This window comes from Talpa europaea (genome assembly GCF_964194135.1).
Source record: "Talpa europaea genome assembly, chromosome: 13".
NCBI classification, from domain to species: domain Eukaryota; kingdom Metazoa; phylum Chordata; class Mammalia; order Eulipotyphla; family Talpidae; genus Talpa; species Talpa europaea.
Window position 1 is genome coordinate 12,862,400 of NC_140080.1, and position 72,089 is coordinate 12,934,488.

Genomic DNA, 72,089 nt, shown 5'->3' on the forward strand with positions numbered 1-72,089 from the left:
GAGGTGCTGGTAGACATCCAGGTGGTAGTTGTTAACACATACGAAGTTGTAAAAGGTCTTAGACTCGAAGTCTTTGTGAATTGTTCTGAGGACATTCAATAGTGCCGGTGCTTTGGGCTGGCTGCTAGAGTCTAGCAGAACTGCATAAAGTTTACAGGATTCTTTGTGACTTTTCTCTCTGATCTGTGACCTGGGTGCAAATTTTGTGAGTGGGAATGAGAAGCTATAGTTGATTTTCAGTGATGAATGATATAGTCATTGACAATCCTTTGTGGAACTAGATGCAGTTTTAAAATGTAGGGTCACCAACAGCCCCAGAACTAAGTGGAAGATATTACATTGGTTGGTCTCTGGCTGCTGAAGAGCATCTTGTCTAAAGAAATTCCTGGGCCTGTGTGACTCTAACTGAGGTGCAGAATTACAACCTGATGTGTCATGGTCCTTCACAGAACCACCGTGCTGTGCTGTGAGAGCGATAAGGCAAGACCTGCAGAGAATTTTTCCCTAAATGACATACAGTATTTCAGCAGCACTTGTCACTGAGATTCGATCTGCATACTTTTATGAAAGTTTCATGAGCATGAATATTCAATATGTAATGAAACTTGTAAGTTTGGAATGTGAGGGATTGCTCTCCACCCTTGACAAGGGCTCTAAGAGAACTGCACATCTCTGACTATACTAGAGAACATGTTAGAAAACATGATGAGGCTAAGTTTTAAAGTTTTAAATTCCAGGCATGATCCCGAGTGTTCAAGAGACTCCATTGTTGCACTGAAAGGGTCTCTTATCTCTTTTGCTCCAGAGCCAACACATTCATAAGCAAGAGGGGTAATCTAATTTGTAGTGTGCTGAATTAATGGGTAGTTTGCATTCAGAATTTGCCAGGTTTCTTATATTGATAGTTAAGACATCAGTTAGGAAAGAGAGATCCCGAGAGTTGGAAAATGAACATTTTGAAATTTCAGATAAATCTGATTGGCATCGATGTCCCTTATAAGCCAAGGCAAATCCAGCTCCCTGTCTGCTAAATTGTTCTATTTCCAAAAGAACTGGGAGTATCCCACACGAGCTAGCTGCTTCACAATGACATGCAGCCTGAAACTGCATCTGACTCCAGCATCATGCCTCGGGGGACAGGTACATCTGCTCCTGAAGAAGGCTTAGACTCAAAAAGAAAGCAGTTTTAGGAGATGACTTGGAGGTTATGTGTGAGAATAAATTCTGGAGGTTATGTGTGAGAATATATTCTAAAGCACTAGCCCTACTACAATGAACAGAAGTCCAGTTGTGTGAGTTGCACACCCAGGAACATACAGTATTTCAGCAGCACTTGTCACGTGAGATTCGATCTGCATTCTTTCCTGAAAGTATCATTAGAATGAATATTCAATATGTAACAAAACTTGTAAGTTTGGAATGTGAGGGATTGTTCTCCACTCTTGAAATCACATATGTGGAGGAGCCCTGGGGAGCTCAGCCAGGTCCAGAGGTTTCAAACTGTACCCTGGGGAAGCCACAGTATCCCAACATATCATTGGGTCCTGTGGGTCACTGGGTCCTGTGAAGATGCCTCAGGTACATAATGTAACCTGAGGGCACGGACTGAGGTCACTGCACCCTGAGGAGAGGGAAATGATGAAACCACAGCTGTGCTTCCTCTGGGGTGAGAACTGTGTGAATCACATGGCTGGAACATTTTGCAGCGGTCAACTTTGCCGTAAGTGGCAGAGCAGACCTGTGAAGGGAACACAGTTTCCCAGATTCCAGGATGTAGACCTGAATTCTGCAGATGTCACAGCCGCAGAGTTCCTCCAAGGTGCTTCCCTACACATGGAGAAAGAGTCTGTTGACATTGACCGCGAGGGCCCAGAGAAAGCCTCTGGAATTACCCTTACTTAGCAAAATAGTGAACTGAAACAATTTCCCAACCCAGGGGGAGTCACAGAAAATTAGTGCCAATATAAAAAGGGGAGGGGGTGGCAGCTAGAGGCTATAGAAGTGGTGATTCCCATAATATACATTTGGTTTTCTTTGTTGTCTTGTTCAGAATGCATGTGGATCATGGCAAATGATAATGAATTATTATAAACTTAATCACGTGGGGAGTAGATGGGCAGCTGTTGTTTCAGTTGCATTCTCTTACCATAACCTATCATTAGGACTCGTGACATCTAGACAGCTATTAATCTGGCGGAAATATTCTTGTCTTTTCTAGTAAGTAGAAACCATGGGAAGCATTATGGCTTTGGTTTTGGCAAGAGAGGAAGCTTATCTCCACAGTCTTCCTTGTGGCTATCGACTCCCAATTGCCTGTCACTATTTGCTGGGCAAGACTCTTGAGACCTCAGTGTCCCACCAAACAAAATGCCCATCCCTGTATCGAGGGCATCATGCTGATTAGACATGGAGGCTGGGAAGCAGCAAGTCTCTCTGCCCTTGCCAGACACTTGCCAGAGTGAGAATAAGCTCTTAAAAATGTAGGCAGCCTTCCAATTAGGAAACTTTTTGGCTCTCAAGAGTCTGGAGCAAGTGATAGATTTTTCCCAGTGAAAGAAATGATGCATGCAAAGAATTGTGGTTTCTTTGGGCTTTTTTTAACAGTGTCTACCACATTTGAGTGCACCGCGCCACAAGCTCTGACAGCCACACTAAAGTCTCAGGCTTTGAAGCTCACTTAGAAAGGGAATGTTGATAAGGTTACCCACACTGCTTGCTGTGGGAGCAGCCCTGATGTTTGACCTTGACAATTCAGCAGATCCCGTGGTCTTGGCTCATTTGTGGTAGGTGTAGTACTTTCTGGGTCTGGACATTCCATGAAAGAGGAGTCACAGTGAAGGCCCCCAGGGTTTTGGGACAAAGATGCACCTCGCTAGTCAAATGATTTTGTTTTTGAGAACAGTCACTGGCAGTCACTTTTTGGCAAACCTGAAGGACAAACATAACCTGGACATTCCAAATTAAATGAAACAGCTGCCACAAAAACCAGACCAGAACCCTGCTCCAGTTAGACACAGAACACAGGCACCAGTTAGAAATCTTGCTGACTAGAAACTCTGTGAGGGGCCTACTTTTGCTCCCATGTTCCCAGCAAACACATCACAGGTGCTCAATATGTTGGGTGAAAGAATGACTTCAAGTCTGGCCTCTTAACTACTACACTCAATTGTTTATTTGACTTATAAGTCAATTGCTTATAAGTCATTTCTCATTGTTAATTTATTCACTCTTTAGTCCCTCACCTTTTCCTGGAGGTCAGGGGGGCTGTGACAGAAAGTTCCAGCCCTCTAATCCCAACCCTCTAATCTTCTTATCCCATTGGGATAAGTTCAATGTTCAGTTGCTTCATCTGGGGATGAAAAAATTCAAGTATACAAATACTAAGTGATTTTGCGGTCCCCCCACCCCCACCCCCGCCGAAAACCCAAACTGTACTAACTGTGTGGGTAACTGAAAGCAAGTCCAAGGTACATGTAGAATCTTCAAAAGGCACCTCCATTCAAAATGGACGCTGGTAAAACCAGGTTCCCCTGAATCCAGACACAGGTTTGGGGTCTGATATAGGGAGGCCTGACGAAAGGGATTGAAAAGACTTGGTGTGGATGTGTTTTCACCCACTTTTCTGGACTTTCAGGGGAACTTTCACTTACAGTTTTCCTATTTCAGTTCTAGTTGGCTTCTTCTTGCATTATTTTGTTAATGATTTCATCCTTATTTTTCTATTTTCCTTTTCTGGAACCACTAGATTCCTGCACCTTATGAACAACTGCTAGGCGACAGACAACCCTGGCACAACGCTGGAATTTTAGGACCGAAAGCAAAAGGTAGCTTTCTAGTGCCACCTTATGGTGTGCTTTTGATATACATGTTAAATTGATGTAGATAGGTGTTATAGTTAAATATATACAGAATTAGCGAAAGATGCATTTATATATATTTATATATAATTATTTAACAAATGATAGAGCTGAAGAAATCATGCTGAAATTATACTCAGGTAGCTGGGACAAATTTTATTGCACATCATCAGATGTGAAGGACATGGTTCTCTGTAATTAACTTAATCTTAGTTAATTCAAGGACTCTCACATCTAACCTTAGGCTGCTCCTAAATTCTGGAGGACTTAAGGGGTGTCAAGGTACCAGGAGGTGCAGCTCCTTGGTCATCACACCATATAGGTCACTTCTGAACCCTCTCCATTGTGTTTTCCCAGCTGCAGGACAAGTATGGTGTTTGATCTCTGCCAATTCTGCCTTCCTTTCTCTCCTTGGACGCCAAATCCTCCACTGCTCTACACCAACTGCCTAAGCGCAGGGCACCTCCATTCTCTCCCAAGCTACCACTGCGCTCACCTGGAAAAGCAGCACCTGGCATCTGTCCAAGGTCTCCAGACCATGTGGCGGTTGTTTTGTTCTCTAGGAGAGCAGGCCTCAGGATCCTTTTTAGTGACTCCCTGGCATGTTAGTGCATGACTTCTTCCTCCCCACCAAGTCTCCCTACTTCTCTCATCCCCCGGCCCCAGGGCCCTGGCCACCACTGTACTACTGTGCTTCAGTAACTTTGACCTTCTTTTTTCTTTTGTTTTAATGACACATATAAGTGAGAACATGCCATTTTTGTCTGTGTCTGCTTTTTCACTTGGCGTTACACTCTCCAGTTTCATCCATGTTGTCCCAAATGACAAGATTTCCTCCCTTTTTTTAAGATTTATTTATTTATTTATACAAGCACTGGGTACAGCCAGAAGCGCGGGAGGGTGAGAGAATTCACCAGAGACAGAGCGGGGAACAGAACAGGCAGACTTGACGAAATACACTGCCGAGGGGAGCAGCAGGCAGCAGGAGAGGTCTGGGCGCCATGTGAGACCCTTGCCGGCGGCCAGGGATCGAACAGCCGCTGCAGAGGCTGCGGGCAGCTTTGCAGCCCAGCACTCAACCGCTGCGCCACCAGGGAAGGCTCTCTTTTTGTCTTTTTAAGGATAAATAATATTCCATTGTATCTAGGGATGTGGAAATAGTGATACACATATACATAAATATCACTGTTCCTAATTGTGACTCAATTCTGATTCTCTATACTCAGAGATAGTATCAGATCCCATAGGCTAAGGGGTCCATCTTTGAAGACAGCCCCCAACAGCTGAGGGCCGAGTCCCACAGACTTCTCCACCCTACCTCATCCCAATTCAGATGATAGTCACAAACCCATGTTGTTACCTATAATTCTGATCAACTGGTTATAAATCAGAAGTTCCTACACTCTCCCTCTTGGCATTGATTAATTTGCTGGAGCAGCTCACAGGACTCAGAAACATTTTAGTTACTAAGTCACCATTATTTTATTAGAAAGGAACAACCAGATGCAAGACATGGATGGGGCAAGATACCCCACCCTCCCTTGAATTTCCTATGTTATCCAGCTCGGTCCTTTGGGTTTTTATGGAGGTCATATCCCAAAGGCATGATTGATTAAGTCATTGCTCATTAGTGATTTATTCACTCTTCCTGGATGTCAGGGGAGCTGTGACAGAAAGTTCCAACCCTTTAATTCCAAAGCGGCTTCCTCTGGTGACCAGTTCCCACCAGAGAACTAGAGACATTCCAAAAGCTACCTCATTAATGTGAGAAAAGACAGCTTTATCACTCTCAATTTAAGAAACTCCAAACTTTAGGAGGTCTGTGCCAAAAATAGAATACAGACCAAATATGTGTGTGTGTGTGTATAAAATCTATCTTATTGTAAATCACAACATCACAGTAAGGAGGTGAGGGTTTTTTAGAGTAATGTAAAAGAATGACATTAGTGGAACAAGTGGCTCCATAAGTGAAGCTGTTTTAAAATAGGAGCTAGAGTAGCCCCCTCAGAGGTATTGCTTGTTCATTTTGAACCCTAAAGCTGGGCCAAAATTCCTCCTCTGACTGGGACAAATAGCAGTTATTTGACAATTGTTTGAGAAATCAGCAGAACAGATATCCTGATCACAAGGTTTAATGATTATGAACTTTTCTTTAAAGAAAGAATCAGTATAGCCAATTATGTTTGTATAGCCAAGAGTTACCTAAGCTTGTCAGCACCAACAGAATATTTCTTTCAGTCCTTTTGATTTTCCTCCTCCATGTCTCACAAAAATCCCTATATCCAGGACACTGGTAGCCTTCATTACATTTCTTTGCTATTCCCCAACAAATGCATCTCTACTTTCTCTAAAGTTCAATTTCTTTGTTCTTTTATTCTTAAACTCCAGTCACTCCTTGCCTGCCCCATTCTGGAGGCCTCTTTTCAATCTTGCAGGGGGTGGAGGTGTGTGCTGGGGGCTATCTCAAGACTTCTTTCTGGGGTCTGGGAGCAGGGCCTCTCAGTCCACCCCTCAGCTTTCCAGCTGGGGGAGCACTGCCCAGCACCTGGTTGGCTCCCAACCTGGGTTGTCCATGGGTGGGATCAGTCTGAGGGGCCCTGGACTCGCTCCCAGTGACAACAGGCCCATGAGTTACATTCGGATAGCAACTTATTACTCGGTATGTTTCCAAATATTGCATGGGAAGCACATACACCTAAAAAAAATTCCTTGAACATTGAAAACCAACCTGGTATCCCACCCTCAGTTTTTTATGTGCTAGCTTTTATCGATTATTTGCAAGCTCCAGGTGGGCAGTCTGTCTGGTACGCCTAATGATAGCTGTGCTGAGGTGTAACAGCACAGTGCCAGTACCCGAGGGGAGCTCACAAAAGCTTACGAATGAAAGAAGGAAACAATATATCCTTCCCCCAGCCCCTCAGGTGTTGTCCCCACAGAGTTCCCTTCACCCATGCACCCGTACACCATCACCTCAGTCCCCTGTGCACCACCCTCCCCACCTTGTTTAAAAATGAACAATGGGGCCTCCCCTGGTGGCATAGCAGTTGAGCGCTGGCCTGCAAAGCTGCCTGCAGCCTCTACAGCGCCAGTTCGATCCCCCGGCGAGGGTCCCACATGGCGCGCAGACCTCTCCTGCCGCCCGCTGCTCCCCTCAGCAGTGTACTTCGGTCCTTCTGCCTGCTCTGCTCCCTGCTCTGGCTCTGGTGAATTCTCTCACCCTCCCCCCAACGCTTCTGACTGTACCCAGTGCTTGTATAAATAAATAAATAAATCCTTAAAAAAAGAAAAAAAAGTAATAAAATTAAAAAAATAAAAATGAACAATGACGTAAAAAAATTAAAATAATAATAAAAACAAAAAGAAGGAAAGAAGGAAAGATTAAAGAAAACAACGAGCCTTAGACTAGCACGGGGGCGAACCCCGGTGCGGGGCCGGGAGAAGACTGGGCCAGGCGGGGCGCATCCCCCAGTGGGGCGCCCCAGCACGTGGGCGCCTCAGCTTCGCGGGGACTACACAGGGGCGCGCCGAGGCGCGAGGCCAGGGGCGGCGCCGCGTGAGGTCACGGGCGGCGCCTCGCGACGTCATCACGCCGCGCCGGCGGCGTCGCGGGGCTTCGGGGGCGGCCGGCTCGCGTTCGCTGTTGAGGGGTCGGGCGGCTTCTGGTCGGCGCGGCCCGGCGCAGGCCGCCTGCGGAGCGCGCGGGGTCCCGCCAGCGCCCCGAGGTCCTCTGCCCGGTCCGAGGCCGCCAGCCGCAGGCCTGGCCGCCCCGCCGCGGGGCGAGCTTCTCCTCAGGGCCATGTCGCGGCCGAGCAGCGTCTCCCCGCGGCCGCCGGCGCCCGGGGCCGGGGCCGGGGGCGGGGGCGCGGCGAGTGTCCGCGGGGGCGGCGGCCGGGCCAAGGGGCTGAAGGACATCCGCATCGACGAGGAGGTGAAGATCGCCGTCAACATCGCCCTGGAGCGCTTCCGCTACGGGGACCAGCGAGGTGAGGTGCCCGCCGGCGCCCCGGCTCCCCTCAGACCCGCGCCCGCCGAGGGAGGGGCTGCTTCAGAGAAGCGGGGCGCGGGCTGGGCGGCCCCCCGGGGTCCGCTCGCGCCGGCTTCTCTGGCCAACCTGGGCTGTGGAGGAGCGCCGGGCACGCCGCGGGTCGGCAGGTGCGGCACACCTGGCGGGCGGCACAGGTGAGAGAGTCGGGCTGCTCCCGCGCAGGGGGCCGGTCGCCTCCCTTTGGGCGGCAGAGCCGCAGCTTTCAGGTATTGGTGAGCCCCGGTTTTTTGTGGTGTTTTTTTTTTTTTTTTTTTTTTTTGGAAGGGGTTGTGATGGCCTCGACCTAGTTATGTTTAAGCTGCAGAAGTAGAAGGGAATGTGGTAAGTGGCCCTGGCAACACGTCATGCTTTGATGCTTGGTAGCCTCCCGCTTGAAAAAAGAAATCATTAAAAAAACATGAAACCTCGTGAAGTGTTTGAAACGTCTTCCATGACGCTTGCCATTAGAAAACTTCTCCAGGATAATAGTGCAGAACCCCAAAAAAATCACAATCAGCAAACAGCTATGAACCAGAGACACACTATGGGGAGGCGGGGCGGGGAAAGGAGGGATGGGGTCAAAATAAGGGGGTGCAATTGTATGGGGAATATAAAAATTAAAAAAAAAAAATTTAAAAATGCAGAACCAGCAGCCGCCCCAGGTGGGGATCCGCCTGGAGAGTGTGGTCAGGGCACCTTCTGACTCGCTGGCCCTGTTGAATAGAGGCGCCCTCGCTGCAGCAGCTCACAGGCTCTAACGGAGTGACCTGGTCCCAGGGACTCTGAACTTATGTTAAAGGCAAAATTTGAGCAACATGCACTAGCACATCAAGTCCAGACAGTGAAATAAGAATTAGATGCAGCTTTGACGGCAAAGACTAGGGTGTTTCATGTTGCTCATTCATAATGCTTGCGCATATCTTATCATTGGAAGAAAAAATTGTTTTCAGCAAGTAAGCAAGCTCTGTTTCAGACAGTAAAATGTGTTCCTCGGTCTGCAACCAACTCAAGATTCCAGCACAGATAAGTGCAGTAATCTTTGGTGAACATTGAAGTCTTTATCACATTTTCGTTTAGTTTTATCAGTGTCCTTTGGTAGACGTTCAGTAGTTAATATCTCTTTTTCACAAAACACAATAATAAATTTGATTATATGCATCTTATTTTTTTAGTATTTTACATCTTTGTATGTATACTGAAGTATCTTGAAAGAAAATCGCCTATTCCCAAAAAACTTTGTGTGTTTTTTCCCATGTAGAAATGGAATTTCCTTCTTCTTTGACCAGTACTGAAAGAGCCTTTATTCATCGATTGAGTCAATCTCTTGGTTTGGTCTCTAAAAGTAAAGGGTAAGCTCATAGCTTTTCTTATTTTTTAAAAAAAAAATGCATTTACCAAAAAAAGGAGAAATGTTTCTGACTACATTTAGATAGTTGTTATTGTTTTAGTTTGACATCCATATTATAGTTTATGTACACACTATAAGTCATTACTAAACTCAGCTGTTTACTGCCCCCAGCTCCCTTTTATTGTGTTCTCTAGGAGCAAAAAGAAAAGACAGTAATTTTTAAGATGTGAAAAAAAATAGTTTAAAATTGAAATTGATTGCTTTAGAAAACTGTATTTTCAGATGGTGAATATTTTTTAGGATCAATTAGCTACAATTATTTATACAACTTACCTCCTTTATGTTATTGTACTGTAACCTATTAATTATTTTCTGTTTTACCAAGCCAAAATCTGATCAGTAGAAATGATTCAATAAAACAAAAAGGAGAAAATAGTAGATCTATTTGAGGGTCACGGATCCAATTGGGGGAAAAGGTCACTTGAGACTTCCATGCTGAATTGTTAAAAGTAGAGCTATTTCATTTGGCACGTAAGGATGGTGGAATTGATGCAATGTTTTTCAGTATTGGTGCTGCTGACATTTTGGGCTGGTTGTGTGCATTATAGGATGTTTAGCAGTGTAACTAGCTTCTCCCCCCACTGGATGCCGGTGACACTTGTACCTCCAGTTATAATAGTGAAAAATCACTCTAGACATTGCCAAAATGTTCCAGGGAAGCAAAATTGTCCTTGGTGAGAACCACAGAAGGTGGGGAAATGATCATTTATGCTTACCAGTTTTTAGGTTAAGAGGGAAAACAAAATTTTAGTAAGTAAAAATATTAATGAATAAATAGTATTAAAGTCCTGAGACGAAAGTGGTTACTAGAGAAATCTCTTACATCAGAATGCCCACCACAGTGATTCCATTGCTTATTGGGACAGGGGATTTGGCCTAGGTGAATGTGCATTTTAAACAGTAAATTTCTGGGCATGCATGCTATTGGAGTCCACTGGAAAAATAGAATATTGCACTTGAAAATAAAAGTGGTGTACAGGGATTGTGAAATCCTTTATCTAAAAACAGCTGGGGTAGCTATTTTTGAGATTCAGAATTTCCGTATTTTAGAAAGGTTATATTTGCTATAGATTGTATAATATCCCTAATATGGTATAGTTATCACCCTTGATTGCATTAATATTTCTGCTGGAAAATGTCTGAATATTCACATTCAAATAAATGCAGACTGCAGATAGCCTCATATCAGTTTAATCAGACTTTGCTGTCAAAGAAACTTACTGCAAAGTTATAGAATCGTCCAATTTTCAGAACTGTTTGAGTTTTAGAGTTGCAGGACCTCCACTGAAAAGGTGTTAGGAATGTACAATTCTGTACTTACATCATTTCTATGTTTGAATGGATTTTGAACCCTAACAGTGACTTTAGAAGTGACCATTGTAAATTACCCTTAAGCCAAGCAGTCAACTAGAATAGAGTATCCCTATGCTCTTCAGTTCAGTAGCATGATCACTTAGGGGATGGTTCAGAATGGAGAAACATCCGTGGAAGTGCAGAGCTAATAAGGAAAAAGGCTAATAAGTAGGAAGAAAAAGGCTAATAAGAAGGAAAAAAAAAAAAGCTAATAAGGAAAATGTTTCTCAATGGAGAAACATTGAGGAGACAGAGAAAGGAAAAAGGAAGAAAATGCAAGGTAATCTGCCTTCTACTCCAGTTTCTAAGACCTCTAATCATCCATAAACCCTCTGCTTATGAAACATGCTAGTTCTTTCCCTCCCCCTTTTTATCTTCCAACAGACTTACTACAATGTTTATCTACTGGTACTTGTCATTTTCAAATGCCTTTCCTTGTTTGCACATAGATAAAGAACTAAGTCACTTTGCATATGCTTCTCAAGTTCGTTCTTTTCCTTTATATGAGACTTCATACCTGATTTATATTTCATGTTTTTTTTTCCCTATTTATCCTTGAGTGAAGATTTTTTTTTTTTTTTACCACCTAGCATTAACTTCATTAGCTTAACAAGTTAATTTTTCTGCATTTCTTTCTTTTTTCTTTTTTTCATTATGGTTCTTTAATACATGTTTGAGAGGAAACCTAGATTCAATTCCAGGTATCTTATAGCCTCATTCACTAGCTTTAATCATTTCCATTAATTTTAAAGGCCTAATTTCTTAAATGTAAAATGTGATCTGGTTGTTTTACTTAAGACTCGGGATTCTGGAATTTTATTTTGAGCTTTGTACAAGGTTTTTAAGAATTAGATTCCAGGCTTACTGTATGATAAAGTTTTTGCTGATGACTTTCTCCATTTCTTTCTTTCAAAATGAAGCCATGTGTGTTGGATTTGGTATTTCAGCTCCTCTCAGGGATTTGAATTTACTTTGCAATTATTTATTATCATTGCTTATCTTTTGGTGAAAATACTCATGTCGGCGTAAAGCGCCCATTTTGTGTTCTTCAGTATAACGGAAAGTTTTCTTTCAAATTATAGCCATTTTCCCATACAGAAATTTCACCTTCTTATAATGTGTTTCCTTTTCTCCTCAACTGAGTGCATTTTGAGTCCTAAGAGTCTACTTTTCTAAGTCCTTGACTTATCCATGAACAGAACAAGGCCACTTTCCTATCCTTTTTCTACATCAGTCAGAATAAATGTACAAAATAAAGTTTGTTTAAAAGTTGTGAGAAAGTATAAAATATCTAAAAGAAGGTTTTCTGGTACAGGTCTCTTCTCCTGTGATTGCTGATGTCACTGCTTAATAGGGCTCCGAGAACTCCACTTACCCTACCCAGGGGCTCTACTCTTTTAAGAAAGCCCCCATTTTCAGATTTGGGTTACTGCCACCCTAACTTCTTCCCCAGAAGGCTGCATACTGTAGTCCTCTTCTCTTCTCCTAGCTAAAATTGGAAAAGTGAATAAAAAATTATAAACTCTTAGTGAGTTTTTAGATAGTCTTTGAAAATAAACACCCTATGGTACCCAATAGTAATAATAACAGCAGCTAACATTTGTTAAATGCTCTTGTGTGACAGACATTGTATAGGTGCTTTAATTAGATTATCATTTAATCTTCCTAGCAGTCTTATATGATGTATCTTCTTATTAACATTTGCTTTCTATAAAACAAATAAGGTAACTCAAGCTTAAAGAGGTTAAATAATTTTTCCAAGGTACAGGTAGCTGGTGGGAGAGCCAGATTTGAAAATAGTGTTTAGCTGATGATTTTTGATGTTCACAGTGAGTTCATAACAATGCCTGGGGGCTTGAGAAAAAACAGAAATTTGAGATAGGTGTCATTTCTGACTTGCTTTTAGTTCATTAAGTCACAAAAAGTTTAAATTACCATAAACATTGTAACCTTGACAAGATAGTGACTGTTGAGTTACAAAGTTAACTAGTTGGTTTACTAATTTCTAGATAATCATTTTTGAAAGTATAAAGTAGTATCATGCAAAGTAATACATTTGTAATTCTGTGTTACAGTTTCGCGGAGAAGATGATTTGGAGTTAGGTTTTTGCATGTCTGCTTAACAGAAATATAAGTTAGGGTGATAGGAAATTAACTGTTTACCAGGCATCAAATGAATATGTTATTTTTTCTAGAGACATTTGCTCCTTGGTGGTTGTGATCTTTTTAAGTAGTCATTTTGAATTTGGGCTCTTGAGGTGAAATTTTAAACCGTTCTGTTTGGAAAGTAGGGAACAGTGACACATGGTTGTGTATTTGCATTAAATAGTTCAGTAGCAGGCTGTGTAACGTCAGGTCGATGTTACCTTTCTGCTCCAACATTTGTGTTCGAACTGAATTCACTGTTATAAATAGCAATGGCTAAGTTAAGTACTCACTTTTACTTTCTGTGAGTTACTTTATTCATAAATGCTACATTATTATTAGGATTTGAAATGTTAGGAAGGTTGCAGTCTGACCCACTATTTGAGTTGTGGGCTTATTCATTTGGGAGTATATTTTTCTTCAAGTTGTAAACCCTGCTTCTTAGCATAGCATCTGGCATATACTAGGTGCTCAATGAATATGTGAATGAATGTTAATAAGTAATAAAGGAATGAATGAAGAAAATTAGTTGTGGGTGAAATAAAGCAAATCTTGACTGAGATGATTTTAAAGAAATCAAATCTTGGAGCTGGTAGAAATGTTAGAGAGCTTTAAAGTAACTAATAAATATCATAGAATTAACATGATTTATTTTTGGTCATGTAGCTAGTTGATTGAAAGATTAATGCCAGCTGAACATAAGTCTCTTGACTCTCCCTTTGGGGCTCATTTCAGCCTATTTTCCTGCTTTCTGGTGTTGGAGGAGGGAAAAATGATTGGGGCTAAAATGTACTGAAGCTTCAGGAAGGTTCATAGGAAAGGAACCTGGTATAGAGATCATCTCTATCCAATAATTCTGATTTACCAGGGGAAAAACTAAAATTCAGTCAGGTTGAATTTTCATTATTTCATCACTAAGTACTTGTTAAGTGGAGGTGACAATTTTGAGCTTATAGTTAATTAAAGCATTCATTCAATCAGGAGTTTCCTGAAAGGAAAAATCTTGGTAAATTGAAAGCCTCACTTAGAAGACTTAGATAACTAAGACTATATAAGTTAATCCCCAGTTTTATGTCATTCATACAGTGAAGAGACTTGAAAAATTCAAGTCTTAGGAAAATTGCATTTGAAATTTGAAAAATTCAAATCTTAGGAAATTTACAATAATTTTCATTGTATTTGTGGCTTTGTTGCTCATTTTTATGATAGTGACATTAACAAATGGTAAAACATTTTATGAAATATTTGGGTAATTAAAAAAAAAAACACGTGGCATTTGTTCCTGACTATAATTACAATCATAACGTTCATTTTTTTTTAGTGTTTATTCTAACTGATAATGTTTTTTAATATGCATTATCTTATTTAATCATATAAAGTTCTATAAGACAGGTATTACATTATTGTAGGCTCAGAACTATTAAATGATTCACTTATGGTCCCGTTGCTAGTCAGTGTTAGAGCAGGGATCCAAATCCAGGTTAGTAAACTTTCAGAGCCTGACTCTTCACAGGTTAACATTGTACTAGATTATAGACATATGTCATTAAATCATTCAAAACATATTTGAGGTCTTCCTATGTATATTACATTTTATTTCATACTTTTGGAGCCATAAAAGACATAGTAAGTCCTAGACCAGTGAAAGATACAAACCTGTATCAGTTAACATCAGAGCTGTTATAACTCATCACTGTAAAATTGAAAGCAAGAACAAGAAACTTTGAAAACTTTCTTTTTTCCTCCCTGAATATGCAACTGAAATACTAATAATGCCAATTTATGCTTTTCTGGTCCAACCACTATACTTGACTCTCTTAAACAGGTTTTCATGGGAGTGTAATATTACCAGCATACTGTGGAAACATTTAGTGGGATGTATTATTCTGAACAGTGAGCCATAATTTTTCCACTATTAATTTTAGATTCTGTTCAGATTGCTTTTCTCCCCCTATTTGCTTCCCAGCATGTATTAACTGGTGATGTTTCATCCACCATGAAGTATGCTAAGAGAAACTAACACTTATGGTAAGTAAGCCTTTTTTGCTGTTTTTGAAATGGATTTGCAGCATTTTAGAATTTTAATTGAAAAGGGGCTTGTGGCCACCTAGCACCAAACAGACCTCTTCTCTGAATTTTTTGGGATTTCTCAGCATCTTATCCCAAAATACTTTGATTTTTTTCGATGTTTTGCTTGAGACCTGTTTTCTAAGTAGGCATACATCATATGTGGAAAAAAAAATGACTATATATAGTAAATAAATGATTTTTATTAATATTCAGAAAGGGAGCAAATAGATACCTAACTGTGAAGAAGAAAGATGGATCAGAAACAGCTCATGCAATGATGACCTGTAATTTGACTCATAATACAAAACATGCTGTTAGGAGCCTAATTCAAAGATTTCCTGTCACCAATAAAGAGCGTACTGAACTTCTGCCTAAAACAGAAAGAGGAAATGTGTTTGCAGTTGAAGCTGGTATGTATTTTCTGGGGTGCTTCCTTGTTTACCCTATTTACCATTTTAAATTTATTTTATTCCATTTGAAATTTCTTTTTAAAAGCTAAGATGAAATACAATTGCTCAGTATGAATAGTGTGTTAGAAATGATTAAGAGTTGTGAGAAGTTTGGAATGAAATGCAGTAGTAAGACATTTTGTGAAGTTAGACAAGTTTTTTTAAGGGTTATAGTAATAACTATCATGTTGAACACTTACAGTATACTAGACAGTGTGTTGCCCTCTCTTTATAGAGCCATATAGCCATCTATGCAAGGTAAGAATTTACCTATTTCACAGGTAAAGAAACTGGGGCTAAGAGAAGATAAACTATTTGTTCAAGACCACTCATCCAGCCATTAAACTGCAGGGCTGGGATTTGACTCCAGGATCTGGACTTCACATCTAATGTGTTACTTTGCCAAGACATATTAGTGAGATTTAGAGCTGGTGCTTAGCTTCTAGTAAAAACAAGACACAGTCTTCATACATTAACTTGTTCAAAGGTAGATAAATAAAATGTTAAGGTTTTAAAATGAAGTTGTTTTATTTTGGAGAAGTGACTACTCTAGGGAGAACATTATTTTGTTAATTATAGTGACAGAGTTTGCGTATATTTTCCATTTTCTGCTGGAGTAGGTTTGCAGAATGTAGAAAACACTTGGTTTACATGCCAAGGAATTTAAGTTTTAAATACACGCACAGAATATTTTTATGAAGAATATAAACTATATCATATCTTTTCTTTATTCCTGTCTGCTTAACTAAATGCAGATGTTGACTAAAAAGTTCAATTCAAAAATTTGTTGAGCATTTAGGACATTATATTTACAATTATTCTGTGTGTTTATATAATCTTACATGTAGTTATATATAAGGCGCACTGTTCCCTACTATAAAATCTTGATTTTTGTGTCTGAATATTATTTTACGATATCAGAATTGTGTTTTGCCTTTAGTAGTTATTAAATGATTGATTTATGTTCATTTTTAAACATTATGCACCAGAAGTACTTTTGAGAAATTTGATTTCTACACTTGATCTTAGCCAAAAGGCCAAGAAGTGATAGAAATTTGATTTCTAATTGATAGTGAAATTCATAACATGCTGGAAGACTTTTAAGTATATAGAAATACAAAGGTTGAGACATTGCTCACTTCATGTAGACTGAGTACAAAAGAAACACTTGAAAGGAATTTCATTAGAAATTACTCATCTTTCAAAACTTTTTAAAAAACATTGACTATAAATTCTTTTTTTCTTTTGTTCATTTTCCAAGAAAACCGGGAAATGAGCAAGACAAGTGGACGACTCAACAATGGCATACCTCAGATTCCAGTGAAAAGAGGAGAATCCGAATTTGATTCTTTCAGGCAGTCTCTGCCAGTGTATGAGAAACAAGAAGAAATTGTTAAAATAATTAAGGAAAATAAAGTAGTTCTGATTGTAGGAGAAACTGGGTCTGGGAAGACTACACAGGTATGTTTCATCGTTTTGTTTATAGAAGAAAAGAATATTTTGTCTCATGAAATAGTTGCTTTTTATTAAATTTACACTGCATGTATTTTAACAAAAAACAAAAAAAATGATTATTGGTTATTAATGATTATTGATTAATTATTAATGACTACTTCAGAAAATATTATTAGTGGGAATTAGTTTTGAAAATATATAGACCCGCAGTGTTTTAAAATACTTACTTTTAAACTAGTACATTGAGCTTGCTTTGAGTGAGAGTTGTGGGTAATTTACGTCTTGGAATATGGACTTTGACCTTTGGTTCAGATTCTGCTTTGCTCATTTATTTGATAGGAATTTTTAGTTTAGTTTAGTTTTACAATCTCTCTGAGCTCGTGTTCATTTATAAAGTAGAATAATTGTGCAGCTGTTGAAGTTTAGAGATAATATCTGTAAAGTGCCTAGCATAGAGTTTCATACATAGCAACTGAATTAAAAGCAATATTAGTAACTAACAATGGTGATAGAAAGTTGACTAGTAGGTGGAATTAATATGACAGGTTTGATGTGGATGTTTAGAATCAAATTACTTCATTATTATGAAATTTTACTCAGAGGGTGACAGGTTAGAAATAAAGATAGCATGATGATATGAGCTTTTCTTTATGTTTAACATATTAGTATGTTAAAATGGTAGCATTATTTGCTTTTGATAGTGGATCATATATAATAGTGTAATTTTACATTTTGTTCTTTTTTGGACATATAAATATACTTTGGACTTGTACTTACAGCTTCCTGTGGTTAGATTTATTGATTTAAACTTGGTCACTAGTTAATGCAAGGTAGTAGAGAATGGTGTAACATTCACCAATTATATGCTTGTAGGACTTAACCATTGTCACAGAAGTGTAAATCTTTATCTGAATATATTTTACTTAACTGAATATATTTTCCATGTCAGTACCTAAAGATATAACTTATGTTTAATAGAAGGTTTTATTTTATTTTATTTTTTTAAAGATTTATTTATGTATTTATACAAGCACTGGGTATAGTCAGAAGCGCGGGAGGGTGAGAGAATTCACCAGAGCCAGAGCAGGGAGCAGAGCAGGCAGAAGGACCGAAGTACACTGCTGAGGGGAGCAGCAGGTGGCGGGAGAGGTCTGCGCACCATGTAGGACTCTTCTCCGGTGGCCGGGGAGTAGCCGGGGATCGAACCGGCGCTGCAGAGGCTGTGGGCAGCTTCGCAATCCAACACTCAACCGCTGCGCCACCTGGGAGGCCCGAAATAGTTTTGTTTTTTTTTGGGGGGGGGGGTTAAGATTTTGTTTTATTTATATAAGAACTGGGGTACAGGTCAGAGGCGCAGGAGGGTGAGAGGGTTCACCAGAGACAGAGCAGGGAGCAGAACAGGCAGATGACCGAAAAACACTGCTGAGGGGAGCAGCGGGCGAGACAGAAGTCTGCTTTGCATGTGGGATTCTTCCTGGCCGGCCGGGATTGAACCTGCGCTGCGGGGGCTGTGGACAGCTTCACAGTGAGGCACTCAACCGCCTGCGCCACCAGGGAGGCCCTAGAAATAGTTTTTAAAAATAACAATTTACTGTGTATTGGGCTATTTAAACCTCTCAATAACCCCAAGAAACACAGATTTTTTATTATCTCTTTTTACAGATGAAGAATAAAAACTGAAACTTAAATCTTCATCTCCTCATGTGTACAGTGAGGAAGTGGCCAGAACGGGAAACTTGTTCTTGTTTTGTACTTAATTTTTCATATTATATGCTAGTATTTCTTTGATAATTTGTGGAATTGCTGGATCAAGACTGTGGCAGTTAGAATTTTAGTGGCTGGGTTAACTAGTTATTGTCTATTAACTGAAAAAAAGAGTAACTGTATATAAATAGTTTTGAAAGTTTCTATGGGCAACAAGGAAAATATATATTTATTTCCACCTTTATCAGTCTGATAAGCATAACTATCTTTTGCATTTCCTTGAGTCCTAAAAGAGTGACTTATCTGTTCTTTTGCTTATTACCTATTATGTTTTATCAATTTCTTATTTATATCTGACCTTTTTTTAAGATTGATTTATGCATACAAGAACTGGGGTGTAGGCCAGAGCCAGGGAGTGGGGCGCTGAGAGGATACACCAGAGACAGACTGGGGAACAGAACAGGCAGATTTACTGAAATACAGTGCTGCGGGGAGCAGGAGACTAGACAGGAGAGGTCTGTTGTGCCATGTTGGTCAGCTCCCTGGCCAGGGATCAAACTCCTGCTGCAGTGGCTGCCAATAACTTGATAGTGCTGAGACTTAACCCTTTGCACTATCAAGGAGGCCTCTCTGACTTTTCTTTTCTCATAATCATCTTAGATTTAAATTTAATAGTTTTTTATTTATTATGAATAATACTTGCCTCTTGCTAGATAATCTTAAAAGTAATCTATCCCATTTTTTGTTTGCTTTTTAATTTTGCTTATGGGATCTTGTTAGTAGTTTTTACATTTTATTTAATCAAATCTAACATTTTGAGATATGCAAAAAAGTCAATTCCTGCCCCAAGATTAAAAAAATGTTTTCCAGTAAATTCTGTATTCTAATACTATTATATTTATAGTTTGAAAAATTCATCTGGAATTCATTTTATTGTTATATCAGGTAGAAGTCTTTATTCTTTTTTTTTTAAGATTTATTTATTTTTATACAAGAGCTGGGGTACAGGCCAGAGGCGCGGGAAGGTAAGAGGATTCACCAGAGACAGAGTGGAGAGCAGAACAGGCAGATGACCGAAATACGCTGCTGAGGGGAGCAGTGGGTGAGACAGGAGAGGTCTGCTGCGCCATGTGGGAATCTCCCTGGCCGACTGGGAATCGAACCTGCGCTGCAGAGGATGCACACAGCTTCACAGCCACAGCGCTGCACTCAACCCTCTGTGCCACTGGGGAGGCCCAGAAATCTTTATTCTTCTTTATAATATATAGTCCCAATGTAACTTTAATTATCTTTCCCCCCTATAAAAGGTACCACTTTTAATCAAATACTAAGTTTCTATAGCACTGAGTAGTTTCGAGGTCTGTTTATGAAGTTTTTGCTCTGTATCTTTAATGATCTGTTCCTCCACCAGGATCCTGTTTTTGTAATTTTATAATATGTAGTACAATAGTTCTTCTCGTTGTCTTCTCTTTTTCCGTATTTCTTAGCAGTTTATGTGCATTTGTGCTACTGTCAGTAGTCAAGTAAGAAAAAAAATCAGAGGCTAAGATATGCATGAAAAGATCCTCTAGCTCATAGTTAAATAAGTTATGTTTTCAACTATTACATTTTTGACTATGAATTAAAAATTTATGGTGGTACTTATGGGGGAAAACAACATCTTCTGTTGATAGGTGTATAGGTTGTTTTTGAGGGTAATTTGATAAGTTTTCTATCCAAATTAAATTTGTATTGACTTTGACCCTTATATATCTTTGTAAAAGTAGGTGAAGGTAGTCACTATAGCAGTGTTCATAAGAACATCAATACCAAACCTATAAAACTGGAAATTTTCTAATGCTTCATCATCTTTGTTAAATCACAGCACGTTCAAAAGATGGGATATGCAGCTATTGAAATGGGTTATTTACTGTAGATGGGATACTTTTTAAGTGAAATCTGCATATTATGAGCATTAAGAATAGTAATCCTTTTGTCTGAATTAAAAACCTCTTTCTATGCAGAAATATTCTGAATTGCGTAAACATTTTTTTTCCCTGAAAAAGTTCATAAGAAACTTAACAATAGTTACTTTTTTGAAGAGGACTATTGATAGGGATGGGAAACATGTTTACTTTTTATTTTAGATCTTAATGACAGGTTTAATTATAAAAAAGTGTCTGTGATCCTGGTATTAATTTTTTTGTTGTTTTCTTTATTCACTATGTAAAAAGTCTCAATGAAATTTGATTGTTGTTTCATTAACTTTATAGAATGATTTGGGGAGAATTAAAATTTTCACAGTATTGATTATTCTCATCTAAAAATATCATTTTTATGTATTCATAGTTTTTTTTGTAGCATTTTAAATTTTTTAATGTAAGCCTCAGCTATTTCTTTATATTTTTTGATATTTTAGTTTTAGTTTTTGTCATGAAGACTGTTCAAAATTATGTTTTGTAGCTGACTATTAGCAGTTAGGTGAAGTTTGTTCATTTTATGATTCTTCCTAGACATGTTACAGAACTTCTTTAGTTCTAATGGTTTTTCATTTGCTTTGTTTATATTTTTTGGTTATGCGGCCATGTCATTTTATAATATTTTAAAATTTTTCCTTCAGATTCCTCAGTTCCTTTTAGATGATTGTTTTAAGAATGGTATTCCTTGCCGTATATTTTGTACTCAACCAAGACGATTAGCAGCTATTGCTGTAGCTGAAAGAGTTGCTGCGGAAAGAAGAGAAAGAATTGGTCAAACCATTGGATATCAGATCCGTTTAGAAAGCAGGTAAAGATATTTCTTCTATAGCTGATCTTCTGTCATTCTTAGAACAAACTAAATACTTATATTCTACTAAATATAGAGAATATATTAATTAAAAAGTTAGATGACCATTTTGTTTCAAGTAAGTTTATGGTAGGAAATTGAGATCATTATGAAGTTACTGAGATTTTGAGTAAATAGGAGTTCCAGGGCCTCCCCGGTGGCACACAGGTTGATTGCAGCACTGTGAAGCTGTCCATAGCCTCTGCAGCACGGGTTTGATTCCCGGCCAGGCAGGGAGATTCCCACATGGCACAGCAGAACTCTCCTGTCGAGCCCGCTGCTCCCCTCAGCAGAGCTTTTGGTCTTTCTGTCTGTTCTCCTCCCCACTCTGTCTCTGGTGAATCCTCTCACCCTACCGCGCCTCTGTCCTGTACCCCAGCTATTGTATAAATTAACAAAAAAGAAAAAAAAGGAGTTCCAGCCATAAATAACAAATCTCATTTCATAATTTCATGATTAAGTGCAGTTATTTTACCTCATTGAGCCTCATTTTCCTCCTCTGTAAAATGGGACTAATAAAAACATCTAGAGCACAAGTTTGATGATGAAATTTATAGTAAGTACTTGATAAATGTTAGTGAATAAATTTATTATTGGTAGTACTGGTAGTACTTCTAGTGTTATTTCTTTGCTTTCAGGATTTTGAATGTAGTGTTAAACTCTCGTTTATGATATGTTTTTATCAAACAAACAGTGTTTAAGGTTTTATTTCATATAACTTTATAAAGCATACATACCAGTAGATTATTATTTTAGTAACATTTAATAAAGTACTTCTGAGACTAGTGTTTAATGTGATTTTATTTCAATTACATAAAGATTTGTAATTGGGAACCTTTTATTTTTTATATTTTTTACAAAGGGTTTCTCCAAAGACACTTCTGACATTTTGTACTAATGGGGTATTGCTTCGTACATTGATGGCAGGAGATAGTACATTGTCAACTGTGACACATGTTATTGTGGTAAGAATTTTGCTAAATTCACCATAACTCAGGATTGCTTAAAATTGAAATATGTAAATACATTTTTAGAATAGGGTGTAAGAAGCAGTTTTTTTTAAACAAGCTATAATAAATTATTTTTCATTGTCTGCAATTATTGGAAATAAATGTTTTGTATTAAATAAAGGTATTCTTATCAGAATGAGGAAAAACAAAGTAATTTTTCAAAAAGTACCTTTTATTTGTGGTTATAACATTCTCAAGAAAAATGTCTTTATAATTTCTACTATCTTAATTCTCACCTGAATTTAGAGAAAACCCTCTACTGAAATTTTTCTTTATCTTTTTGCTAATGTATGTAGCTAGTACTAGCATGGTTTTATAGGCAGTGGACCTTTGTGACTATTATATGCACAAATCTGAATGTGCATGCTATGAAAACTTTGGTGTTAATAAATAGGGAGTTTTGTTGAGGTTTATAAAGAGCTTCTCTAACATAGTTCATGTTAATCTAAGATCAAAGGTAAAAATAAAGTTGCTCTGACTAAAAAGAAAAGTGGTTTTTATATTTGATGAAAATGATAAAAGTTTTTTTTTTTCTTCTTCACTTAGTCATCTGTTAGCTCTTTTAACTAATATTTATTTTCCATTTTATAGTCGTTTAACTTCATAGTTACGCTGCTAAATAACCTGGTTGCTAATGAAATGAGTAGATGAATGACTGCCTCATTAAAGAATTTTAAGCCCTTATCCAGTCTGTTTCAGAAAATATTAAAGTTTTTATGTTTGGTGTAAGCAGCTTTGGGAAATATAGCTTGTGAATTCAAGTCAAAGTTATGCCTGAGTCCTGATACTAACAGAAGAATATTTATATTGATTTTGTATCTGTTAGAAATGTGTTAAACTTGACTTTATTAATTCAGAACTTTGTTATAGTTTGTGGATTTCTGATCTTGCAGGAGAAAGGGTGGAGGAGACATTGCTTTGTTGCTTGTTGCAGTTCTTAATGTCTTATTATTTCTGAATTGCTCATAATTTAAAATTTCTATAAATACTGATTGGCTTTGTCCACTGTTTAAGTTAGTGTAATATCTAGCAGCCACATAATTTTAAAGAATTGGTCATGTTTTGAAGAATTAGTCATGTTTTAATTACTCTGTGGTTTTATTTTTGTTTACTGCAGGATGAGGTACACGAAAGGGATCGATTCAGTGACTTTTTACTTACAAAGTTAAGAGACTTGTTGCAGAAGCACCCAACTTTGAAACTAATTCTTTCTAGTGCTGCCTTGGATGTAAATCTTTTTATAAGATACTTTGGAAGTTGTCCAGTGATATATAGTAAGTTAAATTACCAAATGTCTTCCAGGATTTTTATGAAAGCATACTTTTTTGGCATGGTTATATTTGCTATACTAGCAGCTGGGGCAGATTCTATAGGGCTTTCGTTTTGTTTCCTCTGAAGTATGTGTAGGTATCTATATTTTTGTACTTTCCTTCTCCTCCTTTGGTATTACGTAATGAGACCAGTTCTCTAGTCTTAAAAGAAAATGTTTTATTTTAATCTGCACTCCCTTCGAAATTTTGTCCTGTAGCTTCCCCTTTATTTCTAGATTCCTTGAAAGTAGTTCTTTTGCTCCCATGTTAACTGCCCATTTACTTCTAAATGTACTGACACTAATCATTTGCCCATTTCCTTTAATCAAAATAGGTTGTGTTACCTATCTTTAAAAAATTGATGAATTCCTCATCAAAATTTGATAAAGTTGTATCTGTTCACCTTGATGAAATATTACATAAATAGGAAAAAAGTTCACAGTTGCCCTCTTTCCTAAAATTTCATGTCTTACTTTCCTGAGATTACTTGATGTTAAAATCTGATATATGTCCTTTCTCATCTTGTTCTTGCTTTCCCACACCTATGCAAGTATGTGTGTGTGTGTGTGTGTGTGTGTGTGTGTGTAGGGTTCAGTAGAAATGGTTTTAAAAAAATGAGCAAATGTCTTATATGTAATATTTTAACTTGCTTTATTCATGTGCTAGTACATAATGAATAGTCCTCCACTTCAGTGGCTCTAGGTATCATTCTTGAAGAAACAGCTTTAATATTTCATAGTATGAATGCACCATTATATATTTTTCCATTTCTTTATTTTTGGATACTCGCATTGGTTATATTTCTTCTCTTTCCCCACTAAGATATAAATTTACTATTTAATAATAAAATTGTGTTCTTTAGTACAGGGAAGACCATTTGAAGTGAAAGAAATGTTTCTGGAAGACATTTTAAGAACTACTGGATATACAAACAAAGAAATGTTAAAATACAAAAAGGAAAAACAGCGAGGTAATCTCTTTATCAAACATATACAAGAAAATTACTATTGATACTTTTTATAGTATTCCGGTTTTATGACAGTTCCAGAAACACTTGAATGCATTTCTTTTGTGTATAATTGTGTAATACTGTATTAGAATACTGTCCCCAGTATACCTTCTACATCCTGGTTTATGTCCAAAAGTTGTTATCTAGAGAGAGGAATTGAAAGTGGAGGCCACTGAGAAGGTAGAGTGTATCTATATTCAGAAATTCAGCCACAGTTTTAAGATGGTACAGGAGGGTAGGTTATTTTCTACCCACAGCATATTTTACAGGGTGGAAGTAGAGTGCATGAGAGGGAATGAAGAGTAGCATGTGAGTAATAGCAGACTCCTTTTAATACAAGAGTCAAGATTTTCAAATATTAACATTGTTATAAATTGCATCTGTATTTTGAAGTTAGCATTATCTTTTATGACTATCTCAGCTTTTGAATTAGGGCTACAGTCCTTTTGCTTCTAAAACTGCATTATTTGTGACAAAAGATTTGGCTTCAAACTTGATTTTTTTGTTTACATAAATACTTTAATTCTTTGGAGTCTCCCCTTGAAAAAAATATTTAGCCATATCTGTCATAGTGCAGCATTGAATCATGCTATGTAAATTATAAAACTAAAAGTTTTGGAGATGAATGTTGTTTATAACTTTTTGTATATAATTTTTATTTGAAACAACTAGTGCGGTGATAGCATTTAATAAGTGGTTTTCTACAAAGCACTGTATGAATATTAGTTGTTAATTTAAGTAATATTTTATTGCTCAAGTACTAATTTTTAAATTATGGACTTACTAAGGGGTAAACTAGGAGATGAATTTTTTTTAAGATTATTTATTTATTTATTTATGCAAGATTGATTGATTGATTGATTTATACAAGCACTGGGCACAGGCAGAAGCGCAGGTAGGCGAGAGAATTCACCAGAGCCAGAGCGGGGAGCAGAGCAGGCAGAAGGACCAAAGTACACTGCTGAGGGGAGCAGCGGGCAGCAGGAGAGGTCTGCGCGCCATGCGGGACCCTCCTCCGGTGGCCAGGGAGCAGCCGGGGATCGAACCGGCGCTGCAGAGGCTGCGGGCAGCTTTGCAACCCAGCGCTCAACCGCTGCGCCACCGGGGAGGACTAAGAGATGAATTTTTAAAAGCAGTTTTGTGGGTACTTATGGTTCATCATACTACATTTTATTGAATGTTCCTAATTTTTTTTTTTTTTTTTTTTTTTTTTATAGAGGCATGCTTTATTTATTTGTTTGCTGGTTTTGTTTGTTTGTTTTTTGTTTATACATGCACTGGGTACAGTCAGAAGTGCGGGAGGGAGGGTGAGAGAATTCACCAGAGCCAGAGCGGGGAGCAGAGCAGGCAGAAGGACCGAAGTACACTGCTGAGGGGAGCAGCGGGCAGCAGGAGAGGTCTGCGCGCCATGCGGGACCCTCCTCCGGTGGCCAGGGAGCAGCCGGGGATCGAACCGGCGCTGCAGAGGCTGCGGGCAGCTTTGCAACCCAGCGCTCAACCGCTGCGCCACCGGGGAGGACTAAGAGATGAATTTTTAAAAGCAGTTTTGTGGGTACTTATGGTTCATCATACTACATTTTATTGAATGTTCCTAATTTTTTTTTTTTTTTTTTTTTTTTTTATAGAGGCATGCTTTATTTATTTGTTTGCTGGTTTTGTTTGTTTGTTTTTTGTTTATACATGCACTGGGTACAGTCAGAAGTGCGGGAGGGAGGGTGAGAGAATTCACCAGAGCCAGAGCGGGGAGCAGAGCAGGCAGAAGGACCGAAGTACACTGCTGAGGGGAGCAGCGGGCGGCAGGAGAGGTCTGCACGCCATGTGGGACCCTCCTCCGGTGGCCTGGGAGCAGCCGGGGATCGAACCGGCGCCGCAGAGGCCGCGCGCAGTTTCGCAACCCAGCGCTCAACCGCTGCGCCACCGGGGAGGACTAAGAGATGAATTTTTAAAAGCAGTTTTGTGGGTACTTATGGTTCATCATACTACATTTTATTGAATGTTCCTAATTTTAAAAGTAGCTTACTCTTTCAAAGTAAGGCCAACCTTTAAGTATTTTCAGAGTCATTTAATTTTTTAAACAAGGGGATATATTTCAAAAAGCAAAGAATTTTATCTACCTAGTCTTTTTTTCGGTAATAATTTAGAAGAGAAACAACAAAGCACACTTACTGAATGGTACACAGCTCAAGAGAATGCTTTCAAGCCTGAATCCCAAAGGCAGAGAACTGTTCCGAATGTGACTGAAGAGTATGATTTATTGGATGACGGTGGTGATGCTGTCTTCAGTCAGTTGGTAAGACATTCCTGATTTTACACTGGTAATTTGAATGAAAATAGTCTCTTTTAAAGGGTATTTTATGAGATTATAATTTTTGAAGTGTAATTCTTACTTTAGAGTACATTTTTCACACAACGTTTTACATGCTTTTTGAAAATAATGCAACATCTTACATTGTTTCATTCAGTTTATAGTCAATATTTTTCTAAACTTTTTAAAGAAAATAGTTATGGATATTATGCATATGCTTGATATTTTATCATTTCAAAAATTTAGAACCTATGAACTAAACAATGTAAGATAGCTGAGTTAGGAGAAAGTTAAGGAAAAGACTCTTGTCCTATAGCAAATAGACAATACTAGTTATTTCCGCAACCAGCTAGCTATGTGACTTTCTAAAATCATTACCTACTATTGAGGAATTTCTTCTCTTCTCCTTTTTGTTCTGTTACGTCGCAAAATCTTATACAAATGAAATATTTCATAGAAACCCATTCCGCTGATCATTCACTTTTTTTTTTTTCCCACTTTTAACTCACATCTCCAGGTGATACCTGTGCTCTATTCAGTTCCATTGAAAACTGGAAGTACCTGCTTTTCTAGTCTTCTGGTTCTTACTGTCTTTCTGTTTTAAATTATTAAACATGCATTGGTGATTACTGTGATGCAAGTTATGGTGAAGAGTATGCATTTTTTAGAAGAATTTAATTTTTTTCAGCATGACAAGGTACATATGCTTGCATTATTCTAGTAATGCAAGAATATGACTAGCTTTTAAAGTTCTAATGCTTCCAAGTAAACGGCATGTGCTTTTCAAAAATATTTTTATGAACATTAAAAATTATTAATTAACCACCCATATGGTTCTATGAAGAGCATTTCACCATGTAAATTATTAGCACTTAAGCCTGGAGGCACTTTCACCTACAAAATTGTTTTAAAGTTCTCTGCATTCATGCCTCTATCACTGGAGTTTCTATAGTACTTGCTCTGGGCTGGGGCCCAGCATCACTGTTGAAAAGATCCAGGTAATACTCCATCTGATGTGTGCTTGGGAGAGAAGCCACATGTACATTTTAGCAACTTCCTATCAGAAGAACAATGGATCATTTTTTGTTTTTTTCAGACGAACTCATTTTTAAATAAAAGATAAATCCAAGAACAACAGATGCAGATAGTATTGTGATAGTGTTGATGATGAGATGAGAAACCTTTATGTCTAAACAGTTGCTATATTACATGCTATATTACACTTGTTCTTTGCAAGGGAAAGTTAAGCTCTCAGGTAATTTATAGTATTTGCTTCTTTTGTTGTTAAAGACAGAAAAAGATGTGAATTGCCTTGAACCATGGTTAGTAAAGGAAATGGATGCTTGTCTTTCTGACATATGGCTGCATAAAGACGTTGATGCCTTTGCTCAGGTCTTTCATCTTATTTTAACTGAAAATGTTAGTGGTAAGTACAATTAAGTTTTTAATTACTTTACAGTTATTTATAGAAGAAATGTAGTAAATTCAAAGTATATGTTCTATATTTTTTGTTACAACCAATAATTTGTTCTTTTGTGTAGTAATTCTCTTGAAGTTGAATTCTTCTGTTTTAAATTAAACATATAAACTGATTTTAAATACTTTGCAAATTTGTTATCTTTTCCTTCTTTTAGTTGATTATAGGCATAGTGAAACCAGTGCCACAGCTCTGATGGTTGCTGCAGGACGAGGTTTTTCAAGTCAAGTAGAGCAATTAATTAGCATGGGAGCCAATGTCCATAGTAAAGCATCAAATGGCTGGTAATGTTAAATTGCATCTTTTCTTTGTATAGTTGTGTGTATCTTTTTTTGATATCTAATTTTGAGTGCATAGTAAACATTTTTTTTATCTTAATATCTTTGAATTTTGGCAGGATGGCATTAGATTGGGCTAAACACTTTGGGCAGACTGAAATTGTGGATCTTCTAGAATCTTACAGGTAAAACTTAATTTTTTTTTTTTTTTTTTTTTTTTGGTGGGACCCTCGCCAGTGGCCGGGGATCGAACCAGCTCTGCAGAGGCTGCAGGCAGCCTTGCAACCCAGCGCTTAACCGTTGCGCCACCAGGGTAGGCCCAGTACTTAATTCCTTTTTAAAAAGCCTAGCCATGTTAACCATCAAATGTGATAAATGTAGGCTAGTTATTATCTCAGTGATCAGAAAAAAATTAATAAAAGATAATTTCATTTATGAAACAAAGATCATATCTAGTAAAAAAGGGAGAGAACACAAATCTTCCTTTAAATTTCATTTTCACGTGGATACTGAAATTGACCCCATTATAGTCAGCTGCCTCACTGTACTGTTAATTTTCCTTAACCTACTCTACTTTTACTTTTCATCTGTAGAACCAACAGTTTACCTTCTGATAAACTGTATAATTGACTTAATTACTGTTTTCATTTCTTTATTGCATGTCTTTTCTCTCCAGTGGCATTCAGTAAACTTCTAGCTCCTTGTCACCTTTTCACAATGACAGTCCCTGGGTATAGTAGATGTTCAGTGAATATTTGCTAAAAGAATAAACAAGATATAGTTCTTTAAAATTAAACATGTTATAGAAAAAAATGCCAAAGGGCTGCAAGGTGAAATTGAGAGAGTAGTTAAAGAAAGTGGAGGAAAAAAAGATGAGATGGCAAATTGCAGAAAAAAGATAAGAAAATGTATTTTCTAAGTATCCTTTGTCAGGCAGCTGTTAAAGAATACTGTCCATAAAAATGAAGAAGTCAAAGAGAGAAAAACCTAATAAATCTGAGTCAGGGGATAGGTGCGGAAATGCCAGTATGCTGGTGCAGAGGAGAGTTCCCAAGACAGCTGCCCTGGCAGGCTTATTTCACAGAAATTGAAGATGGAGAGTCCCAGTAGGGAATCTGACTGGGGGTTCAAAGCTTACCTGATGTTTCTGACAGGATAGAAAGCCTTTGTTACTTTGTTGGAGATTTGGTACACAGAAAACGAAGTAAGTAAAAATTAGACAATAATTACTTGAGGAAACCAAAAATTTGTAGACGATAGGAAGTGGAATCATAGTTCAGTTTGCTTCAGTAGTAAATAATATTTATATTGTTACAGTAAAGACTGAATGAATATGTAGTAAAAATTGTATGGATTGGTTTGGGTAGAAAGTATATAGCGGAATAGTTGGTGATGACCTCATATTTCTTGGTGATTCACAGATAATGACTTAAATTGTTAAATCAGTAAATGAAAATGATGCATGTTACTTAGAAATGTGGCAGTAGATCTCAAAAGAAGTAGCTAGAAGAACAGAGGAAAAGATCTTAGGCAGTATGATTAGGAATGAAAAAGGGTTTTGTTAAAATTTTATGAAACAATATGTTAACACCATATACTTGTTTTACTTTGGTTTGGAAAAACATCAGGACAATACTGTTCTATGAAACTAATCAATTAGATGTTTAAAGGTTTTATATGGATTTTGATTAGATACTAGAATTATGTAGATTTTAGATTAAATATTTAAAGTAAAAAATTTAAAAAGATTTATTAGAAATTTAAGGGAAATGTTTTTTATAGCATATTGATTCTGTTTCGAGTCTCAAAAAAGTGGAGTCTGAAGTCAAGATAAAACTGCCATTATTCAAGAACATAGAAAATGTTTTATCTGACTTGTGTATTGATAATAAATTTTATAGATGTAGTCTCAGACATTAGATAAAATAAATGTTTGACGTATGCTGTAAATTATGTCATTTTATTTTCAGTAAATATAGTCTCAAAGTTCTCGGCAGATTATAATGCTAATTCTGGCATGATGGGTTTTCTTGTTTTTTGAAAAATAGTGCCCCAAATCTACATTCCTTTTAGTACTAATGCTTAGCCTTTCTTTTTTTTTTTTCCCTGCGGGACCCTCGCTGGTGGCCGGGGAACGAACCAGCACTACAGAGGCTGCGGGCAGCCTCGGAGCCCAGTGCTCAACCACTGCGCCACCAGGGGAGGCCCTGCTTAGCCTTTCTTAAGATGTTAGGTATAACACACTAGACATTATATTCAGGTAAAGCCATTACCTGAATAATACTTGAATTATCCTGGCTAATTGAGCTTGCTGTTGATTCTGCAGATCATGACATCAATCAGAAATTTCGAATATTTAAAATCAAGTTTACTAGGTTTGTTGACTTACTGGTAATTGACATTTAAGGCTTATAGCTTTAAAAAGAGAACATTTCACTTATTAACAAGTAAAAAGAAGAAAAAACTTTGGATGCTTTAAAATAGATCTTGAAATTTAAAATAGTGCTATTGTAAAGTTGCATAAGTTTAATATTTTCTTTATTGAAAATAGTTTTATGTTATTTTCCTTCTATGCTCTTCAAAATTGGCTGAATTAGCTTCCTAGAAATCTTACTGATAATTACTTGTAATGACAGTAGTTTATATTTTTTACATACAGAATGGTATTTATTTTAGTAATGTATCCTGATTTTGGCTTTTGGAAAATAAGTCAGCCTGCTTTTTGTATAAAATGACGAAATTAACATTGATCTTAATAAGCTGGTAGCTATAGAATATTTTTTAATGAGGGCTATTCAATGGGATTTTGCATGTTCATAGTTACATGCCACAGTCAATTTTTAGAAAACATCATAACCCCACAAGAAACATGTGCCATTGGTAGTCACTCCTCATTCCCCCTGCTCTGCCGACCCTAGCAGCCACTAATATATTGATTGATACTTCCATTTTCTATGGCTTGGTCTGTTCTGCATAGGTCATGTAAATAGAATCATACGTAGTCTTGTGATTGACTTCTTTTACTTAGGATGATAGTTACAAGGTTTATCCATGTGATAGCACCTTTCTTATAATTTAGGAATACTTAATTCTGTGGATAGAGTGCAATTTGTTTATCCATCCATCAACTGATAATCATTTGAGTGAAATTGAAATATGAACATTTGTAGACAGTGGGGCCATATGTTTTTATTTTTCTTGTAAGTTAATTGTAAGTTAAACTGCTGAGGCATTTGGTAACACAATGTCTAACATTTTGAAGAACTGGTGCATGGTTTTCCATTTTGCGTTCTCCACAGAAGTGTGTATGAACAGCATTCCGTTTCTCCACACATACTCTAATACCTAGTGTTAACTGTCTTTTTGATTATAGTTCTCCTAGTGGATGTGAAGTTATATTTTAGTGAGGTCTTGATTTTCTTTGCTCTGATGTCTAATGATGATGAACATCTTTTCATATGCTTATTGGCTATTTATATATTTTCTTTGGAGAAATGTCTCCAGATTGGATTTTTTCGGAGCACTTATTGCCAAATTTCACTCTGAATAATGTACATGAAACCAAAACATAAATTTTAGCTATAACTTTAAATATCAGTTACCATTCTTAGGGTGTACTGAAAATTCAAAGAAGAACTTAGTGGAAATAATTGGCCTTTTAAGGGTTATTCTTTTTAATGACAGTGTCCTTGGTCTTTTTTTCTTTTTTAAGTGCTTCATTGGAATTCGGAAATCTAGATGAAAGTTCTTTGGTTCAAACAAGTGGAAGTGACCTCAGTGCTGAAGACAGAGAGCTCCTGAAAGCTTATCATCATAGTTTTGATGATGAAAAAGTGGACTTGGATTTGATCATGCACCTTCTGTACAATATCTGCCATAGTTGTGATGCTGGTAAATAAATACTTTCTAAAAGAACTGTAGAACAAAAATGCATACTTTGATTTAAAAATAAATACTTTGTGTATCAAGTTTTATATAATTATATTGGTAATAATTATAAATACTATTTCATGTGTGAACTACATCATGTGGTTTATTGTAGCTTGTTCTGTTGATTGATTCTGACTTTACAGTGAGATTTAATATTGTTTTTCTCTAAGGTGCAATATTAATTTTCCTACCTGGATATGATGAAATTGTTGGACTGAGAGATCGAATACTATTTGATGATAAGCGTTTTGCTGACAATACACATAGGTAAAAAAGACAGAATTTTATTTTTGTTGCTTTAAATAGCAGATTGTTACCATAATGTATTTTCTCTTTCAATTGTCAACAGATACCAAGTCTTTATGCTTCATTCAAATATGCAAACATCTGATCAAAAGAAGGTTTTAAAAAACCCACCTGCAGGTGTTCGAAAAATCGTAAGGTTTATAAAGTTTTCTCTTTACCATTTCTACTAGTCATTGTTTCTGTGTTCATATTAACTATAACATAATATCCTACTGCAGATTCTTTCCACCAATATTGCTGAAACCAGCATCACAGTCAATGATGTGGTCTTTGTTATTGATTCTGGCAAGGTGAAAGAGGTATGTATGAATAAGATGTAGTTTACTTAATGCACAGTTAAGTTTCATTTTAATAAATGCTTTTATAAGTAGAATTCACTTAAATGAGAAATTTTCTAGTTGTAGATGATTCTAACATATTGATTTCACTGAAGTGAATATTCTACGTTAAACAACTTATTACATAGGATTTATCTTGTTATTTTTTACAAATTATACAAGAAGTTTAGCTTTTACTCTATACTAGGAAGAAAGTAAAGGGTTTGTCCAGTTACAGTGAAAATTGTGTCAGTGTGGGAATTTCATTACATTATTTTGTATGTTTTCCTCCTTATGGGGACTCTGTTCCTCTTCTGTTGTTCATTGTTATATCTCCAGTGCTTTACATGTAATGATATTTAAAAGATACTTAGTTCTAACTGATGATGCTGATAGAAATTAAACAAACATAACATCAGGGGTCAATATGTGATCTCCAGCAGCCAAATTAGGCCTATCACCACTTTTGTAAGAGTAAATTTCATTGGAGGGTCTCCCCTGGTGGTGCGGGTGGTTGAATGCAGCGCTGTGAAGCTGTCCGCAGCCTCCGCAGCGCTGGTGTGGTCCTGGCTGGCTGGGGAGGGTCCCACATGGTGCAGCAGACCTCTCCTGTCGCGCCTGCTGCTCCCCTCAGCAGTGTTTTTCGTCAGTCTGCCTGTTCTGTTCCCTGCTTTGTCTCTGGTGAATCCTCTCACCCTCCCGCACATCTGGCCTATTCCCTGTATTTTTTTTTAAATATAAATCTTAAAAAAAAAGAGTAATTTTCATTGGAATGCTGCCATGCCCACTCTTTCCTATTAACTATGACTACTTTCGCACTGCAGGTGGTGATTTGAGTAGTGGTAATGGAGACCTCTGAGAGGCTAAAATATTTCTTCTTTGGCTCTTTACAGAAACAGTTTGTCAACTACAGAGTTTTTTCCCTCTTAGTATTAGATTGCCCAGTACCCTTAACTTTGTTAGATCCTTTTATGAAGGAATTGAAAGTGATAGAGGTAGATATATTAGGGTAAGAAATACAACGCATGTTGTGGAAAGCAAAATATGTCTTAGTGGATATAAATGATTATTTAAATTTTTTGAGAATTTTTAGTTTTGACTTGTAAACTCTAGGAATTTATTTCTCCCTGTTGTGGAGTTTGGGAAATCTGAGGCCAATGCATTGGCATACTTGGTGTCTGGTAAGAACCAACTTCCTGGTTCACATATGCTACCTTTTGCTGTATCTCACATGGTGAAAGGTAGGGGCGTGGGGGATGGTGTCTCAGGAATCTATTTTGTAGGTATACTAATTCCACTCATCAGAACTCTGCCCTCATGATCTAAATAAATAATAATGTTTAATGTGAGAAATTTTGTTCTGTTAATTTTACTATATAATTTTTAGGGATATCTTATAGAAAATGAAATTTGTTATAAAATTTGAACATGTCATTATAGCTGGATACTGTACAGGAGGGATTTTTTTTTAAGGGTAATAGTAAATATTATCACTAAAGTATGAATGGCGAGTCAGTGAAAACTTAGGTTTACTGTTCTATAATGATCTAAAACCAATGAAGTGGATTTTGAATATTTTAGATATAATTTATTTCAGGTGTTACTAAGTAAACCATGGTTTACAACCTAACCATTGTGTCAAAAGTTACTTTACATAAAAAATTTACAAATGTAACATTTTATTCAAAAGTAATCATCTTTCCTAAATGCTGTATAAAAACCCAGTTGTAGGGGCCTCCCTTGGTGGCGCAGCAGTTGAGCGCTGGGCTGTGAAGCTGCCCGCAACCTCTGCAGCGCTGGTTCAATCCCCGGCCACCTGCGAGGGTCCCACATGGCACGCAGACCTCTCCTGCAGCCCGCTGCTCCCCTCAGCAGTGTATTTCGCCCATCTGCCTGCTCTGCTTTCCACTCTGGCTCTGGTGAATTCTCTCACCCTCCCGCGCTTCTGACTGTACCCAGTGTTGTATAAATAAATAAATAAATAAATCTTTTAAAAAAACAAACCAACCAACCCAGTTGTATATACTCTATATAATTATTTTATAAAAGGGGAAGTATGAGGGTAGTATATTCCTTTTTATTTTCTCTTTTGTAATGCTGTGGATAGGCTAACTGCATTAGCAGGTCTGCAGAAGGTAAAAAGAAATGAGTTAGAAATTTTTCACTGTACAGTGGATTAACTGAACAATCATTGTTATTCTTACTCATTCGGTTCAGCTCCATGGAAAGTATCTCAGAAATTGTTTTTCCCTGATCTCTCCTATTCTCTACAATGAAATAAATTTGGTAAAAAATAACCTCAAGAGAATAGATCAGTTCTTTCCAGTCTTGATGAGAATTGATAGCTACTATCCAATCGTAGCAGAGAGAAACAGCAACACACAGAATGTGAAAGTTTTACAGCTTTTTGCTTTAGTTTCTATTCTTTTTCCTAAGGGTATTTATAATCAAATATTTGGATTTTTATTTATTTATTTTTTAAGATTTATTTTTTATTTATACAATAGCTGGGGTACAGGCCAGAGGTGCGGGAGGGTGAGAGGATTCACCAGAGACAGAGTCAGAGTGGGGAGCAGAACAGGCAGACAGACCAAAAGCACTGCTGAGGGGAGCAGTGGGCACGACAGGAGAGGTCAGCCGCGCCATGTTGGAATCTCCCCGGCTGGCCAGGAATCAAACTCATGCTGCAGAGGTTGCGGACAGCTTCACAGTACTGCGCTCAACCTGCTGCGCCACCAGAGAGGCCCAGTATTTGGATTATTAAAAATCAGTATCCTGTTCTGATTATGTAATCGAGGGGGGCTTTGAATTAAACATGGTATGTTAAATAGATCATAATGTTTCTTGCTATTTCTTGTTAAGTACATCTCAAATTTTAACATGAAGATGATTCCAATTTTACAGAAATCCTTTGATGCATTGAATTTTGTTACAATGTTAAAAATGGTATGGATTTCCAAAGCTAGTGCCATACAACGGAAAGGCAGGTAATGTATATTTAATGTACATTTATTCAGTTGCCTGTAAAACGAAGAAATCTTAATATATATTAAATATTTAACATAAATTTTACTTTCTATGAAATGTTAACATTTTAGTGTTAGTTTTAATTTTTATGTTACTTTTGCAAACCACTTTAATACTTTGTTGTGATGAATTTTGGTTACGTTAAAATTCAAAATTTTTACCTAGTATAAGGTACACTCAAAAGATGTAAGAAATTTAAAAAGTAAAGCAGAAGTTCTAAATATCTGCATTCTAGAATAAGACTAATTTCCTTATTATATAAGAACACCATTAAAATAAGTTAAAGACCATTTCATTAGCCTCACATACAGCATCTCATGTATCAAAAGAAATGTAAATTAATGAAGTGCTATTTTTTACTTATCAGACTGCCATCAGTGAAAATGTTTAATAGTGCACAAAACAATTGCCAAAAGCATGGGCTGATAGATTTTCATAGTGTGCTGATGGGAGTGTAAATTGGCATGACTTCTTTGGAGGGCAGTTTGACACTGTTAAAGTATCTGCCCTTTGATGGTGGAGTCTCATCATTTATTCTGAATGTACTTTTACATGTGTGCAAAGTTTTGTGTATTTAAAAATATCTTTGCAGCATCATTTCTAATAGTGTAAAGTCTGGGGACACTGTAGTAGTCATTGGTAGCAAAGTGGTTTTCTTATAGCCTCATGATAGTCTAGGTGCAGTTAAAGGTGCAGATGTATGTTTTATGGGGAATGAGTTTTCAGAATATATTAATAATTTGAAAAAAGCATAGAACTCATATCTACACTCCAGTGCTAGAAGAGATATATATGTTTGAACTTGTATTTAGACACATAGGCATGGTCAGGTCTGAGAAGAGCATTAAGAAAAAATGGTTGTTAATTATGTGGAGGAGGACTTGTGGGGATCTTGGAAGAAGTAGACTTAGTTTTCATTTTATACCTTTTTTTTACTTTTTAAATACATGCTTGCATTAATTTTTTGTTTTTTAAAATGGCAAGATTAAAATGTCATTTTCCAGAATTATCTGATGAATACATTTTTAACTAATAGGAAAGTATTGATGCTGACTTTAAAAAACAGCTTCATATGCTGAAAACTGAATGCATTGTACCTTTACTCTTTAACTTCATGGAATGTTCTTAAAAAGCCTAGTTCTTAGTGTGTCAGTTAACTTCTTATGAGAAAGTTTGGCCTGATACATACAATGTTATATATACAATAATATATATACACACACACTATTATATATAATATAATACACAATGTTTATAGTATATTATCAGGGATAAAGATCAGAAATTGTAGAATGTTCAGTTATCTTTTTCAACATATTTTTGACAGCCTTCACTGTGCAATTGTTTGATATGTTATAATCAATAAATTACAGTCATTGGGTAATAAATTACAGTCAATGAGCTGAGGAAATGTTGGAGTCCAATAAATTAGTGATTTTAATACTATATTGTGTGGTCTGTTCTGCAAGTAGATAATGCTACACAAAGGCCTAGAAGCAAAAAAGTTATTGTGGGTAGAGTTTAATTTAAAGGAGAGTATTGAGGAACAAACAGAAAGAAGTAGTGGTCATGGATATGTCCTTAAAGACTACTTTGTTTTTTCTCTTTTCAATAAACCAGGTGGGGTCTTGATTATTATATTCTGTTTTTTAATGAATGAATTGGTAGAGACAAAAATGATGGTATCAGGATTTCATGAATTCTTCTATCTATTTACCATTATGGAAAATGAGAAAACCCTGATTGTTTTAGTGGTGGTAGAAAAATGAGAAGTTAGATAATTACTTTGAGATATTTAGGAACTATTGGTGATTGTGTATGTCCATGGGGTGTAGGTTAAGAAATAGAGTGTAGACAAGGTTGTCATCTAGATATCTGTCATAGAAAATTTTATGTATGGTGGTATCATTGTTAGATAGAAAAAATGGAAAGAGTGGTTACGTTGGGAGGAGAATTAAGTTTTGTTTGTATGGAGTTGGAATTGACTATAAAAAATATAAGTGAAGCTATGAGACTTATGAAATAGGGTCTAGATAAGAGAGATCTAGATGATTAGAAATTGAAATATGTAGGGTAATTGAAAGTATGGAGAGGGGCCTCTCTGGTGGCTAGGGGTTAAGTCTCAGTGCTATCACCACTCTGATCTGAGTTCGATCCCCGGCCAGGGAACTAACTTATATATGGCACAGTAGACCTTTCCTATCTCGCTTTCTGCTCCCTTTAGCATTGTATTTCATTAAATCCGCCTGTTCTGCTCCCCACTGTGTCTCTAGTGAGTCCTCTCACCACCTACACCCCAGTTCTTCTACGCAAAAAAATAAAGAAAGAAATGGAGAGCAAACGCTGAAGATTAATTTGAGCGGAACATCAACAATGAAGGACTGGGAAAAGATAGAACTCTCAGAGAAGGCTGAAGTGGGAAAGCTAAAGGGTGTTTAGGGAGGGAAGTATTTGATAATATTTAACAATGTTAGATTTTGTAACATATACTACATTGTATTGCAGTTAATGTTTGCTTCCTGACTGTGAGCTTTGTGAGGAGAGTATATTTCTGTATCTCTGTCACTTAGCATTAGCAAATCTGTTGATTTTAGGTGAAATTAAGAAACTTCTTTTCCTCAAGATATTTTTCTACTAGCCATAAAATTATACGTAAGTCTCTACACTGATGAAGTAAACGGCACTCCCTCATCGGTAGTTAATGTAGGGCATAATTTGCACAACTCTAAAATATGGACTGCAACATACTGTTTGCTATCAAGTTAGTAAACTTGATTAAATTTACATCATTATATATCCATTTTTTTCATTGTTCCTTGTGTATTTGTTCATTCTTTTTTTACTCAGGTTCATACTTTTTTTAAATAGAGGTATGTTTTATTTATTTATTTGTTTGTTTGTTTGTTTTGTTTATACATGCACTGGGTACAGTCAGAAGCACGGGAGGGTGAGAGAATTCACCAGAGCCAGAGCGGGGAGCAGAGCAGGCAGAAGGACCGAAATACACTGCTGCGGGGAGCAGCGGGTGGCAGGAGAGGTCTGCGCGCCATGTGGGACCCTCCTCTGGTGGCCGGGGAGCAGCCGGGGATGGAACCAGCACCCCAGAGGCCGCGGGCAGCTTCGCAACCCAGCGCTTAACCGCTGCGCCACCGGGGAGGCCCAATACTTATGTCATTTAAAAAAAAAAATTTGTCGGGCCTCCCCGGTGGTGCAGCGGTTGAGTGCTGGGTTGCGAAGCTGCCCGCAACCTCTGCGGCGCTGGTTCAATCCCCAGCTGCTCCCAGGCCACCAGAGGAGGGTCCCACATGGCGCACAGACCTCTCCTGCCGCCCGCTGCTCCCCTCGGCAGTGTACTTCGGTCCTTCTGCCTGCTCTGCTCCCTGCTCTGGCTCTGGTGAATTCTCTCACCCTCCCGCGCTTCTGACTGTACCCAGTGCTTGTATAAAGAAAACAAACAAACAAGCAAATAAATAAATAAATAAATAACATGCCTCTATTTAAAAAAAAAAAAAATTGTCACTGTCTTAAAACATATATCAGGTCTGTGTCATTTGTAAATTACGCGCCTTATGAAAGGATTTATTCATCAGGGATAAGTATCAGGTTAAGGATTCGAATTCAAATGACTAGATCCTAACTCATTGTTCTGTTTCCTAAGTCACATTGCTTTTGTGGTTTTCTTATTATAGTTTTTATTCCTTATTTTAGCTTAATAATATATTTTACTTCTAAGGGCTGGACGATGCAGACCTGGAATTTGTTTCCGGCTATTTAGTAGACTCCGATTCCAGAATATGTTGGAATTTCAGACTCCAGAACTCTTGAGAATGCCATTACAGGTAGAAATTTATTTAATTCTAAGAGGCTATTTTTGCAGGTGAGGAAGAAGGAGGACCATTTCAGCATATACTAAATGGATTTATAAAAATAAGTTTATTTTCACATACGTATGTATGTGGTTATGTATATAAGCAATATTTTTTCTATTCAGGAAAATTTAATTCATTAACCTCCAAAATTTTAAAGAATTACATGGGTACATTTAAATTATATTCCAGTTTATAAATATATTGTTGTTGTCATGTAATATTCTAGGAGTGTGTCAGTCACACAATGTTCATTTTTTATGTTCTCAGTGAAAATTAGAGAATAAATTAACTAAGAACACAAGATAATAACCTAATCTTTTGGAGCTTGAACACAAGATAATAACCTGATCTTTTGGAGCTTGGTTTCCTGGCCTTTTAAAATTGTTTTCCTAACTTTATGGAACAGCTAGATACTGTATAGTTTGTGGGAAGAAACTATATTAATTTGATTCTTTGGCATGCTGAGCAAGATGTTGACTTCAGCCCTTTGAAGAAATACTTGATGATGGTTTTGTCATTCATGCACCTAGATCACTTCCCACCTACCAACATCTATGTGCCATGTTCTGTTCTTAGGATGAAATGCAAAATTCTCAACAGAAACCTAATCGTCTCTCCTGTGTGTGTCTCCCATTTTAATTTTTATAATTCTTGGTTTTCCTCTGCTCTCTGCTCATATCAGTAGTTTCAGGTTCTCAAGCACATCATCTTTCTATTTTAGGACCTTCACATATCTTCTCTCCCAGGAATCTTTCCCTTTATTTTCATTATAACTAATTTCTACTCAGTCTTTACTTCTTAGTTTATGAGTCATTTCCTTAGAGAAATTGCTTTTTGACTTCTGCTATCTTTCCTTGCTATTTTCCGAATGTAAATCTTTTGTTACATTTCTTTAGCTCCCTGTTTCCTTCTTAGCACTTAGCACAGTTGAATTAAGCAGTTAATTATATAACTGGTCTGCTTTTTATACACAATGAAAAGGCCACAAGGACTGACATCTATCCTTTTGTCCTTTCTTTTTCCCACCTCGCTGCATAATGTCGTTCACTTTACTATATCTCGAATGTATAAAAGATTGTGGAATATGAAACTAAGGTGGGAAAGTTGTCTTTGACTGTGGTTCTAATTGTTACATATAGCATAAGGAGTCATTGCAGTGGGAGCAGTGGTAACTTAACTAAGAGTTGATGGGAGGGTGCTTCTTAAGATTCTGACACAGGGGACAACGTATAAATAAAAATTAGTTGTAAAGCATTTGCTGTTCTTATTTACAGGAACTTTGTTTACATACCAAGCTGTTAGCCCCAGTTAATTGTCCTATTGCTGATTTCCTTATGAAAGCTCCTGAACCTCCACCAACTTTAATTGTAAGAAATGCTGTACAAATGCTTAAGGTTTGTATCTTTATAGTTTTGTTTAATATGACTATTCTAGTTGAAATTTTAAACCAAGTGAGAATAATTATAACTAATTTTGTATTTAAATAAAATGGTCATTTATTTTGAGTGATATGTTCATGGTTAATTATAGTTCCTTTTTGTATATTTGAAGCAAAACATTTTTATAGGATGTAGCAAAAGAAAATTTAGATTCTTATTTCTTACAGATTTTTAAGTATGTGGTTTGATTAAACATTGTTTTTGGTCATGTCAAATTCTGTTTTGTGTCCTATTTAGACAATAGATGCAATGGATACATGGGAAGATCTCACTGAACTCGGATATCATTTGGCTGATTTGCCAGTAGAGCCACATCTTGGCAAAATGGTCCTGTGTGCTGTTGTTTTAAAGTGTCTGGACCCCATTCTTACGATCGCCTGCACCCTAGCCTATCGCGATCCTTTTGTCTTACCTACCCAGGCCTCTCAAAAACGTGCAGCTATGCTTTGTAGGAAACGTTTCACTGCAGGAACTTTCAGTGACCATATGGCTCTTCTGAGAGCGTTCCAGGTACTATTGTTATTTTATTCCTGAAAATGTTGTTTGTTAAGCATTTCTGAGACCAAAGTCACAAAAAAGTGGATATGATTAATTTTGTTTCGTTATAACGTTGCATTTTATTAATGACCCAGAAAAATGTCTTCCTTCTGCTAATGTGCTAAAATTTTATCAGCTTTTCTCTACTTTTTAAAAAAAATTTTCTGTTTTATCCTTGTGGGAATATACTTGTATGTATGTGTGTGTATGTGTATGTATGTATTTTTTATATATGCTATATATCTTTATTTGTACTCATATTTATTTATTACCTCATTCCTTTCAGTCAGATTTTGGGTAAGAAACTTGTCTTTGTTAAGAGACATTATGTATTATTCAAAATATGTAGAACAAACCTTGGAAGAAAATTAAATTTAACATGGTTATTGATTTTCTTTTCTAAGTGCATCTTTTCTTGTATGCTTGAGGCACTATGCTAATAACTTAATTTTATAAAACAAATTAAAAAATCACCTAAAACCTATTTAGATAATAGTAATGAGAGATTGAGGAAAGTTAAAAATAAGAAAGGAAAAATAGAATTCTTGAGGAAAGAAAATGGTACACAATTTAGACATTCAGATGTGTGGGAAAGAATATTGTATATCTTGAAAAGTAGACATGTTTATTTATCATTTAATTCTCTTAAATGCAGGCTGTATACATTTTTTAAAAATTTCATTTTGTTATTGAGAGAGTACTCTTTTTCCAGGCATAAGGGATTTTTTTTCAGTATATATATTTAAAAATAATCACAAGCTCTTTTGTGAGCTTATTGAATAATGGATTACTATTAAATGGATCTGGTAAATACTGTATATGATAGTAGATCAGTTGATTGATAAATTGATAATTAGAGGTAGACATGGAATAGAATTCCTAGCCTTTGTTTTTTTCCTAGCTCCTTCAATAACATAGAAGTTAAGTTTTGCTTAGCAAAACACTCATTTTCAAAGAAGAGCTTTCTTGTATTGCATGTAGATGACCTCCAAAAATTTCACTTTCCTTTTTAATACACATTAGGAAGTTGACATAGATGTTATTTTTAGAGAACTGGAGTGGCAGGCTTCTTTGATATAAACGGTGGTGCGTGTGATGGCTTAGTTAAAAACCTCTCACACTTTGTAGAAAAATAAACACTTTTGAAAAGCTAAATATTTTTAGATAGCTGGTCATTTAGGTTACTTGATATTTAGTTCTCACTGGGCTTTTATAAACTCTGTGACTTTTATAGCATTTGAGTATAAATCAACTAATGTTAAGTTTTATTTGATTATAAAATTATAGAGAAGAAGTGACCTTGAATGGTTAATGTAATGCCTTTTCAGTTACTGCCTCACTAAGAAATGATTGGTCAGTGTATCTTGTATTTAATTATATTTTTATAGGCATGGCAGAAAGCACGAAGTGATGGTTGGGAGCGAGCCTTTTGTGAAAAGAATTTCCTTTCACAAGCTACCATGGAAATAATCATAGGCATGAGAACTCAGTTGCTTGGTCAACTAAGAGCATCAGGTAAAGTTTTCCTCCAAAGAACCTATTTAAACAACTGAGAGTGCCCTGCCCCCATACCTCATTGTTTTCTAGTGTTAACTGATGTCATCTAATTTTTGTGATATCACATTGTTGTATAGCTTCTATTTATAAACTGCTTTGTAGATTAATATGTGACATCGACTGTTGATTAAAAGAAAATACGACAGTTTCTGCAGAAACTTTAATCAAGAAATATATTAATATCTCTTTAAACTTTTGGCAGTGAGCAACTTATAATTGTTGGCAAAGGTCAGTTTAGATATTGTAGTTCAATTTTTCATGTATTAATATACAGTTGTTTAGTTCTATTAAATTAACAATAAAAGAATGTTAAGTAGATTGACATGAATTCTGGTCTTCATATTTTTGGAATATCAAACAACTGCTTGAAGGCATTTAATTTTCTTTTTTTAAGACTCTGCCAGTATTGCTATTTCCTTTTAGAATTGCTTCTTTGAATTTCTTTTCTGAGCAGTGTATGTACTACATTGAAATAGTCACAAGAAAAGTTACAAAGCCTAGATTCATAAATTACCTGAAGTTCAAAAGTAATGTAAGAAATGAGCCAAAGTATATATAAGGTTGTCTCAGATGTGGGGAATATGAAGGTCCTGTAGAATTACAGCAAAAATAGTCTTTATTTATTTGACTTCACTCCCAATATTAGTGTCTGTCATAATCAAAATGTCATTTATAGAAGTCAAAACAGTGATTTAGTTTTCAGCTGTTGTGCATGTCTTGGTAGCAGCTTATGAAGAACCTTATGAAGACAATGTAATTTTCATAAGTCCCTGTGTCCCCAGTGACTCTACTGCTAACATTAGCCTGAGTAAATCAGAGCTTTGTTGGACCTTAAATTTCCAGAGGGAATTTTATTGTAAAATTCGAATATCACTAAAATAGGTTATGCAATACTTTGTAAAAACCACAAATTTATAAGTGTATTTTGTACAATAGGAAAAGTTGGTGTGGTTTTTTTCCCTGTTTTCTAGGTTTTGTTAGAGCACGAGGTGGTGGTGATATTCGAGATGTTAACACAAATTCCGAGAACTGGGCTGTCGTTAAAGCTGCATTGGTGGCAGGCATGTATCCTAATTTAGTCCATGTGGACAGAGAAAATGTAGTATTGACAGGGCCAAAGGAGAAAAAAGTGCGGTTTCATCCCACATCAGTTCTCAGTCAGCCTCAATATAAAAAGGTAAACATTTTCAATGCTCATAGGTCTTGAGGTGAAACTAATTTAGATCCAAGATCAATGAAAAATGCTCCAAATACCCACCTGCTTTAAGAAATTAGTTATGGGTGTGTAACTCAACACTGAAGCAAAATTTTAATAGAATTGTAGAGTTGGAAGGAATAATGCGTTAATTCACGAGGACTTTCATACAAACTACGTGAACAATGACTTGCGTTCTTTTTTGCTTGATTCTAATATACATCTATTTCATTGAAGGACTTTATACATTTTAAAAGTGTTAGTAAATTTAGTGATAAATACAGTTAACAATTTCTTGATTTATTTTCCTAATAGATTCCTCCAGCCAATGGTCAAGCTGCAGCAATTCAGGCGCTTCCCACAGATTGGCTTATTTATGATGAAATGACCAGAGCACATAGAATAGCTAATATTAGATGTTGTTCAGCAGTGACACCTGTCACTGTATTGGTGTTCTGTGGACCAGCGAGGTTGGCAAGTAATGCTCTTCAAGAACCTTCATCATTCAGAGGTAAATGGATTAAAAGGAAATAATCCGAGATGAGATTTTTTTTCTTTTTTGCACTAAACCAAAGTGTGATATCATTAAAATTCATGTAGTAGTGCCCTTTTGGTACGTAAAGATTGAGTAAACACTACAGCGTACCACTGTTCTTAAAATTGATTTCTAAGTCAATCATGCATGGTGATTGTGTCTTTTTAGTTAATCTAGCTAATAGGAAGTTTGCTTTTCTTTTCCACTTGGATTTAAATGATAGGTGAATGTAAGTAAAGAAATATTGTAGGGCCTCCCAGGTGGCGCAGCGGTTGAGCGCTGGGCTGCAAAGCTGCCCGCAGCCCCTGCAGCGCCGGTTTGATCCCCGGCGGCCGGTGAGAGTCCCACATGGTGCACAGACCTCTCCTGCTGCGCCTGTTGCTCCCCTCAGCAGTGTACTTCGGTCCTTCTGCCTGTTCTGCACCCCGCTCTGGCTCTGGTGAATTCTCTCACGCTTCTGACTGTACCCAGTGCTGTGTAAACAAATAAAATGAATAAATAAATGTTTTTTAAAAAAAGAAATATTGTATAGTCACGTGTATACCCATTATTCTTATGTGACTGCTTTTTAATACTATGTATTTTTCTGTGTTTCCATATTTTTCTTTTATCCATTGTGCTGTATGTGTTGTGCTATTTTCATTGTATAAAATACAAAAAAAATAACTTAGTATTTCATATAAATGAAATCATTGGGTTTTATACTTTTTTCAAGATGTATTTAGGGTAGTTTCTCTTTTAATTCTTTATTTTTTAAAGATTTATTTATGCATACAAGAGCTGGGGCACAGGCCAGAGATGCGGGGGGTGAGAAGATTCACCAGAGACAGAGTGGGGAGCAGAACAGGCAGACTGACTGAAATACACTGCTGAGGGGAGCAGCAGGCGAGACAGGAGAGGTCTGCTGTGCCATGTGGGTTGCTCCCTGGCAGGCCAGGGATTGAACTGGTGCTACAGAGGCTGCGTATTGCTTCGTAGTGTGGTTCTTAACCCCTTGTACCACCAGGGAAGCCCGTTTCTCTTTTATTTAAATTAAAACTTGTGGAATTACATGAGTATTGAGCATAGCTTAATCTTTTATATTCTCATTCCTTTGAGTTCTTAATATTCTTTATCCAGTTACTATTGAAGATTGCTTTGATTTTAAGTTTTTGTCTTTTTTATTGCATTTTGTTTTAGAGATTGTAGTGTTTACAGTATCTTTTTACCTCCTTCTAAGTATTGAGATTTAGTTTGTGATCTGTTGGGTTTGGAGAACGCTCAACAAATTGTATTAGGGGGATTTGTGTAAAAGTAGATTTTCTATATTGATTTAATGTTTTGCTACGATGCAAGATGTTAAAAGTGATAAGTTTTTGTTTTCAATTTGCGTTTGAGCAGCCGATGGTATTCCTAATGACAGTAGTGACAGTGAAATGGAAGATAGAACTACTGCTAATTTGGCAGCTTTGAAACTTGATGAGTGGTTCAATTTCAAACTAGAACCAGAGGTAAGTTGCTTTTTAATATTATAATACATGTCTTTCATTCTGTTATTTGAATTGATATGTACACCATGATGAAAATTTTGTCTTTAATGTTGAACCTTTACTATTAGAAAATACAGCTTAGTTTTTGGTTTTCATGGGGTCCTCATACATTCTCTTCTGTATTGGGATTTATTCCAGTACCAGATTTAAAAAATCCAGGGGTGGCTTAGTGTTTAAGCATGATATAATTTGTGTGTTTCTGTGTATATGAAAATACTGAATATTGTATACACAAGCCCTCACTTTATCTTGTATAACTGTTTCTAATAGGTAGGAATTCATTCACTTTTCTCTTTTTACATATTTATGAATTGTGAGAGATGAATTTTTGTTTTCAAATAAAGAAATTTTTTTATAAAGCTATTCCTTAATTCTCTTTACTTTTAAGGTTATTCTATATGGATGTATTTGGGTGGGTGGCAGCCATGTTGTCAGTGGTTGACACTAGCTGCTGGTTTGCTCTTGCGCCATTCCTCTCTTCAGTCCACTGCATCCTCAACTTCCATTCCCACTCAGCCTTTCACTTCCTTGAAATTGTCCTTGTCAAGGTCAGCATTGTCCTCCATGCTATTAAAGTCAGCCTGCTGTCCTTGATAAATTTGACTTCTCTTTAGTATTGGGCTCTATCCTATGTATCCTTTTTTGGTAATTCTACCCTTCCGTATTTTTCACCCTCGTCCTTGCCCCAACTTCATTGTCACTAGTACTGTGACATTAATCTTTTGTTGTTGTTCTTTGTCCTGGAGAGGTCTTAGGTTCTTTGACTGGCTCTTATGTATGTGTTGGTGCCTTAAATCTTAGATGTCCTCCACACTCTGTTATTCTGCTTTTTTTACTGTCCTTGCATAACCTCCAGGGACCTCACTTTTAGATATAGTAACCCAGGGGCCTCCCTGGTGGCAGAAGGGGTTGAGTCTCAGCACTGTGAAGCTCTCCGCAGCCAATGCAGCACAAGTTCGATCCCCGGCCAGGGAGGTGACCCACATGGCATAGCAAACCTCTTGTCTCACCCGCTGCTCCTGATTGATGATTGATGATTCCCAAGTTCATTTTATCTCTAGCTTAGACATAGTTTTGGATCTCTGAATCCAGCTGTTCTCTGGACAACATTGTATGGATATTCGGTAGACACTTAGGTATGAATGGAATCGGTGCATTTTTCTTCATTTACTTTGCTGTTACTTTTCCAGAATTGATCACATTCTACCACCCATTGTTTACTATCTTTCTCATTATTCTGTTTCTTTTGATTTTGTGTCTCTAGTGTCTCAAATGTGGTAAATAAGAAATTTTATTTCATACAATAATGGAATTATTAGTAAATAATATGAAGTGTAAAATAGTTTCTTTGTAAATAAGTTGTCTTGCAAATGTGATACCCATTTTGCTTTTATCTATTTGAACTGGGCAACATATTTTTTTTATAGGCAGCCAGTTTATTGCTGCAGCTTAGACAAAAGTGGCACAGCTTATTTTTACGCCGAATGAGAGCTCCATCCAAACCTTGGTCTCAAGTTGATGAAGCTACCATAAGAGCAATTATAGCTGTTTTAAGCACTGAAGAACAGTCTGCAGGTTTACAACAACCCTCTGGGATTGGTCAAAGACCAAGACCTATGTCTTCAGAAGAACTTCCTTTGGCATCATCTTGGAGGTCAAATAATAGTAGGAAAACTTCAGCAGATATCGAATTTTCTGAGGAGTCTGCTACTGCAGAAAGGTAGGTTTATAATATTTTGTTAAAATGGGAAACATTTTCTCCATTAAAATGAGTTGTTTTATTTTTTAAGATTTATTTGTTTATGCATACAAAAACTGGGGTACGGGTCAGGGGTGCAGGGGGTGAGAGGATTCACCAGAGACAGAGTGGGGAGCAGAACAGGCAGACTGACTGAAATACACTGCTGAGGGGAACAGCGGGTGAGATAGGAGAGGTCTGCTACACCATGTGGGTAGCTCCCTAGCCAGCTGGGGGATTGAACTTGTGCTGCAGAGGCTGTGGACAGCTTCACCAGGGAGGCCCAAAAATGAGTTTCATATCATATCATATTCTTTTGTAATATTTAAAAATTAGTTTTTTATATTCTAAGGTACGTGAAGAGGTTATGCTACAATGGGATGAGTTTTTTACTCTTAAGATATAATTATTAAAAGTATTAAGTTAATATGGAGGAATTTAAACTGGTAACTCTGAGTTATTTAATAACGAAATGTTTTATCAGGAAAATTTCAATGGTTACTTTCCAGAATTTACAAATTTAGTGTCTGTTAAAAGGATAGTGGCATTTTTTTGTTATGTATTTTAGTTAATATATGCCAAGGGACATTTTCCTAGATACCCTATGTCAAAAGAATTGTTGGCTATGTATGTTTAAATGGTTAGCCTCTCTTACCTAGATATTAGTATGAATGCTTGTTGCTCTTGGTATGAGGACTGTAACAATAAACAAAAAGGACACTGTCTTTTCAGAGAATTTACATTATATTGAGGGGAGGCATATAAATTAACTAACAGTCGTGATGAAGTTTTTGTTATAATTAGCCATTTTTTTAATTCTTTCTAGTATTTAGCAATTAGTTATATTTTTGCTTATTATGTGATTATTAATAATGGGAGCTCTTAACTTTCTGGTGGTTATAGTGAATCATTGACTTGGAGACGTATTTTTGATTGTGAAACATTTATTAGAATTAAATTTAAGGTTCTCTCAAGCAATTTTTCTTTACCCATTGGAATTTATAACATAAAAAACATTTTTGCCTGTGTTGCTTGTTATGGTACTATTGGTAGAAAAGTCTCTATAAGACTATAGAGACATAGAATATAATTTCATAGTTAAAAAACTGAAAATAGATACATGAAAAATGTGATGCTTACTACTTTTTTAAGGATCAGATGAAGTTGTTTTTAGTAATTCTTTTGATCAGATTTTTCTTATTTAAACAAAGTAAAGTCTTCAGTTAAAGCAGAATAATGTATTAATGGTTTCCAAAGTCCTTGATTAATGCATTTTGGCAATAATTCAGCCAGTTGCTAAGAAAATGTTCTCATAGTTTGTGTGCCTGAACTTTCTCCCTAATGTAGACTCTGCTGAATGAAAGAATAGTAAAAAGCGTATTTTCTTCTTAGAATGCTCTTTTTTGGGAAAATTTGTTCTAAAAGTTTACTGGTACAAGAAACCATCACTGTTAGCACCTTGATCTTGGACTTCTGGCCCTGAATTGTGAGGAAATAAATTTCAGTTGTTGAATACACCCTGGTAAACTAACCCACCAATTATAATTAACCGGATGTCTTTGGGCTTTTAGACTCTTTAAAACTACCAGTCAGGGCCTCCCTGGTGGCGCAAGGGGTTAAGCACAGCACTCTGAAGCTATCCACAGCCACTGCTGCACAAGTTCCATCCCCTGCCAGGGAGATACCCACATGGTGCAGCAGACCTGTCCTGTCTCACCCACTGCTCCCCTCAGCAGTGTATTTCAGTAGATCCACCTGTTCTGTTCCCCTTGTAAGTTTCCTTACAAGTTGCAGCCTTTCCCTCTTCAGTCTGTTACCTGTTGAACAGTGGGGTATAGAATTTTATCCACATTCACACTGTTGGATATATTGATAACTAAGACCTTAGATTCATGTGGCTTGAAGACAAGTAGAGTGAGGACTCTTAGGAAGATTTAATTTTGAAGGGACAAGTTATAATCTTTGTAGGATTACTTCTTTGAGAAAAAGGTTTTGTAGTTAGAGTTTTCACTCCAGGGTGGCAAGATAGAGATTAAATAATAATTTCTTTTAATGAAACATTATTACTTAACTGTAGAAACTATTACAGAAATGGAAATTGCTAATGTCCTACCCTAAACTGAAAATGTTTTATTCTTGTCATTTTTCTAAATAATACTACCTGATGGCAGAGGGCAAACATACCTTTTCTATAACAAAGTGAGATAACGTTGTTACCTTTCTATCATAATTCTTTGTTCCTATTAAGTGAAAAATTGAATGGAATGGTTGGGGAACATTTTATTTCTATTTGAAAGAAATCTTGGAGGAAACTTCAGAATGAAAGTTGAAAGTTGTCATTAATGATTCAGATGTACATTTATTATCTTTTTTGATTGTATCATTAGGTTTTTGCTGGTTTATTTCATTTGTGAAAGAACCCTAGATCTAAGATGTTAAAGAGAAGTAGTAGCTATTTTAACTTGTCTTGAAGGCACAGTAATTATAATTGTAAGACTCTGGAAGCTTTGTACATTACTAATTTTGCTCTATATATGTTATTAACATTACTGCTTTTGTTTCCAATTTGTATAACTACTGTTAAACATAGCAGTGTAAATGATATACCATAATGAGTTCCATATAGTTATCAAAATTTTCACCTACTTGTTTCCTCTACCCACTTTTTCATTTTTGCATCCTTTTTTTTTTGTTTCTGAATTTCAAAGTAAGTCCCATATATCATGTCATTTTATCCTTATATATTTAAATATGCGTGTCTTAAAAATAGGTTTTTTTTTTTTCCTATATCATCAAAATCATTCAGAGTCCCAGGAAAATGATCAATTCTCTAATTCTCAAACTAAAGATTTATTTGAATAAGCACCTGGCAAGGATTCATGCGTTGTATTAGGTTGTCATGTTTGTTGAGTCTCTTGTGATCTAGAGCAGTTCCTCTGATGACTTTCTGGAGAATCCTAGGTCAGTGGTACTGTGAGGTGTCCCACAGTGCTGGATTTGTCGCTTTGTTTCCTGATGGCATGATTTATTGCTATACCCTATGTGTTTTATGTAGCTTGGCAGTTAGCTTTCAGGGCTTGATTAGATCCAGTTTTTTGACAAAAATATTTTATAGGTGGTCTTTATATTGTATTATTTCAAAAAGTACTTAGTGATTTATTATTGTTTTTTTAAATTTGAGTTTGTTCCACAAAGACTTCTTTAAAAAATATAAAGGTATCTGACTGTTATCTTCATTACATTTAGTCATAGAATTTTAAAATAGAAGAACCTTGTTACCTATATAATCCCTTTAGTAGATAAAGAAATTATAGCTCAGATAAGAGAGTTGCCCAGTATCACATATGTAATTAGCGATAATTTTAATACTGTCGGGAAACCTACTCTTGAGTACTAGTCCACTTGTAGTTTACCATACTGTAATTTTTAGCATACTTGGTTGTCAGATATATGAAAGTGAAAGAAAAGTGGAGTAGGTGATATTCTTGTAAGGGTCATTAGAATAGATGTATTTAAGTAAGTTTTATGACATAAAAAGACATTAAATATCAACATGAAATATAATTGTTAAAGAGCTCTCCTATATACCATCATAAAAGAGGTTAATACTTTGTAAGGGAAGTAACTCCTTGGTATTTGTTAATGTTAAGTTAAAGATTTCTGTAGATTATTTTAAATATTTTTAACTATTGTTTTTCTAATCCTAATATTGTTTCTGAATGCCTAAATATAATAGAATCCCTATTTAAAAACTATTTCATAAATCATAATATCATTGGAATGTGCTTGAAATACCATTTTGTGTTACAAACTTTTGTATAACTGACCTTTGCTTCCTTTTTCTCACCCAAGAGTATTGATGAAATCCCCATCTCCAGCACTACATCCACCTCAGAAGTTCAAAGATAGAGGAATACTGCATCCTAAACGAAGCACTGATGATCGGTCAGATCAATCTTCTGTGAAATCTACAGACAGTAGTAGTTACCCAAGTCCTTGTGCTAGTCCTTCTCCTCCTTCCTCAGGAAAGGTAGAGTACCTCAGAGTCAGTGTTGCAAGGAACAGTGTAGTACCCCTTCTGTTACATGTTGAAACAAAATTGTAAAACAGTCATACTTTTTTGTTACTAGTTCTGACCTCTGTCCTGGAAATACACTGAAGCAGGAAAACTTCAAATACTTTGAGTAAAATTTTTCCCCCAGTTTTTCCTACTTGCCAAATATTTCTAGTTTCTAACCGTGCTGGGGTATTTTAAAACTGATAGCATATAGCTGGGCAATTCATTATTTGCTCTCTATATTTTAAAATCTTTTTTTGTTAAAACATATAACAAGATTTGAAATTACTTTGGTTTATGATTTCAATTTTTTTTCAATCATTAATTCATTTCTCCAAATCAGTGGTAATATTAAAAACTCAAGACAAGAAAGGGTTAGGAAGATAGGAAGTGTGAAGGAATTAAGAACTATGTCTCTTCTTAAAAATGTGTATTATGAATAATTTCAGAATTTCAGAATATGTTTATTTTAACTTTCCTGCATTCTTGGTACCTAACTAAGTATATGGCTAGTATTTCGTAATGTGTTGTGTTCTGATGAAAGTGCCTGCCGAAACACGTTCAGTAAGAGGACAGGGAATGTTTTTGTGGTGTTAGTTTTTTTGGTTTTGTTATATTTTGTTTTATGTTAAATACCTTTAGTAAGGTATAATTTACACTTAGTAAAATTGTATAATTTGATGAAATTTGACAGTTGTGTACAATTGGGTAACTGTACCATATTCATGTACAGAACATTACATTTTCCATCACCTCTGGGTCCTGGTAATCATTGAACTGCTCTCTGTCCCCAGAGTTTTGCATTTTCTATCATTTCCTTTAAAGGGAATCACATGTATAGCTTTTTTGACAGGCATATTTCATTTTTGAAATGCATCTGTTATTTAATTTATTACTAATTTATTCTTTAATGCTGAGCGGTGTTCTGGTATAGTCCCTATTTTGGCTATTATGAAGAAAGTTGCTATAACATTCAAGAACAAGTCTTTGATATATAAATGTTTTCTATTCTTGGTTAAATACCAAGTAATTGATTGTTGGATTGTGTAGTAAGTATATGTAGAACTTTACAAGAAACTTTTCCACTGTTTTTTAAAGTGACTTTACTATTTTTCATTCTTTGCGGTAATCTTGAGAGTTCCATTTGCTCCATATTCTGACAATACTTAACATTATTAGTCTTTTTAATTTCAACCATTCTAGTGAGTATATAGCGGTATCCTGTATAATCTTAATTTGCCTTTCCTCAGTGACTAACAGTGTTGATCATCTTGTCATGTGCTTATTAGCCATCTTCTCTGGCTGTTGGCATCATCTTCTGTGAAGTATTTGTTCAAACTTTTTTTGAACATTTTGTTCTTGTTTATTGGTTGTTTTTATTTTGTTGTAAGTTTATGTCATGAGATCTTTGCCTAACCTAATATTACAAAGATTTCCTCCTAATTTCTTCTAAAATTTTCAAGTTGAAACTCTTACATTTTGATATATATTCTATTTGGAGTTAATTTTTGTTTCGAGTATGGGTGGGTGAAGGATTATTTTTTGTCTATGTAATTCTTCCAGTACCATTTGTTGAAAGATCATCCTTTTTCCATTGAATTACTTTGGCACCTTTGTCAAAATGTAATTAATAAAATGTGTTTTATTTATCGGGCTCTGTTCTGTTTCGTTGATTTGTACATTTGTCTTTTTTGTCAATGCTAAAATAACTTGATATTGTAGTAGCTTTATAACAAGTCTTGAAATCAGTTAATGTTTGTTCTCTAACTTTGTTCTTTTTCAAAATTGTTTTGACTATCCTAGGTCTTGTGTGCTTTCATAAAACTTTAGAATCAGCTTGCCAATTTCTACGGAATTCTTTTTGAGTGGAATTGCACTGTAGATTAATCTGAGGAAAATTGACAACAATTTTTATTCTTCCAAACCATAAGCATAGTAGTATATATTTGCAGTTATTTAGCTATTTTTTCATATCTCAGAAGAGTGTTTTATAAATTTCAGAGTTCAGGTATTTCACGTTTTTTGTAAGTTTATTCCTGAATATTTTGTATTTTTAAGATTTCAGTTTTTACTTACTCATCTTAGCACATAGAAAAACATTTGAATTTTGCATATTTGTCCTATATTGCTTGACCATACTTGACATTAATTCTAGTAGCTTTTTGTGTAGATTTCTCAGATTTTCTATATTTAGGATAATCATGCAGCCTGTTAATTAATGAAGTCATTTTATTTTTCTTTGCAGTCTGTGCACGGTCTTTTGTTTTTTTCTTGCCTTATCTGCAGTTAAATGTTAACCTCCAGTTTAGTGAAGGTACTGAGAGCAGACACCTTTGCCTTGACCTTAGAAGGAAAGAAAGCTTTAAGGGTTTCACCATTTAGCATGATGTAACCGTGGGACATTCTCTTTTGGATCAAGTTTGCTGTTTATTATGAATAAGCATTGAACTGTATTTAGTGTTTTTCTTAAGATGTATTGACATGATCATATTAAGATATTCTTAACATCTAATGAAATGTTAGTATGGTAGATTTCATTGCTTGATTTTCTAATATGTATACCTTACTTAATTATGATGTATTATTCCTTTTCAATATTGCTGGATTGGGTTTTGTTCAGTTAAACTGTTTATGAAATGAAGGCTCTTTGTTCATATGGGATATTATTCTATAGTTCTCTTTCCTTGTATTTTCTTAGTATGTTTTTGGCATTAGGGTAATGTTGACCTCATAAAATTAATTGATAAGTATCTAACACTTCAGTTTTTTGCAAAAGATGTGTAGATTTGGTGTCATTTTTTTCTTTAAATGTCTGCTATCCATTACGTATTGCATTATACTAGTGTACTTTGAGTCAGTATCGTTCTAATTCAGCTATAGTTTGAAAACCTTGGAACAGTGGTTAAGTCTGAAAAAATGTCTTACATTCACTCAATATCATTTGCTGTGTTTCTTTCATATGTATGAATTTCTACATTGTATCATATACTCTTCCCTTCTAGTATAGATCTTCTGGAAATGAATTCTTTTAAGATTTTTGTCTGAAAAGTTCTTTTTGCTTTTATTTTTGGAAGTTATTTTAATGTGTATGTAGTAGAAGTTGACAGTGGTTTTCTTTTATGCTTGTTAAGATCTCACTACATTATCTTCTGGTTTACATAGTTTCTGATGAGAAATTTACTATCATTCTTATCTTTGTTTCTATCACTCATTTTCAGAAATTTGATTTTAAATTCTTTTTACATGTTTTTCTCTTTATATATTTTTCCTTCCAAATTTTTCTCCAATCTGTTTGTTTATAGTTTTTCATTAATTGTGGGAAATGTAGGACCATTATTTCTTTAATATTGCCCATCTCCCTCTTCCTTTCTGGGGGTCTGGATACACAAATGTCAGACAACCTGATAACATTCTACAGGTCACTGATGCTCTCTTCCTTTGTCTCATTTTTTGTTTGTGTTTCACTTCACATAGTTTCAGTTGCTATGTCTTTATTTTTTACATTGACATTTTTAGTTGTAATATCTAATCTGCTGTTCATTCTTTCTATTGTGTTTTCATTTCAAATATGTACCTTTTTTTTAGAGCTTCCTTTTGAGTCTTTTAAAATGAATCTTTAAAAAAAAAAAGCAAAGGTTGTGCTTTTAAAAAAATAAGGGGCCACCCTGGTGGCGCAAGGGGTTAAGCACCACACTATGCAGCTATCCACAGCCTCTGCAGCAGGAGTGCGATCCCTGGTTGGCCAGGGAGCTACCACATGGTGCAGCAAACCTCTCCTGACTGTCCCGCTGCTCCCCTCAGCAGTGTATTTCAGTCAGTCTGCCTGTTCTGCTCCCCACTCTGTCTAGTGAATCCTCTCACTCCCCGCATCTCTGGCCTGTACCCCTGCTCTTGTATGCATAAATAAGTAAATCTTTAATAAATAAATAAGTAAATAAATAAATAAATAAATACAAGTATGTTCCATTTCTCCTCTTATCATGTTCATGTTTCTTCTACCGTCTTGAACATAGTAAGCATATTTATTATAATTCCTTTAATATTCTTGTCTCCCAGTTTTATCATTTGTCAGGTTCTAGTCTTTTTCTATTGGATTAATTTTTCCCCCTGCTTGTGGGTGATGTTTGTTCATATTCTGTGTAGTTTGGTTTGAATGCTAGATTTTTGTTTTATATCTTTAAGTAGTGTTAGACATATTTTTTGGTACACAATTAAGGTAGTTTCAGTCAGTTTACTGTTTTCAGGATTTGCCTTTCAAGAATTGTTAGGGCAGGTCCACAACAGTTTTTATTCTCATACTAATTTAGTTCCAGTGCTGATATTTCAGTGAGCTAATGCCTATGTTTTGACTGGGGATAAAGTAAAAATTCTCAGCTATGTGTGAGCTCTGGGAACTGTTTGGCCTATTGCTGTCTTTTGGGTCTTCCCTGACTTCAGGTCACTTTTTCCTTAACTCATGTGTAGGTCAGTTCTTAGCCTATGGAAACCCCTCTGTAGTTCCCAAGACCTTCTTTCTGTGCAAATCTCTTCTGTCAAGTACCCTGCCAAGCAAATTCTAGTCATTTTGGTCTCTAAATTCTATGCTTTAGCTATGCATTTTAGTGAGGACACTCAAGTCTTGTTTGTGTTCCCTTCCTTCCACTGTTGCCTGGAAACTGTGCCCAGGCAGTAAGCTAGAATAATTTTTTTGTTTGTTTTCAAATTTTGAAAGTTTATTAAACTATTTTCTGAAAGTACATTTGGAGTATAAATCAGAGTGAGTAATCTAGAATCCTTTCTTAAGTAGGGATTGAATGCTATGAAAATGAGTACTTGGATTTGACTTTGACCTCATTTTGATTGAACCTTGTGTAGGTTTTCAGGCATGATAGAGAATTATTTGCATTTGTTGAATATTTATAAAATATTTTGGCTTATGTTTATGAAGATGTTATTTAATGGGGCCTATTGATTGTGGAAGGTCAGATTGCCTTTCAAGAATTTATGCATTCTTTTATAGGGCTCAAAATCTCCTTCACCAAGACCAAACATGCCTATTCGATACTTCATAATGAAGAGTAGCAATTTGAGAAACCTTGAAATTTCTCAGCAGAAGGGTATCTGGTCTACAACCCCTAGTAATGAGCGGAAACTAAATCGAGCCTTTTGGGAAAGCAGCATGGTTTACTTGGTATTTTCTGTTCAAGGATCTGGACATTTCCAGGTGAGCCATCCTGAAATAGTAAAATGAGATTGTTCTGTTGGCAGCTTAGATCATATAGAGTAAAAAAAAAAAAGAAAAAAATCAAACCTGGCTTTCTGTTGCATGGAATGGGAAAAATGTGTTTTGCTTGACTGAGAATGAGGAATAATTTGCACCTCCTCAAGGAACAATGAATAGGGTTGTCTTTGGTTCTGCCTTATTTTACCAGATCCTCTCCAAATAAAAGTTTCTCCTTCTGAAGGCAACTTTAGATTTACTCTCTCTCAGGTGGATTACAAAAGTAATGAGAAGATTGATTTTTTGGTAAAATGTTTATTTAAATAGAGAAGTTAGTGCTGACATCACGAAACTTAGTGCTTTTCTTATATTTCTTAACCCATCTTGACTTGATATATTATCTGAATTTACAAAATCATGAATTTATTATTTGGTACAATTTTAATTTTTAGAAGTAAAAACATAGAGGTTAGGTGTGTCCGTTTTTCATGGAATAAATGTGAATTTGAAATTGTTCATACGGTATTTGGGAAATGTCTTCATATTTGAAATTATGTTGGAAGGCTAGTATTGGTTTTCCTCTAAAATTTGTTAAGAATTTTTCATAAAAAATTGAATAAATATCTTATTTTTGGTTTTGTTGTATATTTATTATTTTTATATTTCACTTTTACCTAAAACAAACAAACAAAAAACCTCCCTGCTTTCTCAAATAGATTGAATTCACATATCTGAGTATCATCCTTATGCTTACCGTTTTCCCTCATTGTACCCACAGGGATTTTCTAGGATGTCTTCTGAGATAGGAAGGGAGAAGAGCCAGGATTGGGGTTCAGCTGGATTAGGAGGAGTATTTAAGGTGGAGTGGATACGAAAAGAAAGTCTTCCCTTTCAGTTTGCACACCATCTACTCAATCCCTGGAATGACAACAAGAAAGTCCAGATTAGCAGAGATGGGCAGGTATACAATAACATATTATAGTTCTTTTCTTTTTTCTCAGTGTTGCTGTTATCAGTGATTTGTTTGAGGGACAAATATAAAAATAAAAAGTATTTATTGCATATGCACACGGGAAATAGTGGTTAAGTTTTGTAAAAGTCCTAGTTGAAACCTGCCTGCCAAATGGGTATGCTAGAGCTCACTGTACCTTTTAATATCTTGTAAATGTATATTTGTATGTGTGTAAAATCTTTCATAAGCTGTGTTGTCTCGTAACTAAAGATGGTTTCTGAAGTAATCTGATTAAAGTCTACAGATAATAACAGTATCTAATTTCTTTATGACTTTAATTACGTAGCATAAATAGTACCATTTTTTGTGACTTGTCTTATTTCTATTATGTTTTACTTTGCCCTTGTGATGCTGTTCATGTGCATTTTAAACTCGCTAAGGTGTTGGAATTAACACATAGATTGAGTACTGTGCTAGCTGCTTATCTGAAATAATTCTTATGCATAAAATGAATTACTAGTCCAATATTTGTAGGAAAGTAAAAAGAAATTAGACTTGCCTGAAGTCACATGACTAATAATTTATTTAAACCAGTTTGACTCACTTTACATTACCATATGAAAAGTGTCAGGGTTCTGTTTTCATGCACATCAGAGATACAATGTCATAAGGAAACTAAATGGCAATCTTTTTAATTATATAAGAATAATTTAAGTTTTATTCTATGATTATTTTTAAATAAATCTAGTCTTTAAGATAAGAACATATGGTCAGTCACCTAAGATAGTTTCTTGAAAAAAAATACCATAAATTGAATATGTTAGATTTTCCAATAAACCTTTAAAATTTGAGAGTGCTTTTCTTAAATATCAAATCATTATGTTGTACAAATGCTAATGTTGTCATATCTAAATTTAAATAAAAACAAAGGCAAAATTCATTCTTTCCAGATAGAAATTCCAGAAGTCCTTGGAAAATTCTCACCATTTTATCACAGATAATTGCAGAATTTACAGCCTAACTACATTCTTGATTTCTGGAAGTCAGTTCCATAAACCTTAACACAAGAATTAGAACGATGCATACCATATTATTTTAGTATACTGTGATAAAGAAATGAAATTTAAGATGATTTTTAAGTATTTTTGTTGGTTTAGGTTTTGGTGATAAAAATTCAATCCAGTTATTTGTGTTGATTGTGATTTTTGATTTATCTAGGAGCTAGAACCTCAGGTTGGTGAACAGTTGCTCCAGTTATGGGAACGTCTTCCATTGGGAGAAAAAAGCACAACTGATTGATTCCCCGGTACCTCACTTGAATGACTAACACCTGCATTTGTGATTCTTAGGTTGTTTTTCAGATTATCTTTTCTTCCTTTTTTCATTTTAATCTTTCTAGAACCCTTCTTATGGAAGAACATCATACCTATTTATAACTTCTGAGTGCACTGACTTCCACAGACTGAGAAGGGGTTGTGTTTATAGATTTGCTATTCTGTTTTAGACTGTTGTTTTAGAACCATTATCTTCATATGAAGAGAAAACAATAATTTAAATTTTTATAGTAATCATAGGAAATGATTGTGTAATATTTGTTACTGTATGTTTATAATTGAATAAAATAATTTCATTTTTTGACAAAGCAGCAGTTATTTTAAACATGCTTAATTTGAAGTTAAGCAGTTCATTTGTGTGAAACACTAAATACTCTTATTGGTGATTTTATTTACATGCAAAGTAAATTGTTCACACTTCAGAAAGACCTGAATATGTCCGTACATCTGAGCATGATTAAGATTTATCATCAACAAACAGGCAAGCAAAACAAGCAGATAAATTCCAGAAATGTCCCTTTTAAACATAGTGTGTGCTGATTAAGACAGTTCATTATGTGATTATGAAATGCAGAAAAATCTGAAGAAAGGCAGAGTTCCTCCCTGTCTTTGATCAATCGGGTAAGTGCTTAGTTTTATTCCTAGTTCTTCCAGTTTTAACTTGATGGTTATCATATCCTTTTATTCCCCTTATTACAGTCTTTACATGGCTCTTACATGAGCACAATAATTATGACCTGTTTTGGCTAGGGAAACTTGATTAAACAATTTAAATATTTAAACAAGTTATGCAAGTTTAAAAAACAACTCAACAGAAGTAGTAGCTTAGTAGTTATGTCTTCAAAACTGAAGCCCACAAGCACCACATTTTTAATGTTTTCGATTTTTCGAGCACTTTTTATTCATGTTTTCAGATAAGATTTTTCTTTTTGTGTATTTATGATTTAATAAATGAGAGATAACTTTTTGTAATCCTGTGTTAGTGCCAACTCTAATAATTCTTTGCCATCTCAGAATTATTTGATCTCCTTTTTTCACCGTTGTATAAAAAGTTTCCTTAGAGACTTGAAGAAAACTAAAGGTTCAGGGGAAAATCAAAGAAATACCTTGGTTACTGAGCTCTAAATAGAACAGATTTAATAGCACTTATGATACCTTTTGGTCACTGAATCTATTTGAAAGACAAAAAGAAAGTCTAAGTCGTCTGTTTTCATACAGTGGACAATGTATTGAAGATAATGAAAAATCTTGGGTCATTATAAAATCTTGAGAACGCTTCTACTTTTTCTGGGGAAGTATTACAGGTACATTAGTTCAGAATATCAGTTACAATTTTTGCCTTTATTTGTAGTTATTGGGTTTTTTATTTTGTTTTATACTTTGAAATATACCTGTAATTTACACCAATGTGAATTATGTTCCACTATATGTGTATCAGAGTTACTTTCCTATTAATACAACTTGTTTTTCTGATAATGTATACATTTCATTTAGATAAATATTTAACAGTTACAGTGTACTAAATTTGGAAGTAAGGACTTAAAAAAAAATCTTGTTTTAGTTTCCATTTGTTTTCTAATAGCCAACGCTGTATATAAATGATGAATTTGGTGATATTTAAAATGAACACACTTTGAATGTAATTAAAATGCTGTTTCTGGAAAAGTTGAACTTTAAATATACTTATTAAATGAAATTCTATTACATTATTTACATCTTGTTATTTCTGATAGTATATAGTAAGACTAAAGAAACAATGATCAGAAAATATCCATGGAGATAATAATCAGTTTTCAAACACCTTGAAATATATAATAAATTAGCATAGAAGGTGACACACATTATACAATATATATCTTCCCCCTTGAAAGAGTTGGCCTTATTGTGATAGAGAGATGGAAAAAAAAAACCGCAAGACATGAGTCTTACATAAAATCTTTTGAGTATTAATAAAATATGCACTCATCTGCCTTCTGTTCTCAGGACATTATGCTATGGTAACATGCCATTGTATCCAATTGGTACAGCCTTGCTCTACCAATTACAGCAGAGGTAGATAATGAGAAAAGAATAATCTCAAATGAGTACTTCAAGGAAAGACAAATTCATTTAAGAAGTTGTCCTCTGAGACTCATCCCTCACCGTTTAAAATCTTATATCCTGAAACAGAGAAAATTGAGGGTTAGTTCAAATGAATTCACTACTGAATCAACTCCAGGGCAAAAATAGTACAGCTGAATGGATTATTCACAGTGATCACACCTTCCTGTGAGTGAGCTTGCAGAGCACAGAATCTCACTGTGCTCCAGAATGCTTCATGATTCCTCTCTTACCCAAACTATTGCTGAGTATATTGCATATACTTAGTCTTTCCAGCCAAACTTGAAGTCTCTACTTGACTGCTTAATAAACTTTCAAACTGGCATGTTCAAAATTGAGCTGTTCTTTTCCCACAACCTATCCTGCTAATGCTGTCCTCTTTTCAATTTTTGCAACTTTCATTCTTTTGGCTGCTTAGGCTAGAAATCTTGGGAGTTTGGCTCCATTATTTCTCTCAGTCTAATCCATCGAAAAATTTTTTTGGGTCTACCTTCAAAATTTATCTAGAATCCAAACATTTGTTCCCACTTCTGTCACCATATTTAGTACCACCGTCATTCTTACCTGTGTTACTGAAATGGTTTCCTAAGATGACATCCCTCTTCTATCTTTCCTCTTCTCTCCCCCACCTCTAACCTATTTTCAACACAGAGTTTAGTGATCCTTTTAAAACAATTAGTCCTTTCTGTTACTCTGTTCAAAACTCAGCAGTGCATTTTACTCAGAAGTCAGTCTTTGTAATAATTTAATTGTTTTAAATGATCTGGTTCCCTGTTACATCTCTGACTTCTCTACTTGTTCCACTTTAGCAACATGAACTCTCTCACTGTTCCTTGAGTATACCAGGCACGTTGCAGCCTCAGACTTTCTGTAGCTGTTCCCTCTGCCTAGACTGCTTTCCTCAGAATATTTGGCCAACTTATTGTTACCATTTTAGTGTTAGGCTTACGGTAAAATTTTCTTTAAAATTTGACATAGAATTGCGTTAATTTAAAAAAAAAAAAAAAACCTTTAATTTTTGCCACAATCAGGATTCAGTTAATCACCCCAAAACCTTCCTCCTATACCTTTGTAGGTATATCCTCTTCTACTCTTATTCCCTGCCAACCATTCTAGTTTTCTCCTTTGATGAAGTCACAGTATTAGAATCACAATATGTAACTTCAGGGGACTGGCTTCTTTCAGCATATTTCCATTGAGATTGATTCAGGTTGTGTCCATCTAAATTCATTTTCTTATATTGATTAGTAGTATTCCATTGTATAGAATGTGCCAAGTTTATTAACCACTTGATGGATATTTTGGCTGCTTCCATTTTTTTTGTGATTATTAAATAGGACAGCTAAACTTTAGTGTGGAAATGTATTTCCTTTGCTTGAGTAAATATCTAGGTCTGTGATTGCTGGATCATAATGGAAAGTGTATGTTCCACTTTATAAGAAACTGCCAAATCATTTTTCAGAGTATATATACCATTTGCATTCTTACCAGCAATGTCTTTAAGTTCTGGTTGCTTTACATGCTTGGCAGCACCTACTATCATTAGTATTTTTGATTTTCACCCTTCTATATGTACAGTCATATCTGATTATGATTTTAATTTGTATCTAATGGTAAATGATCTTTCTCAACAATATTTTACAGTTTTTAATTTTGAGGAATTACAATTTATCATTTTTTTAAATATTTTGAATTGTGATTCTGGAGTCATGTCTAAGAACTCTTTGCCTAGTTGCCTAAGGAATGGAAGTGTTTCTCTTGTTTCTTCCTAAAAGTTTTACAGTTTTATATTAAAAACTGCCTTGAGAGAGTTTGTGGCACAGGGAGAAGGTACTGAAGCAGAATTTGATAGCGTTCCTGAGTTGAGACAGAGTTGAAAGTGGGAAATATAAAGCAGCCTGAATTCAGAGAGCAGAGTAACAGAAAAGGGAGAGGACCCCACAGATCTGTGACAGTCCTACTGGAGAATTCTGCAGAGTACTGGTTAGTACATGTATGTGCAGAAACTACCTGAGGTCAGGAAAAGAATCATCTGAAAGTATTAAAAAGGTTGGTACCTTGTTGCAAAGGCCAGAAATAGTACTTGTTCTCACCAGCCAGACTTGTATATATCCAAAAGAAGGCAGAAAAGATGAAAAGAGATAATGAGCAAATGGAAATTAGCAGAAATAAAGATAACAACAACAAATAAATAGAAAACAGTGAGATGATAGACTCAACCCTAATGGTAATCATATTAAATGTCTAAAAATCTTAATTAAAAGGGAAAGCTTGTCAAACTATAAAAACCCAAGACTTACACATAGTACCTACAAGAAATCTATTTTAAATTTGAAGACACAAATAGGTTAAGAGTTTAAAAAATGAAAGTAGTTTATACTATGTTAGTTTGTTTTTTGTTTTGTTTTGTTTTTTTTTCAAAAAAAAAAAAAAAGCTGCAATGGCTTTGTTAATACCAGGTAAAGTAGAATTTAGAGCAAAGTATAACCAGGGGTAAAGACAGCATTTGTAGGTACTGACACACTGATTTCAGAATAAATGTGTAATGCAGAGTATAGATTAGCCAAAACAACACTGAAGAACAATTTATAGGGTTCATACTACCTGACTTGAAGATTTATAAAGCTATTATACACAAAACAGCTGCTTGGTATGGACTAAAGATAGATTAATAGGTCAGTGGGACATACTATAGAAATCCAGAAGTATACGTAACATCCATGGATAACTGATTTTTTATTAACAAGGATACACAAAATGTTGTGGGGTAGTGAATATCAATTTTACATATTGAGTGTTTTACTCAGTGCGTAGCAGTCATTTAATAAATACCTGTTAAACTACTTATTTTAAGGAGCAATAAAAGATAACTAAAACAAAGTTTTACTATTTTGACTGCCTTGATCTCATTCAATATTACAACATTTTCTATTTTTCATTTAAAATTTTAAAATTTTTTCCCCATTTATTGCAGACTTGATTCACTCGTAATGGCTATATAATATTTGATAAATTTCCTTTATCATAATAACTTTCATCATTTCATTTACTTTTTTATATTGTGAATAGCATGGCATACATTTAAATAATTTCACTTCATTAAATTGTACTTAGCTACAAATATATCAACTAATTTCTTAAACAGCATGATTTCTGTATGTATACTATCTTAGCTATTCCCAGGTAATTTTTTCTTTTAAGTCAAAGGAAAGATCTTTTTAAAACCTGGACCTATTTGGGTTATAGAAAAAAATCAACATTGCTGATTTTCACTGTAGTGATTTTTTTTTTAATTCTACAATTAGAATATATTTTTTCTAATCATATGTATTTTCTTTTTTTTCCTTTTTTTAAATTTTTTTTTTTTTTTAAGATTTATTTATTTATACAAGCACTGGGTACAGTTAGAAGCGCCAGAGGGTGAGAAAATTCACCAGAGCCAGAGCGGGGAACAGAACAGGCAGACTGACGAAGAAATACACTGCTGAGGGGAGCAGCGGGAGCGGCAGGAGAGGTCTGTCACACCATGTGGGACTCTCACTGGCGGCCGGGGATCGAACCGGCGCTGCAGAGGCTGCGGGCAGCTTCGCAGCCCACCGCTCAACCGCTGCACTACCAGGGGAGGCCCTAATCATACATACTTTATTAATTTATCTTGGCTAAACTTCAGAAACCCTCTGACTACATAAATACATAAATTGCTCTGATTAGTTTCAAAAAGGATTGAAAGTTGTGTTAAGCACATTCTGGTGTGAAATGTAGGAGAAAATAACAGAACACAAAATGACTTTGTAAAAGGCTGTACAGACAGTCAAGTGTGAGGCTCTTCAAGTGATAGAAGGCACCAAGGAGATTGAGCTATTCTGCTGCCATATACTGTCAATACTTTTATAGTACTTAGGAAAGGTATGGTTTCTGAAATTTTAAAGTAACACATTGTGACTTCTGTAGTAAAAGGATTCATTGAAGGATGTCAGGTAGTTCAGGAAACAGATAGATTTAAAAAGCCAGAAATGAATATAGGGAAGTGCATGTTAGTAGGAGTTAGAGCCTAGGAAACATTAGACAGAAATCTCACCTTGACTTTGCTGCCACTGGATACTGCCAATGGCAGATTCTTCCTTCTTTACTGATTTCACAGCCTCTTCTGTACCTTTGCTACACACTCAGGGATCCAAATTGGGACAAAACGACTGGCCAGCAGAGGCCTGTCCTGCCAAAGATGGGGAAGCAGGACCTGCTCTCTTCTGCCATGGAAGGGTTATACCCTGCTTCCCTGTACCTCTAATACAGTGAAGTATCCCTCCAGATAGAAAGTGGTTTTGGATATGGTTAGACAACTAGGAAAAAAAAAAAAAAAAAAGACCAGATCTTTTACACGCATCAGTTTCTGAATATTATAGGATCATTTCTTATTTTCCCAGTGGTTGAAATGATGGGTACATAGGAGGCTCAAAAACTGGCTTAGGCATGAGTGGGGAGGATGGAAGTGGGCCGTATATTTCCTGAAATTGTATGCAGAGATTTGGTGTATATTCCTTTTTTACTTGGGGGAATAGGAGAGCACATTTTCTTAGATTCTATAGGAGGCCCACAGTCTACAAAAAAATTAAATACTAAGTGCAAAGTTGTACATAATGATTTTCAACTTGTGAAATTTGTATTGTTTTTAGTCCTACTAACCTTCGACCACTAGATGGTGGTGTACGAATGTGAAACAACACTAGCTTTATTGGTGTGAATGTAAAAGCAGAGTGGTTTCAGTGGTTTAAATGGCGAGTCTCAAGATGACTTTAGGTTTGGACAGCATTTTAGAAATAAGTTAGTTCATCTCCTTGTTTCACAGGTGGAGAATCTGATGTCCAAAAGGTTAAGAGAAAGAAAGCTTTGATTGGAACCAGGTCTTTTGAAAAGTCAAAAGAATGCCCTACGGACAAGGAACCTGTTGCTGGGTCTCTCTTCCAATCATAGCATATTCTAAGGATTTGCTTCTGGCTGGGGTGGCTCTACTTGTGGACTTAAGATTCTTTGACTCTGGTACAGTTCTATATTTTAGCTACAATCACAATTTAAAATTTAGTCCTTCTCCCTGAAACTGTAGGGATGATGCTAATGCTGAGGAGGTTTGGTTAAGGAGGGAACTTGGCCAGAAAGTCCTTCCCTGTGACTAAACCTCTCCTACCATTGCCATTGATTGAAATGTCTTAGAATTATGTGCATTGTGTTCTTTCTAGAGTCCATGGTGACCCTATAGATGTACATATATAGACTACTGGCGATGCATAAAGGATTTGCTGTAATTATTGGTGTTTGGCTTCTTTGCACCTAGAAGAGGTGACCCATATCAAATGGGGCATATACTGGGAAATTAACTGTACAGGTTCTCACGAGCACTGCCTCTGTCTCCATGAAGCCAAAATTCACAGTGCCCCTTTTAGTTGTAGACCTCTAAACCAAGGAGTGAAGAGGAGCCAAGGTGTGGCAATCAATTAGGAGGATAATCCTTCCAAATTTCTCCCCCCAAAGTCTTCACATTTTTACATACTTAGATCATCTTTTAAAAGATGTGCAATTTCTTTTTTCTATCCACTTCTTTGTTCTCTTTGTGCCTCAGTCCTTTATGATTTTGGTGATATCCTCAACCACCCTAGCCTAGATAAGACTCAAAGTGCTCATTCTTGACATCTCTTTCCACCAAAGCTACCAATATTGAGGCAACAAAGTGCCCTTTAAGAAAACAGCCCCTGGTGGTGCAGGCAGTTGAACACTGCACTGTGAAGCTGTCTACAGCCTCTGCAGCACTGGTTTGATCCCAGTCGGCTGGCGAGGGTCCCACATGGCGGGGCAGACTTCTGTCACACCCACTGCTCCCCTCAGCAGTGTATTTCGTCAGTCTGCCTGTTCTGTTCCCCATTCTGTCTCTGGTGACTCCTCTCACCCTCCCATGTATCTGGCTTATACCCCTGTTCTTGTATAAATAAATAAATAGATAGATAGATAGATAGATAGATAGATAGATAGATAGATGATTAAATAAATAAATAAATCTTAAAAAAGAAAACAGCCTTTCTCTTTGCACTGATAAGCACACAGCTATATGTAAAACTCAGTTTTGTGTCATATATTTTGTAAGCAATTGTGAAGGTCACTATGATGGGCAGTTTATTCACACAAATCCACTCTCTAGGATGCTGGCCTTTACATCCTCTGACTTCCTGTTGGGGTTAGCCAATGGGAGGAGCCAGCTAGATAGAGATGGGAAGATAAGGGGAGAGCAAACTGAAGAATTGATTTCCCAACATCTCTAACTGTCCATCGCTGGACAGGTTGGCCATGTCCTTGATCCTCTGCTGAAGGCTCCTGTCCTATTAACTGAAAATAAATTTCAATTTAGATGGAGATTTTATTACATAAAGTGAGGATTTGAACCTGGGAAGCAGTCCAACAGATTTATTCTGTGAGACCTCTTCCAGTAAACACTAGTTTGATTTAGTTTATATAGGCAGGAATAGTGAGTCACTGACATCAAGAATGTAATTATTCTGACAGGAGGTGCTTCCAGTTCTAAGTTGTTCTGACTTAAAGATAGGCTGATGCTAGAGGAAGGCAATACAGGATTTAATTAATTTTTTTTCTTTGCTAATGACTGCACTGCTGAGAGGCAAGAATCCGGGTACTCGTTTTTTTTAAATCTTTTTTTATTTGATGAAGCTGATTTTAGCATCCAGCTACAGATTCTTACTTACAGGATGGAGTCTATGAAGGTTGCTTTGCTCTCTTGCCTGCCAGACCAGGGGTCACCAGAAAATTTACAATGTATTTACAGTCCTTTCCTAGAAAACAGCCAGGACTTGTTCTCTAGCTGATGTCTTGCTTTTTTTTTTTTTTTTTTTGGCTCCATCAGGCCTATGAATGGTGGTAGCTTCCTGGTATCACTAGTCATGGGATGCTTCATTCTCCATGGTTCTTCACCCTGCCTCTTCTGTAAACAGCCTTCATTAAAATCTCTCCATACTTTACTTTTGTTTTCAATCAAAATCCTGACCCATTCAGCCAGAAACAATTGAATTATGTGTAGATTTTCAAACCGGGACATTAATGATCAAGTTTTATTAGATTTAGTTTTAAAACCTTTTGTAAATGATAGACATGACATTAGGCACTTCAGTCTCTGTATTTGATCCTCATAAGAACCCTCTAGGTTGATTCAAGTGTCTTCTAATTGAAAGCCTTTAGGTATTTACACAATAGTTAAACATTGCCACTTTTATTGTGTATATATATCCATGTATGTTTTTAGGTGCTGTCATAAAAATCCATGTTTGCTTCTAGCCATGGTTTTATGATAAACACTATTTTACCCAGATATTCCTTTAAGAAGGAAGAAATTATTCCCACCATGCTGGGTTTGCTTTCAGCAGAAAGTACTCAAATATCAGTCCCTTGTGGGTATTGCCTCAACTGAAGAGAAATGCCTGGCATGACTCAATCCCAGGATGACCCAACTGCCACCATTGATTGAAGTTTGGGGTATGAAGGCTCAACATTCTAGTCCCAACTTGAGAGAACTCTGAAGGATCCGCTCAGATTTAAGACTTCCTGTCCTGAGAGAGAGACTGCAATTGAGATTGCACTGTGGCTGCTCCTCTGCCCCTGCACCATTCTGCTTCACTTGCTTTTCAGGTATTTATCATAGGAACACTCCTGCATGTCGTGGGAAACAACATGGGTATTTGGTGCAGATGTTTGGATAGGATCTTGGATTTGGATTAAGCACCAGTTAATCATGAGGGCTCTTATCACCAGTGGTAAGTGGAGTGCAAATAGCTCCTGATACAAGGCAGAAACACAATTGCTAAAACTTTTGGCCTTGCTTAGATCACATGGCCATGTACTCACTATGCACTGGATGAGAGGGGACAATGCTGGACCTGCCGTGGCTCATGTGCTTTGCACCCTGGGAACATGCAGGTATTGTGGTGGTATGATGGAAGTTGAACAGAGGCACATGGGGGAGAGTGGCAGTTCATCGGCAGGGATGATGAGGTGTCCAGTGCAGTTTGACATGCAAATCTTGTTTCTAAAGTCCTTTTTATGGCCAACAAGACTTGATTTGATCTGACTGCTTGGCTTTTTAATAATCATCTTCCTCCACTCTAAACTCACAGGATTCTAAACCACACAAAACTAGCTTTCCTTAACTATGCCAAGCAGTTAATTTCTACCTTAGGGCATTTGCACCTGCCTTCTCTCCTAGGAAGCCTATCCCCCTCAACTTAAACCATCCCTTCCTTACTAATTTGGGTTTGCACTCAATGTCAGTTTCTCAGTACTCCCTGACCCCTTTCATGTCACTATTTACCTTTTTTCCTAACTTAATTTTTCTTCATAGCATTGGTTGCACTTGAAATTATTGTTACTTACTTTGCATCATCCATATGAATAAGAGTTCATAGAGCAAGAATTATGCCTTTCTCAGCACTGTATCCATAATCCTTAGAATAGTGCCTGGCATATAGCAGGTGCTGAATAATGAAGATACAGAGTAGATTTATAAAGTAAAGATGAAAAGTAGGGAAAGGTTGGTTTTATTTTATTTTTTTTAAGATTTTTATTTATTTTTATACAAGAGCTAGTGTACAGGCCTGAGGCACAGGGGGGTAGAGGATTCACCAGAGCCAGAGCAGGGAGCAGAACAGGCAGACTGACGAAACACACTGCTGTGGGGAGCAGCCGACGAGACAGGAGAGGTCTGCTCCGCCATGTGGGACTCTCCCTGGCTAGTCAGGAATCAGAACTGTGCTGCCAGGCTGCGGACAGCTTCACAGTGCTGTGCTCAACCTGCTGTGCCACCAGGGAGGCCTGGAACAGGTTGATTTTAACTGGAGAAAATGATAAAAGGTCTGTGGAAGAAAAATTATTTGGACATTGAAGGATAGGTAAAGTTGGCAGGCAGAGATGTAAAAGTTCAGGGAGAGGAATGTTTGTGGGGAAAGGTACATTTATGGGGCAGCTATAAGAGTGAGCAGTACATTGTGACAAGAGCTGTGGGAAAGTCTTTTGCTCCAAGCCACGTGGTCTTAGAGCTGATTCTTACTGTTGTCTAGCTTTAGTTGATAAATAATGTCTATTTAAAATTCATACTCTGAAGAGCTGATGCTGCTAGTCTTACGTTCTCTCTTACTAGAGGCTTACTATGTATCTTCTTACCACCTATTCACCAGGGCAACTAGTTGATACTTGCCTGTATAACATGTCTCCCCCCCCCATTATCACTGTGTTCTTTTTTTATGTATATACCTAATATTTTCTTTCCATTTTTTTTCTAAGATTTATTTATTTTTATACAAGAACAGGGGTACAGGCCAGAGGTGCAGGAGGGTGAGAGGATTCACCAGAGATAGAGCAGGAAACGGAACAAGCAGACTGACTGAAATACACTGCTGAGGGGAGCAGCGGGCAAGACAGGAGAGGTCTGCCGTGCCATGTGGGTATCTCCCTGGCCGGCTGGGAATCAAACCTGTGCTGCAGAGGCCACGGACAGCTTCACAGCGCTGCGCTCAACCCCCTGCGCCACCGGGGAGGCCCTATCACTGTGTTCTTACAGGGAAGACCAAGACTCCTATTAAACCAATGGGTGGTGAGGGAGTCAGTGATATGTTTCTCAAGCCTTTGTCAAAGGTTCACATTTTGAACAAAGTTTAGGTAAGTACTGTCATCAGTGAACACCAGGATAGATTTTAGATGTTTGTATTTTTGGTATTTTCTTTTTGATATTTAACAGTGCAATATTTAATCAATATTTTTA

The 72,089-nt window shown here is 36.2% G+C and overlaps 1 protein-coding gene across 1 annotated transcript; it reads left to right on the plus strand.

Moving 5' to 3' along the window:
• Positions 1 to 6,905: 6,905 nt before the first annotated feature.
• YTHDC2 (YTH N6-methyladenosine RNA binding protein C2) lies at positions 6,906 to 60,146 on the plus strand (the record flags this gene model as incomplete). The annotated part of the gene is made up of 29 exons (XM_084252864.1): positions 6,906 to 7,840; positions 9,140 to 9,230; positions 15,071 to 15,267; positions 16,568 to 16,767; positions 21,065 to 21,231; positions 22,133 to 22,235; positions 23,398 to 23,554; positions 24,453 to 24,560; positions 26,741 to 26,889; positions 28,195 to 28,330; positions 28,539 to 28,665; positions 28,779 to 28,844; positions 32,372 to 32,550; positions 32,760 to 32,856; positions 32,939 to 33,026; positions 33,114 to 33,194; positions 36,117 to 36,199; positions 39,973 to 40,078; positions 41,383 to 41,502; positions 41,785 to 42,057; positions 43,473 to 43,599; positions 44,613 to 44,818; positions 45,152 to 45,347; positions 46,752 to 46,861; positions 48,328 to 48,620; positions 52,491 to 52,668; positions 57,695 to 57,898; positions 58,674 to 58,856; positions 60,066 to 60,146. The coding sequence occupies exons 1-29, from the start codon at positions 7,654 to 7,656 to the stop codon at positions 60,144 to 60,146; spliced, it is 4,293 nt and encodes a 1,430-aa protein (XP_084108990.1). The 5' UTR covers positions 6,906 to 7,653.
• Between the last annotated feature and the right edge of the window lie 11,943 nt (positions 60,147 to 72,089).